The sequence below is a fragment of the Nannobrachium achirus genome (assembly GCF_963921795.1).
Source record: "Nannobrachium achirus genome assembly, chromosome: 6".
NCBI classification, from domain to species: domain Eukaryota; kingdom Metazoa; phylum Chordata; class Actinopteri; order Myctophiformes; family Myctophidae; genus Nannobrachium; species Nannobrachium achirus.
In genome coordinates this window covers 35,992,243-36,046,854 of record NC_137815.1, presented here as the reverse complement: position 1 = coordinate 36,046,854, position 54,612 = coordinate 35,992,243, and the positions used below count along the sequence as shown (strand labels likewise).

The following is a 54,612-nucleotide window of genomic DNA, read 5'->3' as shown; positions in this document are numbered from 1 at the left end:
GCAGGGATCTCCATATATGGGCATAAACAGGTAACATCACAGTGGTGTGGCTGGTTCAGACAGGGATCTCCATGTATGGGCATAAAAGGGATTGTATGTTGTGATGTCATGGGAACCACACTATGCCCATTATGGATCCCTGATCATCAGGGATCTCATCAATATTAAACCCATATATAACAGGACTTCGTATCCATATAGTCCTATGGGGAACTGGTCCGATATACATCACTGGCCAGACGGCCAAGACATTGTGCGACCTCGCCGGTGAGGTTGCTTGTCACCCTGATGCGTCTTACTAGTATTACTAGTTGTTGTGAGTTGGGATTCTTTGGGCTTGTTTCTAAAGCCTAGGCCTATAGTTGCTTTATTTGGGCTTAAATGCTGTTTAAACCAATGGTCCTCAAACATTTTCATGTCAAGGAACCCCCAAATTAATATGGAATCCAAGAATTTGTGTTGTTAAAATGTTTGCACATTTTCACTTTTTTCTCAAGGTTATTATTATTATTATTATTAGAAAATCCACAAGCTCATGGCGTGTTGTTGTGAGCTTGCAGATCGTCTATTTTGAAGTGCCCATGTGGCCTACAGTATTGTATATAGTTGGGCTTGTTTTCATAGACCAGGTTGCCTGTTTCTCTCGCAGATTCTGGCAACGCTGCTGATGGTGCATAGTGGACAAACACCATGGAATTTCAATGGGGATGGAGCTGCTTTTGTTGTCCACACTGTCAGGGGCCGAAAACACATGCACAACCATTGTCTCCTAGGCTAAGCCACTGCATGTGTAATCTGCAGCTACCCAGAACAGCTATATATGGTTGAAGCTGTGTGCTAAAACCCTAAACAGGACTATACCCCCCAAACAATGCAGATTTCTGTTTGTGAAAGATTGTTATGTATATTCCCCCCCCCCCCCCCCCCCTAAATTTGTATCCCACGACTTTGTAAACCCTTAGCTGTGTGAGGTGACAGCGTTGCCTGATGCTGTGCCACCGCCGTTCCCCCGGATTATTATATTTTGACATGAATATTATATGCATACTCTGGAAAAAACATGTTAAACTTCACGAGTACTGAGAAGGCCCTTGCTAACGGCAACATTGCTGAATATAGATACAGTGTGGCAAACATACATGATGATCTTTGGGGTGATGAAAACATAAATATATTTCTTTTAAATTAATAGACGACTATTGTATAGGCAGGAGTGGATTAAGGGGTGAGGAGGGCAGCAGCCATGGACACCCCCTATGGCCTATGCTATGCACAGAAGTATCCCAAAAAACATACTTACCGTAAGTAAGGTACAGATATTCAGCTTGTAAATCTGCTATTTTTGAAAAATTTGGAAAATCTTGGAATTATATATTTTTTAAAATCAGATGTTTGCTTCTGGGGGTCCCTGCAAAAAGATATTGTGAGATGGGAGTCTGCGGCCAAATACATATAATTTTTGGGGTCCTTAATGTGAAAAGGTTTGAGTGCCACTGATATACCAACATATTGTGATAGGGTTTAGACGACATTTTGTAGAATCGGCCTCAGGTCTTAATGTTTTAAGTAAATTACAGATACTCAAGAGATGTACTTAGGTACAATACTCAAGTAAATGTACTTTGTTAATGACCACCACTGTGGATCACTCATAATTGATGCAACACCAATCCAGGTATCCAACATCAGGGTCTTGAGCTCTTCAGTGTTAAACTGTCGCGGCGCATGCAGTGCATCCTGGCTTTGCCCTGGGTTGGCTCCCATAGAGTCAATTAGCTTGCCTCTAGTTCTGGGTGCCTGACGCAGTGCCCTGCCAGCCTCATCCTTCTCTGTCTGACTTTGTCTGTGACCCGTGGTAGGTCCCCATAGAGGTCCACATCTCTGATGCGGCTCCTCCATGTGACACCTAGTGCCATTTGTAGCATTCTTGTATAGAGTAGACTCCATCCAGGGCTCTTTCTTGCAGGCTCGTGCACACATAGACACCAAAGGGGGCTTGAGCCCCAGCCCTTTTATCCGTCTGTAAAAAGTACCCTCTCCAGACCATGAATGCAGTTTTTACTATGGTGAAAGAAATGCAAATGCCCTCCTTTCCATGCCATACCTGAAGGCAGCATTCAAGAGAATTGTCTTGTCCAAACTCTCCTGAACTTGAATGCAGCATCTTATGTTGAAAGAATTGCCCTCTCTGTGTAGAAATACATGCCGTTACGCCACATCTCCAGTATTGACTTGATTATGCTTATAGTTCAGTGTGGTGTCAAGCACCGAAAATAGCCGACCTCCAAGCTCACAACGCATCGCAGCGCGACGCGTTGTGATCTTGGAGGTCGACTATTTTCGGTGCTGTCACCAAAAGGCCCTTTTAGAAGTGTCAGCCCCTTCCTCTCTAACATTCGCTGCACGTCCCTGCTTTCTTGTAGTGCTGTGAGTGTCCATGTCTCAGCCCCGTACAGCAGTACTGATTCCACAACGAACAGCCACCTCTTGAGGTCTTCGCCCATGTCAGATTTCCACACTCTCCTCGTCCCATGCAAGGCATTCCAGGCAAGTGCCCTCATAAATGATATGACAGCAAGGTAAGAGTTAAAATGTTACGGCCACAGCCTCCAGAATTCAGGCCGGTTGTGGTGTGCGTGGCTCCGGGGTTATTGGGCAAGCACACTCAGGGGCGTCACAAGGGGGGGGGGAGTGGGACTGAGTTTCTAGGGCCCAAGGTGGAGGGGGCGAGGGGCCTTAATTATTTTATACTTTAGCTATTGAAAAATAGCAGATATACAAGCCCACAGCGGTGCCGCGCTGCGAGCTTGTAGATCTGCTATTTTTGAAAAGTCGTGAAAATGTGTGCAAATCTTTGAATATATGTATTTTTTAAGCGAACATTTGTAACTCAAACTTTGCTTCTGGGGGATCCCTGGAACTAAATATTTTGACATGGGGGACCGTGGCCAAATACATATTATTCTGGGGGGGTCCTTCACATGAAAAGGTTTGAGCACCACTGACGTAGAAACATAGGTTTTTTTTTAAACATAGAAGGATTTGAAATATTCAAAGACTTGCACAAATTTTCACGATCTTTCAAAAATAGCAGCTCTACAAGCTCGCAGCGCGGCACTCGGTGCGGCGCTGTGAGCTTGTATATCTGCTATTTTTCAATAGTTAAAGCACAACATGTGAGTGGATCCTTGAACCCTGGGCCCAGAATTTGGTGCGACATCCCTGCACACACTAGCAGCATCTGGAGTCAGCCAATCACCTGCCGCCCCTGGGAAAGAGACAGACAGCTCGTCCTAAGCCCAGCCAAGACTCAATAAACAGCTGGATTATTACATAACACACGAGGGGTAGAGACACAGAGCCTGGGGTTCAGTAAGCTTTGAGTCCCGTGAAATCGTAGAAAAAAGATAAAGGAGCTGGTGGCCATAACAATTGCTATAAGGCGGTTTAGAGTTTGACACTCTCTTGGTCACGTCTGTTCGCAGTGGTTCTTACAGTTTAGGCATTAGCAGATGCTATTCTATGCAGAGCGACTGACAAAGCAAGGTAAACGCATACAATCAAATGCAGAGAGACAGTGTAGTGCGTCAGTAATCTAACCAATTAAGAACCTATAAGGTTTTTATCCCAAGTTTTTGTAACCCATTTTTCAGTGCCAAATGCCTAAACTGTAATCCTGGGTGCTACTCTCCCTCTGCCAACCTGAGGAGATCCCTGAACTGAGCTCATGCTTCCTTCAATCTCTGAGGAGTACACTTGACAGGGGGGGAGTTTCCGTAATGTGTGGAAGGATGGATGTTATCGCAACCAGTTCCTTTCCCCTCCATCAGCTGACCAGTGGGAGGCAGTATAGAGACCAGGATTACTGCATGTTTTTTGTGAGGGTACCAGAACATGCAAACTTCACACAGAAAGGCCCTTTCTTCAACCCCACTTAGGGTATGGGCATTGATGACGCGGTTGGAGAGAACACGCCCCCCAGCTCCCAAAGCGTCCCCGCTGCAATCAAACCCAGAACCTTCTAGCTGTGAGGCGACAAATAAAAATGTCACGGCCACTAATTCCCTGCTACTAAGTTCCAAATTCCTTATTATTTTACACAATATTAAAGAGGAGTTGCCATAGTTTTGTACTTTTTCTGTTTTGTATGTGTCTATGGAGTTAACATTACTCTAATAGACCACCAGTTGTGGTTATAATGTGCAAATTTGCCTTCCCTGTGTATTTATGGTTTCTTCCTGAAAGCTGAAAGCCTCCGAGTCAAAAGGCCTGATCGAAAAACACAGATTTAATGACATCATAAAATCATCCTCTCCCCTTTTACCATACACCCAACACTGTGGGTGTGGCTAACTTCAGCTGGGTTAACAACACCCACCTGACAACCACCAGGCATACTTAATGAACTGGTGGGTGTGGCCACATAAAAACATAATTTTAACTTTCTGTACACTTTTTTGGAGAAAAGAAATCTTCTTCCTAGTATAATCATAATACCTGATCATCATGTTTTAGCGGGTTGGGGGGAAATCATGGCATCCCATCTTTAAAAAAAAGTATGGGATTTAAGTATGGGGGGAAAAATGCGACCCAGGTAGGATGTGTAAATTACGTCAGACTTCGGTGTTCTATAGAACTTGGAGCCATCATGCCCTGGCTCAACAATTTTCAATCCCCTAATTATTTATTGATGGCCGGCAATCAAAGGGCATATCAATAATGTAGGAGGTTCTCTGTACAATGTTGATACAAAACACCCCTTCAGTTGCGCTCATCCATGTTGGCAGAGGCACACATAGGCTATACAGTACTCTCGTTGTTGCCATGTCCGCTCATTATAAGCAGTTGTGGAAAAAAGTACTCAAATGTTGTAAGCAAAAGTACATCGTAGCTTGTAAATAGGTTATTTTCAAATGATTTTCATACATTTTGAAACGAAAACCTGAAATGGGATATTTCTGCATAATGAGTACATTTACTTTGACACTGCATAAGTAGGCCTATATCTTGATCCTAATATTTTGTACTTTGACCCAAGTACATTTTTAATACAGGACTTTTACTTCTAACAGAGTAAACCCACATTGCAGTATTGATACGGCAGTGTCTCAGGGGTAGAGTGACCATTAGAGCGTCCGGATGGGAACCGCAAGTTTCCCAGTTCAATCCCGGGCTCCTCCAGAGTTAGTGTCGAAGTGTCCTTGAACAAGACTCTGAACCCCTAAATGCTCCCGATGTGCAGATTGGTGCTGCCTTGCATGGTTTCCTCCAACATTGTTGTATGTGTGTGTGAATGGGTGAATGTAATGCAATCTAAAGAGCTTTGGATAAAAAACGCTATATAAATTCCCCATTTACCATTTGATACATGGTGTGAGTACTTCACCGCCAGGGGTGTCACAAGGGGGGGAAAGTGGGACTGAGTTACTAGGGCCCATGGTGGAGGGGCCTTAATTATTTTATACTTTAGCTATCGGTGCCGCGCTGCAAGCTGCTGCTATTTTTGAAAAGTCGTGAAAATGTTTGCACATTTTTGAATACATGTATTTTTTAAGCGAAAATCTGTACGTTTTGCTTCTGGGGGGTCCCTGGAACTAAATATTTTGAGATGGGGGTCCGTGGCCAAATACTCGGTGCCACGCTGTGAGCTTGTATATATGCTATTTTTCAATAGTTAAAGCACAACATAAAGTGTAATGCATTCCTAAATGGGTTAAACCCCCTCTTCCCCCTATGAAGAACATTACATGGGGGGCCCGCAGTGAATCCTGTACCCAGGGCCCAGAATTTGGTGCGACACCCCTGCCGCTGCCTGCCTGCCTGCCTGCCTGCCTCTGGCTGGCACACTGAATGTCTGAATGACTGTGATCCAAGCTGCATGATGATGATGATGATGGCCACAACCTAAAAAAAAAGGCTTCCCGACTGTGTTTTCAGTCTTTCTTTTGGGATATGTATGCAAAGATGAGGTCCTTGAGGTGAATAACTGCTAGGCTTTTAAACAGAGAGGTGAGCGGAGATCTTCCATATGCTAATGTATCCATTTGTAACTCTTGAGAGTACAAATGTCACGTCAAATGGGTCCATTCGGTAAAAAATGTCCAACTTTCTGATTAAAATTAACACTGAGTTAGTTTTTTTCCTTCTTTTTTTGTTTTTACTGCATATCGTCATTGTCGGGTGAAAACCTTGTATGTCCAAAACTGTTCGTTTTGCATTATCATTTTAAAAATGACTTAAACTAGTGAAAACAGCCGATCTACAAGCACACAACGCCTCGCACCGCGAGGCGCTGTGTGCTTGTAGATCTGCTGTTTTCACTACTTTTGTGCGACGGCCATGTATGATGAAGCAGGGCTACTTGGGAAAGAACGTACAAATTTGAAACTTGGAGATACGAGGTTTCTGCCCGACAGTGACGATATGCACTAAGAAGAGAAATTAACAAGGACAAATTGGTCAGAAGTCTGGAATAATCTTTTACAATATGCATATTAGGCTACTGTATATTTTATATCATCTCTCTCAGGTGGAAACCTCATAGGCCAATGTAAAAAAAAAAAAAACTTTTCAGGATTCAAAATCAAAATCATCAAAAGTAGCAGATCCACAAGCTCGCCGCCTTTCCCGGGGTCACAAAAAGGCAGAATAATCGCATATTTCGGAACTACCCGCATATTTCACAGCATAAAATCACATAAACCCCCACATATTTCGTAGCTTCGTAAACCGCCCACTTCCGGAAACCTACATATTTTGTATCTTTTTGCGTAATTCACAACTTTTCGCATATTTCGCAACTTTTTTTTTTGCCCGCATAATCAATGATTTTAGTCCGCTTTATGAAGGATTTTTGCCCACGTTTTTCTGGAGGGTCTAAAAAAACCACAAAAAGTTAGAATATGGAGATAAGAGGTTTCTTCATTCACGAAGCACTAGTGTTTTCCGCTCTCAGATGTGATAATGCAAACCTCAAACTGTAGGCACGCACACACGAGCGCACACATGCTCACACACACACACGCACGCACGCACGCACGCACGCACGCACGCACGCACGCACGCACGCACACACACACACACACACACACACACACACACACACACACACACACACACACACACACACACACACACACACACACACACACACACACGCGCCTACTACATACAGTTACTGTAGCCTACCTCTGCACTCGGGCCGATTGGACAATTACGTCTGTGTGTTTGGGCACGAGCCAATCACGCTTGTAGGACAAATTAAGTGACCAATGGCGGATTTCCATCTAGGTCAGCATCTTTTATTCAGGAGGCACGCGTACACAGTTACATGCTGCCATCTCGCCCCAGGGGCCTCGCCATGCCTGAGACCCACTCTGCCACGGAGGCACGGGCGGCCCCACCATTTTGTTCCGTTTTGAAAATGATCTCCATGCATGAGGTTGGCTTGGGGGGTGGGGGGTGGGGATGGGGGGGGGCTAGAAGCGTTTCCTTTTGTTGTGCATCCCAGTTTGGATATTTCCCTGCTGGCGATTTGCGTGTGCGTAGTGTGTGTGTGTGTGTGTGTGTGTGTGTGTGTGTGTGTGTGTGTGTGTGTGTGTGTGTGTGTGTGTGTGTGTGTGTGTGTGTGTGTGTGTGTGTGTGTGTGTGTGTGTGTGTGTGTGTGTGTGTGTGTGTGTGTGTGTGTGTGTGTGTGTGTGTGTGTGTGTGTGTGTGTGTGTGCGTACGATTACGCCTGCAGGACTGCAAGTGTGTGTGTGGCCTGACTGCATATGTGTGTGCATGCCTGCAGGTGTGAGACAGACAGTGTGTGCATGCGCGAATGAATGCCTGCCATGTCGTGTGTGCGTCTGCGAGTGTGCATACCTGCATGTGTGTGCATGCCTCTGCGTGTGCGCGTGTGCGTGCATGTGTGTGCGTGCACGCACGCACGCAGTGCGTTGGGCGGGGGCTCTGCACAGCGCTGGGAGGGAGAACACGATCTGGGAGCGGAGCAGACATCTGATGCCCGCGCTGCTCTGTGTATGAGAGACTGTAGCCTCTCCAGTGCTGCCTGCATGGTGTGAGGAGCACACGCCGCCCCAATGACGCTTAATTGGACCCTAATTGTCCACCATTATGCACACTGCACAAAGGAACGCCTGGGCCTGCAGGGAGGAGGGCGGGGTGGGGGCCGGGTCCGTTTGGGTCAATTTTTACACCCTTCAGAGTTACCCACGGCGGACCCGAGCGAGCGTCACTATATTTTCAACTAAGTAGGCTATAGTGATAGTGGTTACAGGCACGTGCAGCATGATAGTAATATGTATACATGTCCTTGAGATAATCAAGGTCAAGTGCTTGAATGGAATGCCACTTAATTGGCACAACAGGGGGTCGGGATCTCCCACCCCAGAACACTAGCCAGACTAGAGCCCTCTGGAACACTATAGTCAGAGCTCTATGGAATAGCTTGGAATCAGATGTTTTTTTGTTTTTTTTCCCTTGGCGGATTTAGGTCTGGCCCCGCTCAATTGTGAATCCATTTCCTCGCCCTGAGGAGTTGGGTGACCAATCAGGGCCCAGTATTGGTCACCAGAAGAGTTGGGTGACCAATCAGGGCCCAGTATTGATCTGGCCTAATCAATTGTGTCCAGAGCCATTTTCTTTCTAACCCGCCCCTTGGGAAAAGAACTTAGAAGTATGAGGCTCATATCCACGCAGTGATATAGTCTACGCCAGGCTACCTCTGGAACACTAGTCAGAGGAACACTAGCCAGAGGAACACTAGTCAGAGGAACACTAGTCAGAGGAACACTAGCCAGAGGAACACTAGTCAGAGGAACACTAGTCAGAGGAACACTAGTCAGAGGAACACTAGCCAGAGGAACACTAGTCAGAGGAACACTAGTCAGAGGAACACTAGCCAGAGGAACACTAGCCAGAGGAACACTAGTCAGAGGAACACTAGTCAGAGGAACACTAGCCAGAGGAACACTAGCCAGAGGAACACTAGCCAGAGGAACACTAGCCAGAGCCTCTCTGTTCAAAGCAGTGCTTTGAACTTGCCGTGACCCATGCAACATCGGTAAAGGCTGTGCAGTGATGCATGGCTTCGCTTTCATCTCCAACCCATACATGCATGTATTGTACATGCATGCACAGACAGTACTGTATGATAATAACCTTTGTGGAGAATTGAGCAATGGGAGCGAGAGACCCGTGTGCATCAGCTGCATGGCGCCTTGTGGTGAAACAGCAAACTGTCAAACACAATCCACAGAGTGTAACGGTGGGGGGGGGGGGGGGGGGGGATGGGGGGGAGAGAGACACGCTGAGCCAGTGACCATGATGAAGTTGGTTATTATCAGCGCCGATGATGATGATGATGATGATGATACCACTGCACCAAAAAATGCTGGTTGGAAAAAGCCAATTTCCCAGCCGTTCATGGTTTTCCTCCACAGACTTTAGAGCTACAAAGGCAACTAGGCGGGGAGAGAGAGAGACAGAGAGAGAGCAGGAGGGGGGGGGGCGTGCTACAGAGGAAACGAGGAAGAGAGAGAGAGAGAGAGAGAGAGAGAGAGAGAGAGGGAACAAGAGCAAAAGAAAGAGAAAGAAAGAGTCAGTGAGAGAGAGAGAGAGAGTCAGTGAGAGAGAGAGAGAGAGAGAGAGAGAGAGAGAGAGAGAGAGAGAGAGAGAGAGAGAGAGAGAGAGAGAGAGAGAGAGAGAGAGAGAGAGAGAGAGAGAGAGAGAACCCGGGAATGAGGTTGCCATAGTAACCATCCAGTGGGTCTGAACAGTTTCTCTTGCGAACATTTCAACACATTGAGCCTCTCCCTTTCTCTCTCTTTCTCTCTCACTCTCTCTCTCTTCTCACTTTGTTTACACCCCCCCCCCCTCCATCTCTCCTGGCTCTCCATCCTTCCATCTTCTAATTTCCCTCTTGTACTCCGTTTCTGTCTCTGTCCCTGTTTCTGTTTCTGCCCTCTCTCTTCCTCTTCATCTGTCTCTGTCTTTGTCTCTGTCTCTGTCTCAGTCTCTCTCTGTCACCGTCTGTCTCTGTCTGTGCACGTTTCATGTGCATGTCTCGGTTTGCAGAATGTCTGTCCATCTTTATTAAGCCTGTTCTATACTTTGTCGTATGACAGAACGCGGCGTCAGTGGGCGTTGCCACATTTTGTGAGAGAATTTTTTTAAATAGCACAACCTGTTTCAGATGGAGATGAAGCCAAAATGCATATTGATTTGGGGGTCCTTGACATGAAATAGTTTGAGAACCACTGGTTTAAACAACATTAGGAAGCAAGCCAAAATAAGCAATATCAAGCCACTTAAAAAAACTTTCTGGGGTGTTCACAAAAGAGTAGACAACGTTAGAATGACCCGACACGTGTTTGAAAGTGCCTGCCTCCATCTCACCCTGTCCTCTGCCTATCCTCTTCTTTCACACCGACTAACTTCATGTCCTCTTTCACTACATCCATAAATGTCCTCTTCCTCCAGGCCAGTGGTCCTCAACCTTTTCAGGCTGTGACCCCCAAAATAATCATATTTGAATTGGGGACCCCCACCCTTCACAAACACGGAATTGTAAGAGTTGGCATTACATTCAGTTTGACTTGATCTGTTCCATTGTGAAAATAGCAGGTCTGCATGCTCACAACACCTCGCAAAACGCGAGGTGTTGTGAGCATGCAGATCTGCTATTTTCACAATTTCTGATAATTTGACCAATATGTTGGACCAATACGTTTTCCAGAAACAGTGGGTCATTTTCAAAATCGGACATAGGTCTTTAAGGCTTTATTCAAATCGGACTTAAGCTGGTTGCACACTGCTGCGTTTTTCGGGCCGAATATCGGAGTGAATTTCGGAGAACGCAAATAAAAAAATCAACCTCACGTTATGTCAGTCACGTTTGCACACTGCCGCCCGTTTCGCGCACCACTCAGTCCCTTGCTCTCTCTATCTCCCTCTCTCTCCTTGTCCTGAAAAACGCATTTCGCAACGAAAAACGCAGCAGTGTGCAACCACCTTTAGTCCTAAATGGGTTAAATTGTCATCTGCAGATACCATGTATATATGCTTATACAGTATGTTTATCTGCTTACTGTTGAGTGAGAAAACAATGTTAACATTTAGCTAAACATCTGGGGACCCCCCAAAAAAATTATTTGGGTACCCCTCTGGGGGTCCCGACCCACAGGTTGAGAACCACTGCTCTAGGCCTACTACTACTCACTCTACTCACTATCCCTCCTCTGTACGTCCAAACCATAGTCTGGCCTCTCTGGCTTTATCTCCAAAACATCTAACATGCTCTGCATGTCCTCGGATGAATTTGTTCCTGATCCTATCCATCCTTGTTACTCCCAGAGAGAACCTCAACATTTAATCTGCATAATAATAATAATAATGATAATAATAACATGGAAGGCATATAGAGCTATTCTGAAATGGACCTTGGTCTTTCTTGCTGAGTTTAGGGGAAATGCCTGCGGTAATCTAAGATACAATCCCCAATCAATGGGAAAATCATCTCCTCTCTCTGGCTGAATCAATGGGGTTTTGTGTGATGCAGACTTAGTAGTATGTGCATGGCATACAATAGGTATGTGGCACACACGTGTGTGTGTGTGTGTGTGTGTGTGTGTGTGTGTGTGTGTGTGTGTGTGTGTGTGTGTGTGTGTGTGTGTGTGTGTGTGTGTGTGTGTGTGCGTGCGTGCGTGCGTGCGTGCGTGCGTGCGTGCGTGCGTGCGTGCGTGCGTGCGTGCGTGCGTGCGTGCGTGCGTGCGTGCGTGCGTGCGTGCGTGCGTGCGTGCGTGCGTGCGTGCGTGCGTGCGTGCGTGCGTGCGTGCGTGCGTGCGTGCGTGCGTGCGTGTTATGCAGGAGCCTTCAGTATTAGGATCAGGTATTCTCTTGTTCCAAGGTGCTCTGCTGGGAATTCACAATGTCGACCTCTGAGAAACCTCTGAGAAGAATTAGAGAGAAGTGGAAATGTTGGTCCTGGAAAATGTATCCACACCAGGGGTGGCCAATCTTTTCGGGCACAAAGATCACTGAGCTGTTTTCCATTTTCCAAGGTTGGCGAGATCACCCAGTCAGTGCCATTGATGGAAGAAGTACTCATGTTTTACTTATAAGCAAAGGTATTAATACTGCAATGTACACACAATACTCTGTCACAGGTAGAAGTCCTGTATTCAAAATGCACTTGAGTTGGGGGCACCCGCTGGCCTACTGGTCCAGGCGTATACCACTTAGGCATTGCCACATAGGCATGGATGCCTGGCAGCGTCGCTCGTTCGATTCCTGATCCGGATGACCTTTGCCGCATGTCACTCCCCATCTCTCCCCCCATTTCCTGTCAGTCTACTGTCCTATCAATAAAGACATAAAAGCCCCCCGCCCCAAAAAAGACATCTTAAAATGCACTTAAGTAAAAGTACAAAAGTGTCGACATCAAAATATACTTAAAGGATCCCTGGTTAATAAGCATTATATGCCTTAATTGTGACTGCCAGGTCGCAGTTACTATGAAAATCTCCACCGGCTGTCAGTCAGTCACGTCACGGTACACTTTTCATATCTCTGCCACTGTTGGCCCTATCAATGCCAAACAATGCCAAACTTTGCATTGATTGATTGATTGATTGATTGAAGACTTACTTTATTATAAGTTTGCATAGGAAAAGGTACAGTTTCATGACGGTACAGTTCAATGGTACATGGTTTGATTGATTGAAGACTTTATTTGAAGTTTGCATAGGAAAAGGTACTGTTTCATGACGGTACAGTTCACTGGTACAAGGTCTACTAAAAGGAGATCCTAGAAAAGACTAAGCTTATTTCCACAGGAAACCATTTAAGTATCTCATATAACATTGAATGACAGACGAATAGAACACAGTACTATGCAGTAGATATGTAAATAAAATAAAATGAAAGAACAAAAAAGAAAACAGTAAGTCTAAACAAACAGTAAGTATATACAAAGAAGGGGCAGGGGAGGGTAGGGCTGGGCTAGGTTTGTTTAGGTTTGGTCAACTAAAAGGAGATCCTAGAAAAGCACTTGGCTTATTTCCACAGGAAACCATTGAAGTATCTCATATAACATTGAATGACAGACGGATAGAACACAGTACTATGCAGTAGATATAGTCAGGGGAAAAAAAGGGAAGAAAATAAATAAAGAATATATACAGTAGGAAAGTACAAAGAAGGGTCAGGGGAGGGTACGGTTGGGCTAGGTTTGCTTTTACCAGTTGCACACACAGTCCTTGGATGGCAAATCACAACCTCCACCCCTCATTTCTCACATGGCCCTCTTCTAGCATCACCATCAGGCCGATTTTTGCTAAACACATTTTTGGACACTGCTTCCACAGATTTTGGCCTAAAATCACACAAAGCAGTACACAGTATCTCTAAAGTCATGTCATAAACATGGATCTGTCCGATGAAGGTTCCCACCGCCCATATTCTTTTACAGTCTATGGATGTATGGAATGCATGTATGTGCATTATTAAAATCTATCTACAAGCTCACAATGTCGCGACGCATTGGGAGCTTGTAGATCTATTTTCAAATGGCTGAAATAGGGCTGAAGTAACTATAGTAAATAAAGTTTTCATATAATTATAGTGGAGTAAAAGTACAATATTTTCCTTTAAGATGTAGTGGGGTAGAAGTAAAAGTACTGAAAATTGTACTTTACACCACTGCCTATAGTGCCAGACAGTGAAAACAACCACAGCAATGAAAGCACATACTGTACTCCTGTCAAAAAGGAAAATCTACATTCAAGATCTCTAAAGAAAGAAGACAGTTTCTTCAGTTATCAACAGGTTTATTTGACAACCTGACACCACAGAATAAATATCATCTCTGTCGCGTGGAAACCTCATTATTTGCAAAACTGTTAGGCCTACTTTTCAGGATTCACATTCAGAGTAGCAGATCTACCAGATATGATCAAGTACATGGCATTAATTTCCCCCCAGAAAAACACACTAAGTTAAAATATGTAGATAAGAGGTTTCTGCCCGATGGCAACGATACACTGCGTGTTTGTTTGCAGTATACAGTGGTGTAAAGTAACTATAAGTACATTTACTTAAGTACTGTACTTAAGTACAACTTTGAGGTATTTGTACTTTACTTGAGTATTTCCAATTTCCAATACTTTTACTTCTACTCCACTACATTTCGGATCCAATTAATGTACTTTTACTCCACTACATTTATTTGAAAACTTTAGTTACTAGTTACTTTTCAGTTATAAATTATAATATTACAAAACATACATTAACCAATTTAGCCCTATTTCTTACCTATAGGCTATTTGAAAATAGCCGATCTACAAGCTCACAACCTGTCGCGATGCGACACGCTGTGAGCTTGTGAATCTGCTATTTTCAAACATTTTGTACTTTTACTTTTGGTACTTTAAGTACCAATACTTTTGTACTTTTAATCAAGTATATTTTTAATTCTGGTATTTTACTTGTAACAGAGTATTTCTACATTGCAGTATTGATACTTTTACTCAAGTATAAAATGTGAGTACTTTTCCACCACTGGCAGTATATCAGCAGCAGTTATACCACACTAAAAGGGCACAAACTCATTAATCACTTTAGAACTGGATTCCCTATTTTGGTCACGTACTGTAATTACAGGCGCTTTGTGTTCTTTTTTTTCCTTAAAAAATAGCAGAAATATGGAAGATCTACAGCTTTGTGCCACACTCTAGTTTATGAAAAAACTCAGTCTCAGGGAACAAATCTGTAGATATGTGCGTGCGTGCGTGCATGCGTGCGTGCGTGCGTGCGTGCGTTCATGTGGGCAATCTGTGCATGTGTCTCTGTGTGTGTGTGTGTGTGTGTGCACCCAACATATTGGAAGGCGTGGTTTCCCCCACCTGTGTCAGTGTCCTATAAATGCACCCCCTGCCCAGTGTTGCCATGTCTGCTTATTATTAAGCGATTTTGGGCTTTTTTCCCAGGTAAAACACTTGTAAATATTAGTTAGTTGCGGGTTGCGTTTTTGGGGAAAAAACAGTATCATACACAGTCAGGGGTGTCGCACCAAATTCTGGTCCCTGGGTACTTTAACTGTTGAAAAATAGCAGATATACAAGGTCACAGCGTGGCACTGAGTGCTGCGCTGCGAGCTTGTAGATCTGCTATTTTAGAAGAATCGTGAAAATGTTTAAAATCCTTCTAAGGTTTTTTGATGTTTCTATGTCAGTGGTGCTCAAACCTTTTTCATGTGAAGGACCCCCACAATTATATGTATTTGGCCACGGACCGCCATCTCAAAATATTTAGTTCCAGGGACCACCCAGAAGCAAAATTTGAGTTACAAATGTTTGCTTAAAAAATACATAAATTCAAAGATTTGCACACATTTTCACAACTTTTCAAAAATAGCAGATCTACAAGCTTGCAGCGCTGTGAGCTTGTAGATCTGCTATTTTTCAATAGCTAAAGTATACAATAATTCCAGGGCCCTCCACCTTGGGCCTTAGTAACTCAGTCCCACTCCCCCCCTTGTGACGCCCCTGTACACAGTATATACGATATGATTGAAATACCACACAGATTAAAAAAGGAGTGCTTGTTTTCTTCGAGTTCACCACCTGCGGTAGGTGCATGCCCTCCCCCCCACTCTCAACAAAATAATACATGACAATTGCAGATCTACATGCTCACAATGCGTTCCATCGTGACACATTGTAGAAGTAAAAGTATAGGAAATTAATTGGAAATACTCAAGTAAAGCAATAAAATACCTCAAAAGAAAAAGTAATTGAGTAAAGGTACTTACTTACTTTACACGACTGCTTGTTTTCATAGACCTGGTTGCTTATAGTTATTTATCTCGCACGATCTGGCAACGTTGCTACCCCTGCCCTGTGTCTCGATCATCCCCTCTCCTCCTCTCTCTCGCTCTCTCTCTCTCTCTCTCTCTCTCTCTCTCACTCTCTCTCTCTCTCTCTCTCTAGCTGCTGTCCTTCTTTTACTCCCCCCCACCCCCTCTCTCTGTCACCCTCTTTTTCTCTGGCCCCTACCACACCTGTCATGCAGTGTTTATATAACACATAAAAGTAAGAACCAGAACAAATGCCAAACAAAGATTGTATAACATTGGCAGGAGCATAACGTTGTGGAACAGACTCAATAAAGATGTGCAGCTCAATAAACACATTTCCATGGGTTGCCATGTCCGCCTATTATAAGTGATTTTGGGCTTCTCTTCCTGTAAAGTTGCTTGTAAATTATTGGTTAGTTGCGGGTTACGGGTTGTTTCTAAAGTGTAAGTTGCTTGTTTGGGCTTGCTTCCTAAATGTAGTTGTTAGATCTATTTTTATAATCATTAGCACATTAGATTCTGAATTGTGCATGTCAAATGAATGTTGCATTCGCCTTAAAAAGCGATAGTTCACCCCCAAAATTACTTTTTTCTATCGATAACTCACCGCATGGAGACTTGAAATCATGGATATTTTTTTTGTTTCTGTCAAAAGCTGACAACCTGCTGGACCCAGAGACGATCTAGTCTACTGTTATTCCACGACTATGTATTTTGTCTTGTCACTCGTCTTTGGTCAAGGCCGGAGAATGTACTGGGCCTGCGCTGGCACTCCCTATATTACGTGATGCATTGTAACATCTGATATCATGCTATAATGCCTTTCCATTCCGTTGTTTTTTTAGAGAAACTTTTTACCATCCAGGAGAAATAGCTATCTGCCTGCATACTGTAACCTTGTATGGTTTCTCTCTGAATTGAAAGAATCATATTATCAAATCTAACCGTGTCATATTGTTTGTGAAACAAACTTTTTTTGGTGTCTTTGGGTTGACTCTATTCTCAAGGTAGAGATTAAACCCAACAGTTGTTTGTTCTCAAACATTTGCATGTCATCATGGACCCCCAAATTAATATATACTACATAGTCCTGTACCCGAGGGTGTGCGATGAGGGATTGAATGTAGGAGTCTCAGAAGTAATGTTGGAGAACCCAGACCGGTTGTATATAGCCATAAAGAATGAAGTACATAGACATACAAGAATCACAAGAGACAGCACAGGCCAGTGATTCTCACCCCTTTTTAAATTCAAAAGACTCCCTGTTTGATATGCATTAGGCCACAGACCCCATTATATTTTTATCTCTGGGACCGCAATCCGTAATGTAACAGTTATTGAAGATGAGGGCCTGCCCCTCAACTGTACTCCCAGCTGAAATAAAGGTTATGATGATGATGATGATGACATCTTCTGTGTTAAAGGAGAATTCCGGGCTGTCTTACCACGTTAATAAAATGTTATGATGTCCATGAATGATCACTACATTTTTATTTTATTCAGCAGTGGGATTTTACGTTAAATCGCTTATTTGTATTGCTCGACAATTCCTTTTTCTTGTTTAAAAAAAAGCAAAAGCAATTCTCCTTTAATTTAATTAGGCCAGAGTGTACAAATGGTTCCATTTTTACATTCTCACAGGCACGTATATCCATTTTCCTATCGATCATTTAGCTGTGGAGTCCCTGGAATTTCCTCAAGGACCCCTGGGGGGTCCCCGGACCCCATGGTGATAACCAGTGCCATATAGGCATATGACACACAGCATTATAGGTGATATGAAGGGTGGAGTATCTGAATGTATGGCTATAAGGTTACAGTGCTACCGAGGTAGTTATGAAAAAGCAGGCACTCTTGGCAAAAAGGCAAGGCAGGAACAGATAATAAAGGCACACATCTTATCAAATACATCATGACAACAGAGGAAAAAAGGTAAGTTGCATTGTCATTGGACAAATGTTGAATCACAAAGGTCCTGGGATTGTTGCAGATTATTTTATGGCCTCATGATTTATCATATATTGCGGACGGAGATCTCTGGTACGTCTGGTTTGATGGGACCGTACACCCTAACCCTAACCCTAACCTCAGTAAAACTAATGCTGGGGAACAAACATAAAACCTGGGGAACATAGGGTGGACCCCTAACAGGAGACAAGTTGCAAACTGCTTTCATATCATAACAAATACACCTGGGCTCCCCCAGCGTTAGTGTCGAAGTGTCCTTGAGCAAGACACTGAACCTCTAATTGCTCCCGATGAGCAGGTTGGTGCCTTGCATGGTTTCCACCACCATCGGTGTATGAATGTGTGTGTGAATGGGTGAATGTAATGCACAATCCATGTAAAGCCCCTTTGATAAAGGCTACAGTATATACTGTAAATGCAAGTAAATTACAATTTCCAATGTTGTCCATTGTAGAATTGGGATTGAATGTTCTATCCTCTCTTTTACAATATTGTTAAGCAACTGGCCCTGGTGTTTTACAGTGTAAAATGTAAATGTAACAGAAACACGATGATGCTGGGACCACCCACACCAAGAGTGCTGCATTGTTTTGGAATGAAAGTATATCTGGCAGACAGAAAAAAAAAGAAAAAAGAAATCTAATCCATTGCAGTGTTAAAATGTAACACAGAAGAGGAGGCTATCATCGGCCGGTATGGGAGGGAGGATAGGCTGTTATCCAATACTTGTGTAAAAAGCGCCCTTTGTCACGGTTGACTGTGTACCGTCTTGGAGGGGAGGGGGGGAGGTGTACTATTTTGGCAGGATAATGCGGTCACGGGGGGGTCTTGAGAGAAGGGGGTTAAAAGATAAGAGGACGGAGAACATTCCATTAAAGATAGCGATGGTATCAAGCTGTGCTCTGATGCTGGGTGGAGGAGGATGAGGATGCTGCACCGAACCCACCACCACCACCACCGCCAAGCAGCATCAGCACCCGTCGAGTGCAAGGTGCATCTGTTACCATGGTAGCCAGCCCAGGCAGTCCCTTTCATGTCTGTCAAGAAGACTGGAGGGAGAGGGATAGGGAGAGGGAGGGAGGGGGCAGAGAAGAGTAAATCCTAATTTATACTTTGTCGTATGACCATTTCTCTCTCCGAAAGAAAGTGGCTGATTCTCAACACGCACAAAAAGGCTTAAAGGTGTAGTTCACGCAGAGAATAATTACTTATTTCCATCAATTACACATCCCATGAAGCCTTGAATTCATCTTTTAGTTTTCGTCACATTCCTATAAGCCAAGAATTTGATGACTGGTGGAAAGATGCTAAAATCTCTGGTAGGAGTCTCCTTGACTCCGCCAGTCATCAAATGATTGGCTTAGGAATGCAACAGAAACAAAAAATAAATCTCCATAAACTCAAGGCTTCATGGGTGTGTAATTGATAGAAAATACGTATTTTTTTTGGGTGAACTAGTCCTTCAACCACTTAAATCCCCAGCATCCGTATTGTCGTAACAGATAACAGTGAAAACTGAAAAGACACAGGCATAGAGCCCTGCAGCGAGGGACTATGGGGTTTAAGTGTAAAACACAGTCCAGGGCTCCCTCCAGGCACACTTCAGCTCTACAGTTAAGAGGTAAAGCAGGTGTGTATGTGCCCTATGTGTCGGTATACAGTATGTATATAATACACGTTGAGTGTGCGTTCCAGGCGGCCACCCATCCCTCCCCGGCAGCTAGTACGCGTTTTAAAAACACTGTGTTGCTGACAGGCCCGTCACATATAACATGAATCATTTAGTCGCCACAGCGGAGTTGGAAAATGTCACGTCTCATCAATGTTCCTCGCATGCCTGGGTGGCTGCACTGGTGAGCTGCTCTGCTCCCACACAGTTTAGATGTCCGTGGCAACCCAGTTAAAGGGCGGGACTTCACGGTTTAAAAGAGATGAGCTGAGATTTCTTCTCAGGCGCAGCAGGCGGCGGTTTCATTGCTTTGGGGCAAGAGCAGCAGTGTGCGTTTGTTCTCCTGGAGGAGAATGGCACGCGCGATGGCACGCTGTCTGTCGACCGACACGCAGTCATTGTCACACACGGCTCAAGGTCCCCGAGTCTCCTTCAAAGTAAATCACCGCGACGAGTTGAATAGTAGATGCTGCTTCATTAGGAATTACTTCCTCATCTTTCCTGTTAGTCCTGTTGCCGTCCTTATCTGATCATTTCCGTTGAATAGAGGGAATGCTCTTTTCTCACGGAAAGAAATGCTGACGTGACCCTTCCTTCTTCTTCAGCGAGCCCAGATAGGCACTCTCTCGAGTCAAACGACAGCCAGCACAGTAGAATGAACATTGATCGTATCCAAAAACCTCTGCTGCCGTTGTTTCCCTGTCGTCTACAATTTTCTTCGAGTGCAAAAACAACGTTTCTATTTTGTTCCACACCCGTTTAAAAAGAAAGGGGAAAAAAACTGCCAAATCTGATTAAATCCTAGGTCAACATAAAAGCCACAATCAGCACAGTAAGCGTTGGGTTATTACTTCTTCGGAATCTTTATTACAAGATATTAGGCCACTGTACAAATCAGTGTGAACCAGTACAGTACAACGCAGAATTTAAGTTTTTTTTTTTCTCAAGGTTTTTGTCATTCAAAGCTGTATAACGAGGTGTTCTTCAATAATACACAAGTTTCGGAACGTATCTGCCGTGCATGCATGATTTTCCACATTTTTGCCATGCATGAGTTGGTATTTCAGTGTTTCTTTTTTTTTTAAGAAAGAGCCCTAAAAAATGGCAACCCAACAAAACAACTAAATTGTACAAGTAAAATAAAATTGTATAAAGCACAAAAAAAAGAAAAGAAAAAAGAACAAGTCATAACAATAGGTAATAAGTATATCCCTCATGAGATTTGGCACACACGATAATGCACAATGCAATATAAATAGTATATCATCAGTAGGGGCGTGTTGTACAGTCAAGTTTACAGTACAGTATCAACCATATTCCAGGTGAAAGATTCCTGGGAAAAGCTTTACAAACAGGTGGGAGGTTACGCTGTATATAAATGATTTGTAGCTGCAAAGTATGGTAACAAAATACACTCAGGCAACATTGAGAATTCGTAAGTAAAAAACAAAACAAAACAAAAAAAAAGGTAGTCACTTTCATTCGGTCAGGGTTTCTCCTCAACATACAAAAAAACACTCCCGTCGCGCCGTCGGGCCTTTGAGTCACTGCAAAAAGACATTATTCCAGAGGGTCAATAAATAAAGATCTTCTATACAGAACAAGAGAACAACAAACCCATTTTTTTGTAACCAGCTTCCCACTTTGTGCAAGAAAATAAGGGCTTTTTTCCCCTCCTCGTATATATATGTACACTCTCGCTCAACTCGCAGAGCGGTAAGCCCAAAACTCTGACCAAAAAAACTGAAGAGCAAGAAAGAATGGTTTACCATGGTTTGTTGTTTGTTGGACTGATATAACATACTATGTGCAGGTGTGTGCTTTTATAGTCGCCGGAGCATCGTATAATACTCGTTTATCCGCATCCTGTCCCTGATATCTGCATTCGAGACAGACAAGCCCCGTCTCCTTCCGCCGATCGAGAAAGAAAGTAATCCCCCCCCCCACCCCTCCTCTTCCTCCCCATCAACATCATCCCTTATGTCGCTGCCTTCGCTTCTTCTGGGATAATGAAGCCCCCTCCGATCCGATCGAAGGGTATGTGTGTGTCTGTTTGTTTGTTTGTTTGTGTGTTGGGGGGGAGGAGGGGGGGTCCACCTGGAGGTGGGGGGAGGGGTGGGGGGTTCCATCACCACCGTAGCCCTCCGTCGCCGAGCCCCTGCCAGCGTGTGTTGTCACGGAGGAGGGGGGAGGGGGAGGAGGAGGTGTGGAAGAAGTGCTGCCTGCTGCCACATGAGAGAAAAGTGCTTATATACAGTGTCTTTGGATTAAAACTGGTAAATATCGCCATAAAAATCATATTATCTTTTAGTTTATTCTTTTTTAAAGAGTGTCTTTTTTGGGGGGCGGGGGCATGGTGGGGGATGGGGGTGGTGTTTCAGGCTGGATGATGGCGTTGGGTTCTTTAAGCCTCTGTGGGGGTCTTGGAATCATTTTTCAGCGCCTCATCGTCGCCGGTCTCGTCCTCGATAACTGTGGATGACAAGGGGGGGGGGGGGGGTTAACCATTCAAACTGATTCACAGTCTGGAAAGCCTCCTATCTCTGTGCACACATGGGAGAAAACAAACCGCGGCTTCTGATTGGTCTGTGGGGTGACGGGACCAGCGTTGTCCAATGTAAAACTCAGAGACAATTCCGGACTAGCCTACATGATAGAAAGTCTGAACGTAGCAAATCAATCTGGATTCCAGGCTAGGGATCCTTTAGGATTTTAATGATCCTGGTTCCTTAACGATTCCTATCAAATGAACCCTTATAGAAGTCTGTAACTCTGAGCATGTACAAATGAACCAAGTGGACCTGTAAGCGTATCTTACTTTGTATGTTGTCTTAATTTGTACACTAAGAGTTATGGTGGTCCTTGAAATTAAAAAGTTTGAGAACCACAGGTATTGTAGTTGCAGAATCCAAGTGTGATGGAACCGATTCCTGTTTCCTCAATGTTGGATCTGGTTCCTTTGGTCCCGGATCCCAACCTTGGGTTGCATGGCTGGCTCTAGTGTCCTTTTCTTTAACAAAATCTTTAGCCCACAATTTTGTAACACATTTTCTTCCCAGTGCCAATTGCCTAACCTGTAATCCTGGGCGCTACTCTCCCTCTGCCAACCTGGGAAGAGCCCTGAACTGAGCTCATGCTTCCTTCAATGCACGAGGAGTGAGCATGCCGCTTCTTATCACCTGACAGGGGGGGGGGGGGGGGGGGGGTTCCCCGGTAGAACATAGTGTGTGGAAGGATCACGTTATTCCAACCAGTTCCTTTCCCCTCCTCAGGCGCCCCGGCTGACCAGGCGGAGGCAGTATAGAGACCAGGATTACTGCATGTTTATTGTGAGAATACCCAAGGGGACACGGGGAGAACATGCAAACTCCACACAGAAAGGCCCTTTCCCCAAGGGTATGGGCACTGACGACGTAGGGGTGAGAACATGCCCCCTGCGTCCCCGGCGGGAATCGAACCTGGAACCTTCTAGCTGTAAGGCGACAGCGCTACCGACTGCGTCACCGTGCCCCCTTAGCACACTCTCTTTCTAACACCGAATCTCTTCGCCGACAAACGCCCGTCTACAAGCTCACGCCGATTCATGAGATTGTAGATCGGCTATTTTCTGCAAATGTTCTGCCCCTATTAGAATAGGGACACTGCTGCTATAGGGTTCATGTGGTTAATGTGGGGGTGGGGGGTGTTGCCTCGATGTGGCGTCTTGCAAATCGACTCACAGTGGGGCACGAGTGCTGCTCAGTGCCATTAGTTCTGCACTGTACCAGCTGAAGTGGCGTGCGCGTGTGTTGCGTGGCTTGGCACGTGCGTGTGACTGAGAGAGCATGAGAGTGGGCAGATTGTGCGTGCATGTGTGCATGCGTGCATGCGTGTGTGTGTGTGTGTGTGTGTGTGTGTGTGTGTGTGTGTGTGTGTGTGTGGCATGTATGTCTGTATATATGTAACTGCTGTTGAATGTGTTTGTTGCTACACAGTAAAATTCTCAGTGGTAATTTCACTGAATTAAATAAATCTGTATAGCTAAATTAAATGATCACTAATGTAGCCTACTATATCATAGGCTAAGTGCTTGAGGAGAAGCATGTGTGTGTGTGTGTGTGTGTGTGTGTGTGTGTGTGTGTGTGTGTGTGTGTGTGTGTCAGGTGTGCGTGTGTGTGTGCGCGCGTTTATGTGTGTGCGTGCATGCGCGGTGCGTGCGTGAGCGTGTGTGTGTTGATTTGAGCATGTGTCATGAACTGAGACATGGACAAGTGGAATCTCACGAGTTTCAATTAGGCATGCAGAACACACACAAACGCACGCGCACGCACGCGAAGATGCACGCACGAGTGCACGCAGACTGTCACACTGCACGTATCTCTCTCAGTCATTATCACACAGTGTTGTAGGCCTACACAATTTGTAAATTAGACCAACAAATTGAATAAAAACATGTGCATCTCAAACCATTCATTCTGAAATAGAGGGCATTCATTCAGCAACAACTCTGTTGTGTGGACGCGTTAATTCGGGAGGCATTTACCAGCACGCACGGCACGCGCACTATGCGCATCGAACTTGTGTTGCAGTGCGAACCAACACAATGTGAGTAAAAACACTAATCACACATACACTCGACAACATGCAGTGAACGGGTCTTTTCCCTCTGCATCTTTACGGCCTATACAGTGTCAAGGTGAAGCATGTTCATGCATCAGTGGTTTTCAACCAGTGGTCCGGGGACCACCAGTGGTCCTTATGGGGGTTCCAGGTGGTCCCCAGCTAAATGATGGAGAGTTGGTAACCAAATGCACCCTTATAGATCTTTAACTCTTTTGAGCGTAAAATGAAACCGTTTCATTGTACACTCGATTAGTTAAATTATTGTTAAACACATCACGCATTAATTAATTTACAAGAGGTCTACACAAATACAATTAGAGAATTTGTTATTTTGAAACGTTGGCCTGTTATCTCTCCTTTGGCACCACATCAATACAGCATGGAATTAATGTGGACACAATCTCATCCAACGACAACAAAATGTTGTTTTGGGTCTGAAAGGCTCAATCTCATCAAATGGTGGTCCGTGGCTCAAATGCTGAATAAATAATGGAGCTTGATATTAAAAGGCTTGAAACCCACTGATGAATGTGGAGACATAGGCTATATGTCACACTGTCCATAGTAATGATCAGCTGTGTGTGTGTGTGTGTGTGTGTGTGTGTGTGTGTGTGTGTGTGTGTGTGTGTGTGAGACTGTGTGTGTGTGTGTGTGTGTGTGTGTGTGTGTGTGTGTGTGTGTGTGTGCGTGCGTGCGTGCGTGCGTGCGTGCATGTATGTGCGCTGCGCATTGAAAACATCACCATCATTAATGCAAAAAAAAAAAAAAAACGCCTCAATAACGGTATAATTACCCCGTTTGCTCCTGCCTATCTGTCCGAGCTTCGGCGGCCGTTTATTTTGCGAGCCGTTGAAGAAGTTGTTGGTGTCTTGAAGGCGACAGGTGAAGGAAAGGTGTCCCTCGTCGCCCTCATTTCCATAATGACTCATTTTTTCTTCGTTGAAAGGCAGCACTTCCGACATTTCCAAAGGCTGTCTTTTGTATCAGATCACCAAGGCGCACGACAGCAAACTGTAAACGAATAGACGGATCTGTGCGACGGCCTGGTGGAAGGTAGACCAGTCTGGTTGTTATTATAAAACAGCACAAGGAAAAAGAAAAGAAAAGAAAACAGTGTAAACCCTGTGCTGACACGATCTAGAGCCCCGTTCACCTCGACGACGGTGCGTGTCTCCGTCGGTGCGCAACCAAAAAAAGACAAAATAAAAAAAATTAAATAGAATGTCCTCAATGTCCCCGTTCAGCGAGCTTCGGCAACATTATTATTCAGAATTTGTAATGTTTTTTTCCCCCACCCCTGTGCGTATTGCTGTGGAAGTGGAGGCGCCTACATAGACATGCATATACAATAGAGCCGCGGAACGCCCGCTGGTTTGGACTGGAGCGGCTGGACTGGACTCTCGTCGCACGTCGGAAATTGTGAGGAAGAAATGCAAATTGAGGAGCGATGCAAAACCCGGAGCCCGAGGAGAGCTGCTGGCTGGCTGGATGGATGGATGGATGATGGATGGATGGGGACGGGGATCAGCTGGGACAGTGTGGCTACCATGTATATTATGCATGTTCCAGTCGCTGGGATGAGGATGCAATCAAATATATTGATATTGCAACGGGTATAGCTTCACATTATACAATATTTAAATCGTTTGAAAACGCTGCTTGCGCATCGGTTAATTGGCTACCCACATAATTCGTAGTGCTGATTTGGTGGCTTGGTGCACATTTCTTTTCTTTTTTTTCTCTTTTTTTTTTTAAACCATCATTGTTGTTATGCCCATTTTGTATATTGGATGTTGTGGTGGAACCGCTGACACCTCGCCAGGGGATGGCAGTGTTCCCCCATAGAGGCCATGGCCTGGTGGCCCCATGGCGCACTTCCAGTTCCGTTCAACCCCACATCCTCCTCTCCTCTCCTCCTCCTCTCTCAGCCTCACATTGTGCACACATCTTTTCAACAAGGAGATTAAAGCTAATCTATCTCCTCCTATAAACACTGTTGAATGGAAGACGTTGTGCTGTGCAAGCTATACAGGTTGGTAAGCACCTGTATCAGTTCACACACTGACTAACACACACAGCTCGAGGGAGGAGGCTTTCGTTTCACTTTCCAAATCTCGTGATGAGTGGTGAGGGATTAAGGTGAACCGGGAATTAAGCCGGATTTACCTTAGTTGCTGCCAGTAGTCTCGCAGAAAATAGCAGATCTACAACATCTTGAGATCTGCAAGTGCCCTTGCCCTTCGCGATGCGAAGCATTGTGAGCTTGTGAATCTGCTATTTTAAAATAATACATTTTTTAAAATACATTGCGAACTTGTGAAGTGGGACATTCTGCACAATGAGCACGCTTACTTTTGGTACTTTGAGTATTTTGACTTTTGACTGACTTAAATACATTTTGAATATGGGACTTCTACCTATAAGGGCACGGTCACACTGCAATTGTATTCAACCTATGAGGGTGGATTCTTCTAATGCTTTTCAATGGGAATGGAGTGGTTTGCTGCAATTTGCGGATTTCCGTAAATCGCTCCATTCCCATTGAAATGCATTGGCAGAATTCACCGGCATAGGTAGAATCATAGGTAGAATGAAGGTGTGGCATGAGCTGCGTGACCGTGCCCTTACTTTTACAAAACTTTTTTTACTTTTAAAACAAACTGAGTACTTCCACTGCCAACAGCAGGTCCAGTTGCTTCAAGTTAAAGACAACGTTTGGTATTCAGACTCATGTATAGGCCTGATATATAATACTAGAGGTTCGCGGCCCTTCGGGCCGCTCACATCTAGAGTCCACGCCCTTTTAAAAAAAAAAAAAAAAAAAAAAGTAAAAAAAAAAAAAAAAAAAAAAAAAAGTTTTTTGAATTAAAAAAAAGTTTTGGCCTAATTGTGTTATTATTGTTACTGTAATAGGCCTGCCAAGGTTTTATTTTCAACTTCTTGTAAGATACAGGCTCTCGGCTAGCTAGCTACAGGCTCTCGGCTAGCTAGCCCAGTAACAGTGGATTCTAGTTTGTTAATTCCAGAAGAAAAGCTTGGTTGCTGGTTGGCTATTTCATCTTCCCCCCTGGACCCCCTGGACCCAGGGTATGGTATATAGCTGCATACCCCTGCCATACCCAAGTGACGGCCCTGATCCTAGGGTTAGGGTCTCTCTCTCTCTCTCTCTCTCTCTCTCTCTCTCTGTGCAGCGCCCCCCCCCCCTTCCCTCTTGTAACCGGAGACTCTCTCTCTCTCTCTCTTGCTCTCTAGCGAATGAGCGGACGGCATAGGGTTGTGGGCGGTATTCCTTACGCTCTTCTCCCTACAAAGTACGTTCTTCTCCCTACCGTTGAGTCGAAGTAGAGTTGGAGTGGATGTCAGAGTGGGCGTGGACGGGCTTGGGATGCGGCAATAAGCCCATTGTAAATATAAGATACTTGGTCCAATACTGCCGAAAACATTTCGGCTATTTTCGGTGGGTGACACTGGCGGACAAAGGAACCTAAATTATGCATTTGCCTGCCTGCGTGGCCTCTCTTACACTTGTTAAATTAAAAATAATAATAGCCTAATATTGAAGCTGAAATGACAGACCATGAGAACATTAACTGCACTTCATTGGCACAGAAAAGATGTTCTACAGGGCAGTGTTTCTCAAAGTGGGTGTCCAATCCATGGGTGCCACCCGCAGAATACTTTGATAATATTTGGAATTGATCAAAATCACTTCACTTTAACCACTTAAACCATAACCCTCAATAATTGAGATGCTTAGTGCGCTTTTTTTTTTTTTTTTTTTACATCTACACCAAATCTCTTCAGCAAAAATAGCAGATCTACAAGCTCTCAACAGCACGTCACAACTCACAAAATGACGCATTGTCAGCTTGTAGACAGTGTTGCCCTAGTCTTGGGTCGCGTGCCCCCGGCGACCCATATCTTTTCTGAGCCGGGGTCTCCCGCCCCAAAAAGGCCCAGAGATTGTCTTGTGGTGTGAACAAATCCCCCATGCCTTCTTCTTACCATAAAAGACAGCCGATCTTCATGTTTTACATAAATCTTGTGATGACGCTTATTGTGTGATATCAGTTGTATATGGAATTTGAATCTTTAACAAAGCATCAAGGAGATAAAACGTATACAGTGTAGGTGTCAGTCTCTCGCCATGGACTATCATTTCTCACACCAACACACCAATATCATTTACAGACAATGGTATGAAAGGTGAGGAAACCATACACCTGCACCATTGCAGAGCCAACTTCAATATGCTGTCAGGCTATTCACAGAGCGGCTTCCAGTCATGACACCGACACACCTAGCCCCTTTGGAGCACTAGAACTCACGCTACTGCTCCCAGATGTTATCTGGGGCTCAGCTTTCATGTGAGAACATTATCAGTGCTAACTCTTTGGGGGAAAAGGGAAAGGGAAAAAAGGTTATAGGGCTCTACTTTCTCCTTGTCCAGGTGTCCGCCCTATTCCCCAGTTGTCCTGGTGCCCGCCTCTCCAAGTGCCCACATGTCCCTAGCACCCACGTCCCTAGTACCCAATTCTCCATGTGCCCACCTCTCCAAGTGCCCACATGTCCCTATTGCCCAGGTGTCTTCCGTCTGTCCGTCCATCCATCCATCCATCCATCCATCCCTATTTTTTATCTCTATCGCTTAAAAAGAACACAGCAAAACACGGCCCTGACTGTGTGGGGCCCCAGGCAGCCATCTTGCCTACAGCAAGGCCTACAGGCCACTATTTGAGGAAAATTAGTAAACATTTTGTGATTATGAGAAGTAGAGACACATCTGAAGGTGAAAAAATTGATGGTTAGGGTTAGGGTAGGGATAGGGTAGGCAGAAGCATTATTGATTTTTGTCTCCGCCTGGCCGAAAGGCAGGCGAGAGCTGAGGTGTGATGTGGATTTTTTTAACTAGTGAAACTCTATTTTCATGACATCACGTGAACATCACATGTGTAATGTGCATCGCATGTGTGCGCTTGGCATGCCGCTCGGTGCTATAGTTGTCTCTGCCCGGCCGGAGGCATGGCGAGAGTCGAGAGTATGTTTTCACCCGTCTGTCCGTCTGCTTCTAGTTGTATTATGTTTTTTAGACAGTTGAACAACTGCTGGAGCCAGAGTTAGTAATTCACACACACATCCCACTATGTGGGACCCCATTCTAATTAGGTAGTGAGATTGAATACTTAAATGTGAGTATTAAAGGAATGTTATTAGAAAACCAAATTGAATTTGATCTATCTGGTTCATGAAAACCCCCATGACCGGGTTTGCAATATATGCAGACTTTCACTTCTGCAGAAAAGTGAAGTATTTTATAGGGTGCTCGGGTGGTGCATTGGTAAAGTGCCTCCCCAGTGTGCCGTCCCCCACTGCTAAGGCTGGGGCTTCAAATTCTCTGTGGTGCGGTCACGTCACACCCATAACCTTGATTCTGCATGCCTATGTGGGCGGTGTCTTTTTTCAAAGGGAACTTTGATGACACTCAAAAGATCTGTCATAAAATTATTTGCTTATGCGACAAAAAGTAAAAAATCTCCATGGATTCAAGGCTTCAGTGGGTGTTTAAGTGATAGAAAATAAGTAATTTCTTGGGTGAACTACTCCTTTAAGAGTAATTTGTTGGCATATAAAAGGCCCATTTTGTGCAAGAACTTAACACCATATTGTAAAAATCCTTGTATGTCTGTCTCTTTACTATTATACTTTACCTGTTGCTTCTGTTTGAACACGGAGGAGCAGATGTTAATGACCGGACAATTAATGTGCAGTGCACCGTGGTAGAGGATAGTAACGACAAAGGCAATGACTTCACACCAGAAGGCTCTCATCTCTATGCACTGGCCCCGCAGCAGGGCAATGCATTTTTAATGTGGACATTCTGTAAAGTAATACGTCCCATTACTTTGGTAACATCAAAGTTGTCAGTAAGTAATATTGGCCTAGAGAGAGGGGTTCCCAAACCTTTCAGTCAAAATAATCATATTTAAACTGGGGACCCCCCACCCTGACAAGCACTTGGAATTGTAGGCATTACGTTTTAGTTTGACTCGGTTCCATGGATAAATATTTTGAAAACAGACAAACTACAAGTTGTCGGCTGTAGATCCTCTATTTTCACAATATTTGCCTCTTTCCTATCTAAAATTTGGCCCATTTGGTATTAAAAAGGTCTCAAAAGTATAATAAATTGTAACTTTAGAAATGTAAGCCATTTACCATGAGAGGGAGTGGGTTGTTGGCTGATTTACCACTGTTTCAGGGTTGTGCTTCCAGAAAAGCATAGGTTCAGAGAAAAGGGGCTTTAAAGTTGGCGGATTGCATTGGATCCAATGGAATAAATCAGCGACGATAGTACGTTCGCTAGTAAACATAGGACACCCACGACCATGGTTGGGAAAAGGTGTTCCGACTCTGAAAGTCCCTGGATGCGTTGTGTTCCGACTCTGAAAGTCCCCGGATGCGTAGTGAGGCGCATTGATCTCGGAAATGTGCCTCATTAGCATGACAACGCATCCGGGGACTTTGAGAAAGTCACTGGAGTTGCCTGATTTACCACTGTTTTAAACCAATCAGAATCCAGTATTTGATCATGTGACTAGAAAAAGTGGTAGAAGTGCAGATACTGTACACCCTGTACACACTTATGCTGTATGTTGGTTTGTTTACTGTTGAGTGAGAAAATAAATAATGCTGCACATTAAGTCCTCTGGGGACTCCCCCAAATAATTTGGGCACCCCCAGTTTGGGAATCACTGGCCCAGACTCAACCGGTGGGACCGTGCGGCCTCACCGTTGCGGCTGGTTGGGATGGTGATGACCAGCGGAGACTCTGTGAATTCAAGGCTTCATGTGGGCTGTGTAATGTGTATTCCTGTGAAAGCCACTGTCCGTACTTTTTGTCGTCTGTCACGACCGCCATGGATAAACTTCAATCTGAGTGTTTGCACTTTCTCCCTTTTTGGTCCATACATCCACATAAACGTTCAGATTTCAAATATAAAGCTATAAAGTTACAATTATGTAGGGGCCCTCAGAAGTACCCGTATGTTCCGTATTGTTCAATAAAAAGCATTTTTATCCGATCGGTGGCCGTTTTCTCATAGAGTTACAATGTATCAGAGTGCAATACACCTCCCAACCGATAGGGTTGCGTGGTTGAAATCATATGGAGAAAAAACAGAGAAATCTTTTTTCATTGGACAATACGGAAGATATGGGTACTTCTGCAGGCCCGAACAGAATTGTAACATCCGTGGCCATGGGGTAAGCACTTCATATTTGAAATCTGAACGTTTGTGTAGATGTATGTAAGAAAGTGCAAACACCAGGTTGGAGTTCATCCGGTCGTGACAGACAACCATGGTGGGATCCATGGCTAGCATCTCTACTTCGTGCAGCGCGAGAGGGAGCCGTAGATGGTCCAGTCGATCCAGCGGCGGAACTTGGACACGGCTGCGTAGACTCCTGGGAACCTGGCGTCTCCGCAGCCATGGCCCCAGGACACCACGCCGTAGACACGGCCCTCGCACACCAGTGGTCCGCCGGAGTCTCCCTGCAGACAACCACCAGACCAGTGTGTTGCCATCAGATTTCGTGAGAGAAAGAAGCAAACCAGGTCGATGAAAACATAAGCCCAAAAGAAGCAACTACAATTTCAATTTAAGCATTTAGCAGACACTCTTAATCCAGAGCGATTTATAATACTAGAAGCGTCTAGTCGGCGACCTGGCCAACTCGGAACAATGTAAATAGGGAATGAATGCCCCGCCCTTTAATGCAAACCCCATTATACCTGTTTTCATAGGACCCGTTTTGACCATCTGTCTGCCTGTCTCCATTTATGCCCATATATGGAGATATCTGTCGTCTAGTCGGCGACCTGGCCAACTCGGAACAATGTAAATAGGGAATGAATGCCCCGCCCTTTAATGCAAACCCCATTATACCTGTTTTCATAGGACCCGTTTTGACCATCTTTCTGCCTGTGTCCATTTATGCCCATATATGGAGATATCTGTCTGTCTGTCGGCGTCCATTTTATGTCCATATATGGAGATCACTGCAGTTATAGTTCTGGGTCCATTTTATGCCCATATATGGAGATAGCTGTCTATCTGCGTCCATTTTATGCCCATATATGGAGATCTCTGTATCTGTCTGTCTGTGTCCCTTTTATGCCCGTATATGGAGATCTTTGTGATTCTGCGTCCATTGTATGCCCATATATGCCATATATGGAGATATCTGTTTATCTGCGTCCATTTTATGCCCATATATGAGATCTCTGTCGCTTTTTCAAACAGGCCGAGCACTGCACTACCTGCTGCGGTGGGGAACGCGCGTGCCGAATTTGAAATAGGGAATGAATGTCTTTGTCCACTTATGCCCATATATGAAGATCTCTGCACACACAGTACCGGTTGCGGAAAACTCTGATGACAGACATCAGCTCCGCATACTGGCATTCATTTTATTCCCATATATCGAGAACGCGCGTGCCGGTGGGACGAACGGTTCTCGAGATACGCGGATTACATACACACACTCACAGAGATTTTTTGTTGACTCATGTGGCGTACGTGATGTCAGAGCCTTTTATGAAGTGATGTCACAATGAGTCAGCGCTTGCGCCGGTTTCCTCCGAAACACCTTGTCAACAATCAGCTGATATGGTGATTCCGAACATTTCGCGCCAGTTCGGAAAAACCGCGCGCCGGGTCGGGTCGAGGCCGGGCACGGCACTCCGCGCCGCGGCGGGGAACGTGCGTGCCGAATCTGAAGCCGGTGGGACGAACGGTTCTCGAGATTCGCGGATTACATACACGCACGCAGACAGACAGACAGACAGAGATTTGTCGCATTTATAGATAGATAAGCAAGGACAACACAAGGTAATACATTGAATGTATAGAAATAGTATTCTATAGGATCATAGGTAAAACAAGAACCCATCAGTCAAACAAAATCAGTCTGTACATTGAAACTATACACACTATAGGATGCCATGCAGGTCAAAAATGACCTGGCATCAGATTACATAACATGCCATCTAAATGACTTTTTAGCCTTTGCATAAGCATGGAAGGTTGTCGAGGCTGGGACAAGTGCTACGGCAAGTGCTAGCAGCTATACGGGAAACGTGGAATAGATTTTTTTAAATCACAAATCCGGTACGGAGCTTCCCCTGCCCTGGCACAAAACATTTCAGCACCCTACAAAATGGACTGTACTTCCCCATACTATCAGGAAGTGTTAGGTTTTTCCCACCATCATCCTGTTGTCTGTATTTGTATCAATGGAGCAAAGAACATGTGATACATTTGATATTTAAAAATGGGTAGCCTAGTAACTTGAACTATTACTTGGCATGGATTTGTTTCTTTGATATTTGATAAAAGTCGAATAATGTTACTTTCCTCATATTGGTCTGGTCTTCCGTAATGGGAGCCAGTGCAGTGGACAAAGAATTAAAGGCATGTATTCCAGTCAGGTGTCCTAAAAATGGAATACTGACACACCTTTTAAAAAAAGTATTATTTCATTTTAAAAAAAGAAAAAAAGAAAGCTGCAATTACTGTGCGTAAAAAAGAAAATATTCTTTCAAACTGATGTTTGTGTCGTGAGGACATTCACACAGAAAGTGAATATTACTCGCAGATAAAGCGTTGAATTAGTTTTCTGGAACAAGGTCGATTTCTGTCTTCTTTTTTTTCAAATAAGGTTTCATGGACATTCATGGTAGCCTACTTAAGAGCATAACAATGCAGGTATTGGAGAATCAAAGTTTTGATCAAGGTTGATTTTTCACTGCAAATAAAGGAATCAACTATATATGAATAGTTTTGATGCAAACTACTCGCTGGCAGTGTGAAAAGATCTTTAATCCAATCATCAAGTGTGTACGTGATTGTGTTAAATAGCTCTATAGTGATAGTACTCATTGCTAGTGTTTTTTCGGTAACAGGAGTCTCCAGTTTGCAAAAACAAGCACTGTAAAGTACAGTTCAATAAAAGGTCTGCTAAGAATATTTTAAACCCAAGAAAGCACTATGGCTTGTTCCATTGTGGTCCTTTGTACTCAATTCATCTGCTCTAATGTAATTTAATGACGACGTTTCAAGCCAAGGCTATTCGTCGGGTCAAACTCTGAAGAGCCTTGGCTCCAAGAGTCATCATTAAATTACATCGGAGCAGAGTGTGTGGGTTTATCCTTTTTCTTCACGATACTTTCCAACCAAGCACCTCAATCTCAGAGTGATGTACTTAAAGGGATATTCCACTTTCAACAGGGAGCAGTGGAAGGGCCTCTCTCCACATACACACCCATTGTAACTTCAAACTTCATTTTAACCACGATAGATTCATTAAAAACACCCATTATTTTTTCTGTTGACTCATACTACCCTCCTAATACGTGACCAGGCTGTGTTTTTTCTATTACTTTCTTCATTTATTAATTATTTGGGAAAATGGAAAAAATGAAATACAAAAAAATAATTATTAAAAATAAATGAAAAACGTTATAAAAAAAACACGGCCTGCTCACATATTAGGAGGGTAGTATGAGTCACCAGAAAAAACAATGAGTGATTTTAATGAATCTATCATGGTTAAAATGAAGTTTGAAGTTACAATGGGTGTGTGTGGGGAGAGGCCCTGGGCCTGGAGGGCCTGGTAACATTTACATCAAATATCTAAATATTCAATCATTAAAAACTGTTCAGGGTGTTCATAAAAGCCTGATTAGATGATAAAATTTCCAAAAGTCTTTTTGAAAGTGAAATATCCCTTTAATCTATTGTTTGTTTGTTTTTTGTACCTTGCAGGCGTCCTTGCCCCCGGTGGCGTAGCCAGCACAGATCATGTTGGCGGTGATGTTTCCGTTGAAAGACTGGCTGCCGTTACACCTGGCGGTGGAGACAATGGGCACCTTGACCGTCCTCAGGGTGAAGGGACTCGGCTGGCTCCCGGCCAGGCTGGTGTGGCCCCACCCGGACACCCGACACACCCGGCCCTCCGTCACCGAGGTGCTCTGTCTGGGCAGCGGGGCTAGCGACACGTACCTGTTCAGAGCCATGGGTGCTCGCAACTGGACAGATAATAGAAAATATATAGTACTTTTATTAGAAGGATAAACCCCTTGAGATCAGGGGTCCGTACATGGACAAATGTGTCTGTGGAAAAGACTTGTCCTTGTTGTCCGTGGCATTTTCTTTTTTACACACCATTATAATGTTCTTATTTTGATCATAAGGTATTAAGTACACAATTACTGAATGTCAAGTCCCCAGGTACCCCGCGACCCGATTCCGGATAAGCGATTGAAGATGGATGGATGGATGGATGGATGGAAGTCCCCAGGTTTTCTTCAGAATATGTGTGACACTCATTTACTACGACACTATGGCATATACTGTAGGAGTCCACTGGTACAAGTGGTTTTCAAACGTTTTATTTGCAAGGACCCCTTGTACAAATGGAACCAAATGGACCCCTAAACATCTCAAAATTGTACTTAAGTACATTACTTAAGTAAATGTACGTAGTTACTTTACACAACTGCAAGAAAGCCATAATAAAGTACAAACCGGTACAGAGTACAGACATGCACTTGCAGTATCATGAAGAAACATGCTTGACCCATTAAGCAGGGTACAAACATTAACTTTGAGATACAGCAGTATATACCGATACATGCACAATCAATCATGCACCATACAAAGGACAGTTACTGAGGACGGAGTAGTGATGGAACTAACATAATGTTAAAAGGAGTAGTCCCCCCCCCCCAAAAAGTACTTATTCTCTTTCAATTACACACCCCATGTTCATGGAGATTTGTTTGTTTTTGTCGCATTCCTGAGACCATAATTTGATGACCGGCGTAGTCTCCTGGCATATAGGAGACTGACCCGCCGGCCCCCACTTTGAGACCCGCGACCAATCTTTGTTCCTACTCACACCTATGGTCATGAAGTATGGGGTCATCATGATTGAAAGAAATAAGGTCGTGGGTACAAGCAAACAAGATTTGTTTTCTCAGATGGGCGGCTGGCATCTCCCTTAGAGATAGGGTGAGAAGTTTGGTTACCTGAGCAGGGGCGTCACACCAAATTCTGGGCCCTGGGTACAAGGATTCACTGCGGGCCCCCCATGAATGTTAACTATTGAAAAATAGCAGATATACAAGCTCACAGCGCGGCACCGAGTGCCGCGCTGCGAGCTTGTAGATCTGCTATTTTTGAAAAATCGTGAAAATGTGTGCCAAGAAACCTATGTTTCCATGTCAGTGATGCTCAAACTTTTTCATTAAGGACCCCCCCCATCTCAAAATATTTAGTTCCAGGGACCCCCCCGGAAGCAAAATTTGAGTTACAAATGTTCGCTTATAAAACACATATTCAAAGATTTGCACACATTTTCACGACTTTTCAAAAATAGCAGATCTACAAGCACTCGGTGCCGTGCTGTGAGCTTGTATATCTGCTATTTTTCAATAGCTAAAGTTACTAGGGCCCCTCCACCTTGGGCCCTGGTAACTCAGTCCCACTTTCCTACCCCTTGTGACGCCCCTGACCCGAGAGAGACTTGGAGTAGAACCGCAGCTACTACGCTTGATAAGGAGCCATCTTTGGTGGTTCGGGCATCTAGTACAGATGCCTCCCCGAGTGTCTCCCTAGGAGGGTCCTCTATGCACTTCCCACTGAAAGGAGACCTTGTGGCAGACCAAATACCAGATGGAGGAAGTACATCTCCACACTGGCAGAGGAACGCCTCGGAATTTACTCAAGTAAGAGTATCAATACTACTGCAGTATAGAAATACTCTGTTACGTGTAAAAGTCCAGAATTCAAAATGTACTTGAGTAAAAGTAGAAAAAGGTATCGGCTATTTTCAAATAGCCAACGTATGAAATAGGGCTGGATTAATATATGTTTTATAATATAATAATTTATATCTGCAAAGTAACAAGTAACTAAAGTTTTCAAATAATTGTAGTGGAGTAAAAGTACAATATTTGGATCCGAGATGTAGTGGAGTAGAAGTAAAAGTATTGAAATTGGAAATACTCGAAGTACAAATACCTCAAACTTGTACTTAAGTACAGCACTTAATGACTTAGTTACTTTCCACCACTGACCTTGATGAGCATAATGTCAGCGTTGTTGGTGCTGCCGTTGTAGAGAGGGTGTACGACCAGCCTGAGGGGTTTGGAGTACTGCTCCGTTCCCTCGTAGAGACCTATGGTGTTGTCACCCGCCACCACCATCATGTGCTCTGCCCTAATAAGGAAGTGAGTGAATAGAAGAGGGATTACGGCGCCTAGCATTTCCTGTATCAATTATTATTACAAAGACATAAAGTACCAGCAAAGCAATATAAACAACTGTATTTAAACATACTGATCCTGTGTTCTCAATCTCAGTTGCCCTCTTTTTTGTTTTATCCCACAATCTTTGTAATTGTGTACACTCATTCTATGGAGCACTAAGGTTAAAGTTGTGGTTTTAACATTATTGTGTGCGTGTGTGCGTGCTTGTGTCTGTGAAGTAGCCTACAGTTTATTACTGTATGTGTTGTTGTATGGTTTATTACAGTATTTATTGTTCATTGTTGTGCATCACTCTTTGATTTCCCCCCTAGGGGATTAATGAAATGTTATCCTATCCTATCCATATTTTCTAACAATGTAACAATGTAGGCCTACTGTGTTTGTTAATACTAGAAGTGTCTGTCTGTCGAAGGAACAATGGTTTACTGTCTGAGGGCTGGGGGCGACTGTGACAGAAACGTATACTCCATTTCACCTATGTCTGGTGGAAAGATATTTCGAAAACGTACATGTTATTGGTAGCTAGCTCTTTCAGCCCGTAAACGAACACAAACAAAGCTGATTCAGACAGTATAGAACATCACCACAACATAGTTTACGGGCTAAAAGAGCCCACATCATCAGAGTGGTTTTGCCGTACAATTTACTGTAAGTCATGGAGGAGCATATTTTGAATGATCAATTTCTAGTCAATGAAGTCATCGTTAATTGTCCACCTTGGTTCCCTGCGTTTACTTTGAGTGAGTTCCTGCGTTTGCGTCCAAAATACGCCCGGGTTCCTGACAGCTCAGTGAAATAAATAAAATAATTTGGGGACCCCCGAGTCGATCCCAGTTTTGGAACCACTGCTGTACTGTACACAATACGTAACGATAAAGAAACCGTGGCTTTATGCTTACCCAATGTTACAGTGTGCTGCGGTTAGCACCCAGTACTTGTGAACCAGCGCTCCGCCACAGAAGTGCTGGCCCCTGGTGCTCTGCAGTGACACCATGTATTTGATGGAGTTGGGGGCAGGCGTGTAGCCCCCCACTATACGCACCTGCTGCTGCTGCTGCTGCTGCACAGGCAACCTGCCTGTGAGGAGGAGGAAACACACAAAACACTGTGAACACAACCAGGGGCATCACACCAAATTCTGGGGCCCTGGGTACAAGGATTCACTGCGGGCCCCCCATGAATGTTAACTATTGAAAAATAGCAGTTATACAAGCTCACAGCGCGGCACCGAGTGCCGCGCTGCGAGCTTGTAGATCTGCTATTTTTGAAAAATTGTGAAAATGTCAGTGATGCACAAACTTTTTCATGTGAAGGACCCCCCATCTCAAAATATTTAGTTCCAGGGACCCCCCCAGAAGCTAAATTTGAGTTACAAATGTTCACTTAAAAAATACATATATTCAAAGATTTGCGCACATTTTCTCGACTTTTCAAAAATAGCAGATCTACAAGCTCGCAGCGCGGCACTCGGTGCCGCGCTGTGAGCTTGTATATCTGCTATTTTTCAATAGCTAAAGTTACTAGGGCCCCTCCACCTTGGGCCCTGGTAACTCAGTCCCACTTTCCTACCCCTTGTGACGCCCCTGAACACAACAACAACGTAGGAAGAGAAGAGAACAGGGAGGGAGACACTGGACGTGGCACTATTGATGTAATGTACTTACATCATTACATTGTACCCAAGGGAAAACCGGAGGGGGACCAAGTACAGATATCTTTTACCAGTTTAACTGGTAAGTAGTGTACTTACCAGGACACAGTTGCACAACTGTGTCCTTCATGGAAAGTATTTAGGCGATTGTTTTTTTCTAAAAACGCAAATATTTATATTTGAAAATAATAAGTAGCATAGTGCAGTATTAACCTTGATAAGGTTATTCAGGGCCTCTACCGTCCTAAATGAATTCAGTAGGCCCATTTAGGGATGGGTATTGTTCCCCTTTTAATCGATACGATACCTTTTTCGATACCTGGGAATTTTCGATACTTTTTATTTATTATTATTATTATAATTATTATTTGCCTTTTCCTTGGCTATTTTATAGACGTTGGATCATCTATCTATAAATGCGACAAATCTCTGTCTGTTTGTTTGTTTGTAATCCGCGTATCTCGAGAACCGTTCGTCCCACCGGCTTCAGATTCGGCACGCGCGTTCCCCGCCGCCGCGCGGAGTGCAGTGCCGGGCCTCGACCCGACCCGACTCGCGGTTTTCCGAAACCGGCGCGAAACATTCGGAATCTCCTTATGCGGAGCTGATTGTTGACATCAGGCTGTTCCGGAGGAAGCGCTGACTCATTGTGACATCACTTCATAAAAGGCTCTGACATCACGTACGCCACATGAGTCAACAAAAAATCTCTGTGAATGTGTATTTATGTATGTAATCTGAGTATCTCTAAACCATTCTTCCCACGTTCTCCATATATGGGCATAAAATGAATGCCCGTATGCGGAACTGATGTCTGACATAAGAGTTTTCCGCAACCAGTACTGTGTGTGCAGAGATCTCCATATATGGGCATAAGGGGTATGGGCATAAAATGAATCCCCGAATGCGGAGCTGATGTCTGACATCAGAGTTTTCCGCAACCGGTACAGTGTGTGCAGAGATCTCCATATATGGGCATAAGGGGACAATGGCAAACAGATGGTCAAAACGGGTCCTATGACAACAGGTATATTGGGGTTTGCATTAAAGGGTGGGGACAAAGGCTAACAGAAGGCAAACAGATGGTCCAAACGGGTCCTATGACAACAGGTATATTGGGGTTTGCATTAAAGGGTGGGGACAAAGGCTAACAGATGGTCAAAACGGGTCCTATGACAACAGGTATATTGGGGTTTGCATTAAAGGGTGGGGCAGGCATAAAATGGACGCAAATAGACAGATATCTCCATATATGGGCATATGGGCATAAAATGGACCCAGAACTATATCTGCAGTGATCTCCATATATGGACATAAAATGGACGCCGACAGACAGACAGATACAGATATCTCCATATATGGGGAACTGATGTCTGACATCAGAGTTTTCCGCAACCAGTACTGTGTGTGCAGAGATCTCCATATATGGGCATAAGGGGTATGGGCATAAAATGAATCCCCGAATGCGGAGCTGATGTCTGACATCAGAGTTTTCCGCAACCGGTACTGTGTGTGCAGAGATCTCCATATATGGGCATAAGGGGACAATGGCAAACAGATGGTCAAAACGGGTCCTATGACAACAGGTATATTGGGGTTTGCATTAAAGGGTGGGGACAAAGGCTAACAGAAGGCAAACAGAGGGTCCAAACGGGTCCTATGACAACAGGTATATTGGGGTTTGCATTAAAGGGTGGGGACAAAGGCTAACAGATGGTCAAAACGGGTCCTACGACAACAGGTATATTGGGGTTTGCATTAAAGGGTGGGGCAGGCATAAAATGGACGCAAATAGACAGATATCTCCATATATGGGCATATGGGCATAAAATGGACCCAGAACTATATCTGCAGTGATCTCCATATATGGACATAAAATGGACGCCGACAGACAGATACAGATATCTCCATATATGGGCATAAATGGACACAGGCAAACAGATGGTCAAAACGGGTCCTATGACAACAGGTATAATGTGGTTTGCATTAAAGGGCGGGGCATTCATTCTCTATTTACATCGTTCCCGAGTTGGCCAGGTCGCCGACTAGACGCTGGGCCGCCCGAAGGGCGGCCCAGCTTCTAGTTATCATAATAATAAACATTATAGGCTATTCTCGGCTATTTTCACAGTAACGAGCCTACTAAAGCAGTCATTAAACTTTCAGTAGCCCAACTGTTACAGATGCGACCGGCAAGGGGTGCATTCAAAAGTATCGAAACAAGGTATCGTTCGTTTTTACGTGAACCGATACTCGATAGTATCGACATCAGTGAATCGATACCATTAAAAGTGTTGCCGACGATACCCAACCCTAGGCCCATTATAGATCACCATATTATTACGTTAAAGGATTAAGAAAAGCGACCAGCATTTCACATATTACATAAACAGTAACAGCTAACCTATAGGCTTAAGAGGTGTGGTGGGAAATTGTTCTTAGTGAAAGTGCTTATTATGCAACCGAGTGCGGTGTTGACGTCCAGCCTTTGTATGTACCGGTAGTTGTAATTTTAGAGAACTTTGATATAATCTCGTAACCCAAACCAATGTGCTCGACAGTAAATAAACCGACATGAGTCAGTGTAAGTTTATACAGGGTATACAGTTTCTCCAAACCTCAAAATCCTCCTTACACATTCTTACACAGGTCCCACTGGTAGTATAGCTAGCTACGTAATCGTATGCCTTTTGTCTGTGGTCAAAAAGCCACATAAATCATGAGCCTTCAAGCAACAATTGGAGGACACAAAAAGTGAAGAGAACTAAACGCTCTCAAGGCCATTGACCTTGGCTATAACAATTAGCGCTTTTCTGTCACTTGGGAGGCCCCACTGCGTAATGAAGGTAATCCAATATAGCCCCGACCTTATAGTGTCGCCTAGTCATCATCCCGAGCTTTGAAACAGAGAGGGCTTTTTGCCCTGCTCGTGTTATGCAACAACTCAACTACTATGCTGTCGGTACATTGGCCTCAGGCCATAGAGACATTATAGGAATTATAATGGTCACTTACTGTACGGTACTGTGAGTCCACAATCATGGCCTTTTCCCACGAACAGTGGGTATGAACTTCTACACTTATATCATCACTAAAAATAAAAATGTTTTGCCATTGTGAGCTTGTAGATCTGTTATTTTCATCAATTTTGTTGCGACACTCGTGCATGATGATGAAGTAGAGCATTAATTTTATATGAAAAAATAAATATGTAGATACAAGGTTTCTTTCCGACAGCGACGATATGTGAAATTCTGTATGCATACATTTAGTCGAGGTGGGCGTGAAATCCTGAATTAATTATGAACCATTATGATTCGGTGAAGTCTTAACTGAAAAAGACAAGAAAGTCCATTATGCTCTGTAAACAAACTGGCTGTATGACTAACTTGTATTATATGTATTATTATTTTGTAGAGGAGGCTCACTTAAAGGTATATTCAGTAAGGGACAAGATGACCCCCGGCCACTTTCATTATCACTGAATACACCTTTAAACTTTGAACATTAGAATCTTCCCTTTTCTCCCCAATTTAGTCGTTATTCCAATTGATTCCTCCCCACAAACATTTCTGTTTTGTCACTGTTGTATCCTACTGACTCACCTGCCAGTGAGGAGCCCCCACCGGGAGGACATACTGTTGTATCCTACTGACTCACCTGCCAGTGAGGAGCCCCCACCGGGAGGACATACTGTTGTATCCTACTGACTCACCTGCCAGTGAGGAGCCCCCACCGGGAGGACGTAGAGCCTTCGTCCTACTCCTCCCGCCCAACACTCCTTGCTGACAGGTGCCGCCCCAGCCCGTGTAGCCATTTACAAATGACAATATTTGGAAATGAATTATTCTATTTTTAAATGGTTTATTGGCAAGACATGGAGACTGCTGTTACTGAACAAATACTCTATATAGCAATGAGTGCAATCACAAAATAGAGCTATTTAACAATTATTTAAACCAAAGAAAACTAGAAGCAGTGCTCTTCCGAGCACAGGTCTCCACCAGGCCACACAAATCGGCCTGTTATAGCGCCACCATGAGGCTGATTTAAAAAATGTGGGGCAGAGGTTCTGAATTAGCATCCAGGGAGTGTGTGTGCTCAGTTTGGCAGCGATCGGGCCAACGGCGCCGGAGATTAGCTGGTAACAACCAGGCCACACAAATCGGCCTGTTATAGCGCCACCATGAGGCTGATTTGAAAAATGTGGGGCAGAGGTTCTAGATTGGCATCCAGGGAGTGTGTGTGCTCAGTTTGGCAGCGATCGGGCCAACGGTGACTGAGATTAGCTGCTCACAAACTGCGAGGACGCACGGACGCACGGACGGACGGACGCACGGACGGACGGACGGACGGACGGAGGGGAAAACATACTCTCCCTCAGCCTTCGGCTGGTGGAGACAATCGGACGGACGGACGGACGGACGGACGGAGGGGAAAACATACTCTCCCTCAGCCTTCGGCTGGTGGAGACAATCACTTGTATACACTACTAAGTACAATACTCGCGTAAATGTACTTAGCTACTCTCTCCACCAATGTTGTATACAATGAATGGCAAAAATAGCAGCCCAAGCTTGAGCTTGAAGATCTGCTTTTTTCTCTATGTCGTGTGAAAAAAGCGCTTATTATTAATTTGCGTTAATTTTGTAGACTAAAACTATGACGAAAAATGTTTGTCGACTACCTTTTTTCATTGACGAAAACTAAATAAGAACTAAACTATGGTGACTAAAACTAAGACTAAATATATTGACAATTTCGTCAACAAATAAAAACTAGAATACATTGTTAGGGAGGGACTCGGGTGTTGCACTCTTAAAATAGCAAATCTACAAACTCACGACGGATTGCAGGATGCAACCAAGTGTAAAATCAGCCATTACGACGCCATCAAGGCCCGCCATATATATATATATATATATATATATATATATATATATATCATTTTTGTTGACAAAATCAACTGTAGATTTAGTCGACTAAAACTAAACAAAATCATTGCATATATGACTAAAATATGACTAATACTAAATTAAACTTTATTCAAAAGACTAAGACTAGAACAAATCACAATTTGCTGCAAAAACACTGAATCCCATAACAACATACTGTATAGTTTATTTACTCACAGTCCACTGCCAACATTTCCAGCAGCACGCAGCACAAACACGCCAGCAGGATCATCATCATCATCACGACAACGAGACGACTACCATGGAAGGACAACACCCAGGGTTGCAGAGAGAGAGAGGAGACAGGAGTGTGTCTAGATGACTTCTAGTCTAGTAGTTAGTATACCATAGATAGACTAATGCAGAGAGAGGAGATGTAGACGACTTCTAGTCTATGGTTAGTACACCATCGTAGCAGCATGCAGGTTGACCTCTCCGGCCACTCGACCCCTGTGTGTGTGTGTACACACACACACTATCTCCTGTCCCTCTCTCTCTACTGCCACGGCAACCACTCAGTTTTTTGTGTGAAACAGGATTCCGTCTCGGCCTCGGGGTGGAGAAACCTCATATGTCCCAAAACTGTTGACTTTTCAGGATTCGAATTGAGAAGTAGCAAAAGTAGCTTCTCCAAGCTGGAAATTCTGCACGACTTTTGATGCTTTTTTGTGTGTGACGCTGCGGTATGATCAAATATATTACCGTTAATTTACGAAAGAACACAAAAGGTTAACCCTTTATATTATAATACCTGAGGCAGATTCTACAAAATGTCTTCTAAATCCTTAACAGTTTTCTGAAAAACGCATGTTGATACATATATCTATATATATATCAGTGGTGCTCAAACTTTTTCATGTCAAGGACCCCCAAAATGAGCTTGACGCACACACTCATACTGTATACAGCTAAAATCTTAAAATGACAGATGCTTTTCCAGTTTTAATGGGTTAAAATATGGAGATATGAGGTTTCTGCCTCGACAACAGCGACGATATGATGGGGGGGTGAGAGAGAGAGAGAGAGAGAGAGAGAACAAAGTTCACCTTCATGAGGGATCCTTCACTGTCACAACTCTCCTTCCTGACTCGTCTAAATGCCTTGCATTGTTGCCATGGTAACGTGCAGCAGGGAGCTGGTTCATCCATACTGTATGTGTATCAGTGAGCCCCCTGTCTGTGTTGTCAACGCTTCAGCTTATCCTCCCCGCTGAAACGTTTCAACGGCCTGCTCTCTCTCTCTGTGTGTGTGTGTGTGTGTGTGTGTGTGTGTGTGTGTGTGTGTGTGTGTGTGTGTGTGTGTGTGTGTGTGTGTGTGTGTGTGTGTGTGTGTGTGTGTGTGTGTGCGTGCGTGTGTGTGCGTGCACGTGTGTGTGTGCACGCATGTGTGTGCGGCCCAATGTCCAGCAGAATGTGATGAATTGACAATGTGAGGATGATTGCCTTGTCCCTCACAAGAGAAAGAGCTTTTGAATGGAATGATAATGAATGGAAAGGGCGAGGGACTCTTTAGTCGTCGATGCCAAGTCGTTGTTGCACCGATTTGCATGATGTGACAAAATCTGTACGAGTATACTGTCAAAATAATGTGTTCTGCAAAACTGAGTCTCTTGGTAGCGCTATAACAGGCCCCCCGTGAAGAATTTGGGGCAGAGTGTGCGTGCACAGTTTCGTTGCCATTGTGCCAATGGTGCCAGAGATTAGCTGTTCATAGACGGACACACACAGACAGTCGGACAGACAGACCGGGTGCCTTTCAGCCTGGTGGAGACACTAATATGAACACACCATCATAATCATCATCATCATCATCATCATCATCCTCATCATGGACATATGACATCAGCCTTCTGGAGACCATGCATGCGAGTCAGCAAAATATTCCCCAGGGCAGGCAGCATACATGGGAAGAAAATCACGGCTGATCTCCTCTCTCTCTCTCTCTCTTGTCCCACATTTAGAAAGCTAGCTGAATAATTGATGTTTCAACCTGACAGAATGGGAGAGCTTATAGCAGCTCCATGTGGCCTCCCAGCTCCCCACACCGCCAGGTATTTCCTGGCCTGGGATTAACCCTCAGTCCTCTCAGATATACTTGGGCTGCATGATTCACACGCCTCTCCTTTTAGAAGGAAATCTGGGCATTTTGTTGCAGGGGTCGTCGCCATGTTGGCTTGTGGTGGACATTTTTGTAAAAATTCTATTTTTGCCACGTACATACAAAATGAGTAGACAGATATTACCAGAAACACATAAAAAGCTAGCCCTAATTTAAAATTACAGGCATGTAACTGAGAGTTAGTGTACAAATGTGAGTCCATTTGGTTCCATTTGCACACACTCAGCTTTATGGGTGTCCTTGAAAATAAAATAAAAGTTTGAGAACCACTGTACCACTGGACTTCTAATGTGCCATAGTGCCATTTCTCTCTAGCCTGGTTCCAGAGTAGACCCTGAATCGCTAGCCACGCCCCTTTAAAAATATGTTTTAGGCGATGAATAATGGAGTGAAACGGAATGTCAATTCAGTGTCAGGCTAATTTCTCTCACTACAGTTTTGAAAGCCTCCTATCTCTGCACAAACTGTAGAAAACTAATCACGGCGCTTCTGATTGGTCTGTGTGGGGGCCGGGGGCAATTGGGGTCCTTTGTACTCAATTCATTGATTCAGGTGGCACAGCAGCAACAGCAGCCAGTCAGAATGAAACAATGGACAGGAGTTATGCCACTGCTAAGAGAAAGTGTCTGAGCCATTCATTTCAATCAGCTGTGTGGAGGGAGATTTGGGGGGTAAGTAACGTAGGTAAGCAATATATGACCTATTCTGATTTCAGTCAGGTTTATTATTGACTGACACGGATCACACAAATGAATTGAAGTACATCACAGGAAGTAAGGATTCGGTATCGGCGGTATCTGTATTGGACGATATTTGCAGTTTTCGGTCAATATCGGTATCTGCAAATAAAGCTGTCATTAACCGATGGCAGTAGCCGATATTTATTTGTTATTGATAAGCATAGATTTTGTGCTGGCTGTGTTGGTGTAGTCTGCAGCCTACCAAGCTCTAGATTCTGAACGGCTATTTCTTATAATGAAGATGTATTGGTTTCCCTGGCACAAAAGGGGGAAATAATTATATAATCAAATATCGGTATCAGTATCGGTTATCGGCCAAGCATGTCCATGCATCCCTAACAGGAAGTGATATCAGTATATAATTCACGCAAGGCCTCACGGGACGGGACACTGCATGGAAACCCGTGGTGAGAGCGGAGCGTGCTGCTATCACCTTTCGCCCTCACGTTTGGGCTGGCACCTCGGGGGAACCGCGTGTCGGTGATCCCCCAGGCCCCAGCTGCCTGCTGTACCAATGATGTTGTGTTGAATACCGCCAATACCCGTACAGAGTATTATGACAAGCCATGGGAACTCTGATAACGCGGGGGAAAGTCATGGGAACCTAAGGTAAACGAGAGACACCTGGGGAGATGATGGAAAAGGGTGGAGAGAGCTTGACACGTAAACAGATGCAGTGCAGAGGGTCATTTTTGAATAAAAAATAACCGGAGAGGCTGTACATTTTGCTTTTCATTTGAGGGACTTATTAAAGATTTGTTTATTTTTAAGTGAAGACTGACAGGAAAGAGGGAGAGAGAGATGGGGAGAGGCCAGGAGGGCGAAGAGTCTAGGTCAGGATGAGTGGATCATTGGCCTGGGGTTTTTAGCGAGGGTTCTGTCAGCTTTCCTGTGTTCGCTGATCTGCGGTGAACGGGTGGGGTTGTAGGGTTCGATCAGGCTTCGAAGGTTCACCAGCATGTCTGTCTGGAGAACATGTTCCTGTCATTTGGACAGCTAGGGCTTGTTCAGTTTCACCTCCCAGTGGGACTCCCTCTTCTCCTATTAGTACTGTATACTAATACAGTCGCAGACAATAGCATGAATGCATGTGAACAATGGCTTCAGAGGGGCGTAATAAGGAAGACAGTTGCTTTTGTCATGTACTAGGTCAGTCTCCGTGCGTACGTGCACAGTGTGTGTGTGTGTGTGTGTGTGTGTGTGTGTGTGTGTGTGTGTGTGTGTGTGTGTGTGTGTGTGTGTGTGTGTGTGTGTGTGTGTGTGTGTGTAAAGAGGGGTAGACAGAGAGAAAGAGTGTGAAATTGAGAAAGATGGGGGGCGTAGAAATCGAGAGTTACCTCACCACATGGCATACGTATACAAAAAGAGTTTTGTGCAGGTATAAAAGTGACCAAACCTATGTCTGGCGTGTGAGAGGAACTTGAAAGAGTGTGTGTGTATGTGTGTGTGTGTGGGAGGGTCAGTGTACTAGTGTGTGAATGCATCTCTGTAGGATTTGACCAGCTTTTGGAGTGTTTTTTTCTTCTTCTTCTGTTGACTGCTGAGGTAAGGCAACTATAAATGCAACTAAGGATTCGAGTTGAATAGCGTCTCTGTCTTGTGGAAATCTCATGAATTATTATGTCCAAAACTGTTACTTTTCAGGATTCAAATTCAAAAGCACCAAAGTAGCAGATCTGCAACGCAGCGCAAAGGGATCTGCTACTTTTGATGCTTTTGTGTGACGCTCGCTGTAGTATGATCAAGTAGGGCATTAGTTTACAGGAAAAGAAAACACAAAAAGTTAAAATGTGGAGATGGTTTGCAACGATATAGGGCGTCATCCATTGACCATTGATGATCCTCTTAGCGATGAATCTATTTTTTACTTTTTCAACAAATCAATGAGAAAAGATTCAAATCAACTTTGATCAGTCTGATTAAGCCATTTAAGCCCTATTTCATATTTGACGCACATAATGGTGTCAAGCTAAAATAGTGAGAATAACAGATGTACAAGCTCACAAAGTGTCACATTGTAATATATATATATATATATATATATATATATATATATATATATATATATATATATATATATATATATATATATATAATATTTTACAATCAATTCAATCTATTATTGGCATAGCTACTGTATATGGTTATAATAAGTGTTAAATACGTCTATATTCTGATAGTACTCATTGCTAAACTCTCACTGTCTCTCCAGCTCTTTAGAAAATGCTTCTTCAGGTCGGGATACCAATTTTACCCAATCAAAACAAGGAATTGGAAGTGATGACACAAAAGAATGAGCAGACAGAATTGGAACTGGTCTGGAACACTATGAATATTAAGCTGATAAATGGGTAGGCCTACTGTCCCCTGAAATGTTGTCACATATACCTGAAAATGTATTTTCTGTTTATTAAAGATCAGGAGAGAAAGGGAGACCCCTGAGACTCCTGATTAAACACTCTATCGCAATGATTACAATCGGAATATAATACTTTAACCTTTTTAACAAAAAAAACGTTGTTTTGACTAAACATATATCACTTACCCTATAACTGTTGCACGTGATTTAAATAAAACTATATCAATACCATACCATTATAGAAATAGTCTGTTACAAATTCAAGTCTGGTAAAATTCAAAAGAAAAAAGGAAAGAGTAAAAACTACAGAGTAGTGGAGCAGAAGTAAAAGTACAGACATTTGTAAATACTCCAGTAAAGTAAAAGATATCTCAAACACACACACACACACACACACACACACACACACACACACACACACACACACACACCACACACACACACACACACACACACACACACACACACACACACACACACACACACACACACACACACACACAACAACGATTGGTGGTCTATAATCTTTAGAACAATGACATTTTATTATATACCGGATAATAAAAGTATATAGTATATATAGGGATATAAGGATAACACTGTTATCATTATATTTCCATGTGGAGTTTTTTTTACACAAAATGCAGCACAAGTGAGGTATTTCTCCAAACAAGATAATTAAGTGCATAATGTATCTGTCCTTGAAATGTATTACGGTATTATGAAAATGAAAATGGGAAGAGATTGTTTCAAACTGTTTGAGATGATGAGGTTCTCTTGTGTTTCTCTTGTTGATATACAGTAGCAATCTTGATAACTATGGCTCAAATCTCTCATCTATCACTACTCCTGGTTCTGATCGACATCACAGGTAAGGAGTCCCTCCCCCCCCCCTCCCTTCAATCCTACCCTTTTACAGAATACATATTATATAGGGCAATATTTAGAACTAGAAATACTATTCCTAAGAAACAGTGTGGGCTCGCATGAAACACCATGTATGGGCACTCCAACATATATGGGCATAAAAATCTGCTCAGCTGCTCCTCATTGGCTAAAGGTCCTGGCCTTTGTACTGTATCTTTTTTTTTAGGAGAATAACTTTGGTCTATAAAGTTTTTGTATAACATACTGGTCTCGCCTTTCAGTGAGCCCACAATGAAGTCCTCATGCATGCATGTACAAAGCTCATGCTAAGTTGATTATAGTGTCTGTCAGGTGTAAACCTCATGCAGTATGTCCACAACTGTTACCTTTCAGGATTCAAATAAAAAAATAGCAAAAGTAAGTTAATTTCACTGGGGGAAAAATACACAAAAAAAAGTTAGAACATGCCCAAACAGCAAGGGCCTACATTTAGAATGAAGTCCTCATTCATGCATTGCACACACAAAGCACATGCTTTACAATTTACAATTTAGGCATTTAGCAGAGGCTCTTAATCCATGCAGAGCGACTTACAATAAGTAAGGTAATACATCAAACAATAAGAAAGCTAATATATCAATACATCAACATCAATACTTCAAATACATAGAAATATCTATCTCGAAAAAAAAAAACATAGGTAGACCAAGCACCTAATCAATAAAAAAGCTTTATATAAAAAAAACAAAAATGTAAATGCTATCTATCTTTCATGTATGGTCATTGGGGGAAGGCGAGTGCCACGATAAGTGCTATGGGCCTAGGTGAAGCCACGGCAGAAGCTAGGTAGTGAGTCTGTTGTTCTAAGTGTGACAGGGAGTTTATTCCACAGTTTGGGGGCCAGGAGGTCGAAAGGAGTGGATTTGATAATAATGCATCACTTTCCTTAAATGGTGCAATAAGTGATACCCTTTCTCCCTGCGTTTCATCCTAGGTGTGTTTGCAGAAAAGATCATCGGAGGTGTTGAGGTGGTGCCCTACTCCATCCCATACCAAGCCTCCCTGCAGTACAGGGGGCACCACTTCTGTGGAGCCACCCTCATCCACCCGCAATGGGTGGTGTCTGCTGCCCACTGCTGGAGACCGTGAGTTACTGCACTTTGGTACTCTTTCTTTTTATATAAGGATGTTGCACAAACTGCCAGGTGTATGCTTGTGTTCTTTATTGATGCCCAAGGCCCACTAGTGCTTACTGCTTTTAACCTGAGATCTGATTCATGTACAAGCAGTGGTTTAAAGTAACTAAGTAGGCCTACAGTTTTTAAGGAATTTTCTTTTTTACTTTACTGGAGTAGGCCAAGTTGGCCAACTTCCAATTTTCAGTACTTTTACTTCTAACCCAGCACTACATCTCAGAGGCAAATATTATTGGCTAATGGCTACCTTTACTCCACTACAATTAAGTATTTGGAAAATTGAGTTACTAGTTAGTTTGTAGATTTTGATTATCAAGGAGAACTGCTATTTTTAATTATACATTTATAAACTTAATGAGTAATGAGTATTTTTGGCACTGTAAGTACATTTTGATTGAAATACTCGTACTTTTACTCAAGTAAATTTTAAATTGCTGACTTTTTCTTGTGGGCACAGTCATGCCCAGGCCTGGAATTTCATAATTTTAGGGTCAAGGTCACTTGGCCTTTGGTGTTGTCTATTTACAAAGGGCAGAAAAAGGCCAAATGCCAGGGCAGGAAGGCCATCAAATAAAACAAGTTTGGAGTCCATTGAAACAATTAATTGAATTTAAAGGGTTAAGAATTATTTTTATTATTTTATTTGTATTATTATTTTTTAATTTAATATGTATGCATATGGTATTTATGTATCTGATTGTTCAGCCCTGCACCATTCAAAGTCACTGGATTGGTTTAAATTTGGGGATTGGTTTAAAGCAGCAAAGTTGAGTTGCTGCTGTTTTGGCCATCCGGAAACCGTTGAAGAGATCTCAAATCTCAAACGTACTGTATATACATACAGGTAAAAAAAAGAAGAAACTTGCAGCGCCCTCTGCCTGAATGTTGCCATGAAATTATCTTTAAAAATAAAATAAAACATTATTATGGTTATCAGTCGTAGAATCTGGACTGGAAATGTTCACCCCAAAGCAGGGATTTCATGAAGGTCTTTTCATGCATTGCCACCATGTCTGAATATAAGCATTATTGACTGAGTTGGCCGGAGGTGAGATGATTGTGCTGTGGTCTTTGTATAGGAGACACCTGGTCAAAGTGGTCCTGGGGGAACACACCCTCAACCGTGTGGATGGCTATGAGCAGCAGTTCAGAGTGACCAGAGTCCTGGTCTACTACATGTACAACTACAGGAAGTTTGACAACGACATCATGCTGCTTAAGGTATCTGACCCTATATAACTCTATGATCTGACCAATGACCATGGATCATCCTCTAGCCCAGTGGTTCTCGACCTGCGGGTCGGGACTGCAATTATTTGAAACTTTAATTACTAGTTATACTTAAACATTAAACGACTTATATCATATATATATTTCGGCCATTTGAAAACAGCAGATTGTGAGCCTGTAGATCTGCTATTTTACACTCCCTCTGCCAACCTGGGGAGACAACGGACTGACCTCATGCTTCCTTCTATGCATGAGGAGTCCAGGTTGCTTCTTTTCACCTGACAGGGGGGAGTTTCCCCGGTTGGACGTAGCACATAGAAGGAACACGTTATTCCAACCAGTTCCTTGCCCCTCCATCAGGCGCTCCGGCTGGCCAGGGGGAGGCATTATAGAGACCAGGATTACTGCATGTTTTTTTTATGAGGGTACCTATCCTAGGAGACACAGGGAGAACATGCAAACTCCACACAGAAAGGCCCTTTTTGCCAACCAGACCTGGGTATGGGCACTGATGACGTGGAGGAGAGAACACGCCAGGGACACAGCGCTGCGAGGCGTTGTGAGCTTGTAGATCGGCTATTTTCAGCAAAGAGGTTTGGTGTAGAGGGGAAAAAGAGCAGACTACTGAGTAAAAGGTCATGTTTATTAGGTAATGACGGCTCAAGTGGTTAAATATCTGAAAACATAAATTGACATGACTCCAAAATACACTCATGATTGTGCTGTCAAACGATGAAACTAAATGGAATCTATGAAAAGGTTGTGGGGGTCCCTGCTTCATCTCTCTCTCAACTAAGGGGTCCTTGGCCTGAAAATGTTGAAAACCCCTGTTTTACAGTATTGATACTTTTTACTTCACAAAAAAACTAGTACTGATGAGTCTGAATGTCGAATGACCTCTTCTCTGTTCTCAGATGGACCGGCCGGCGGTCATCAACGAAAGGGTACAGGTGGCCAGCCTACCGGGCCAGGGCACGCCGCGGCTTAGCAGCAAAACAGAGTGCCGGGTCAGTGGCTGGGGGGTGACCAAGCTGTACAGCTACCGGCTGTCCCCCGTGCTGAGGGCCGTGGACGTGGACTTCATCCCACAGTGCCAGTATTACTACTACTTCAGGATCACCAGGAACATGATCTGTGCCGGGTCAAGCTTCGGAGGCAAAGACTCCTGTCAGGTAATACAGTGGTTCTCAACCTTTTCAGGCCGCGACCCCCAAAATAATGATATTTGAACTGGGGACCCCCCACCCTGACGAGCACTAAGAGTTGAGCCATTACATTTTGTATAACACGGTTCTATTGTGAAAATAGCAGATCGGCGTTGTGGGCATGTAGATCGGCTATTTTCACAATTTCTGCCTCAACTATTTGACAATTTGGCCAATGTTTAATTTGTCATTTGATAGCTATTAAAAAGTCCTTAAATTATCACTTTTATAAATGTGCTATACACTTACACTTTATTTTTGTTTGTTTACTGTTGAGTGAGAAAACAGTGTTGTACATTAAGTTAATCATCTGATAAATCGGTCTATACTTTTCCCTTTCTGTCCTCTAGGGGGATTCAGGCGGGCCTCTGGTGTGTAACGGTAACTTTGAGGGCATCGTGTCCTGGGGCATCAGCTGTGCCAACCCTTACTTTCCTGGCGTATACACCAAGGTCAGGAACTACCTCGTGTGGATCAACTGGTACTTGCAGTACGGCTAGCTGTATAGACGATGGAACTACCCGAAACCTCTAGGGATCTTCAACAGGGGCGTCCAGGACTCCTAGGGGGTCCTCAGAGTTACTACAGGAGGGGAGGGCAGCCAAATCTTTGTGTGATAAGATATTATTTTTATATTATTGAACCCTTACTATCCCTATTCTGAGGAGAACTATTCTATTTATTTCTATTTTCGGCAAAGAGGTTTGGTGTGTAGAGGGAAAAAAGAGCAGACCAAGTACAGAGTCAAAGGTCAAGTTTACTAAGTATTGACGATGGTGTACTGTAAGTGGTTAAATGTCTGAAAAATACACATTAACATGAATCCAACATACACAGATGATAGTGCTGTCAAACATGAA

The 54,612-nt window shown here is 43.7% G+C and overlaps 3 protein-coding genes across 3 annotated transcripts; 1 reads left to right on the top strand and 2 right to left on the bottom strand.

Annotated features, from left to right (window-relative positions):
- Positions 1-21,900: 21,900 nt before the first annotated feature.
- Positions 21,901-25,060, bottom strand: camk2n1a (calcium/calmodulin dependent protein kinase II inhibitor 1a; the record flags this gene model as incomplete). The annotated part of the gene is made up of 2 exons (XM_080729030.1): positions 21,901-21,968; positions 24,892-25,060. 2 exons carry the CDS (start codon positions 25,058-25,060, stop codon positions 21,901-21,903), a joined length of 237 nt encoding a protein of 78 aa, XP_080585156.1.
- Positions 25,061-31,482: 6,422 nt separating this feature from the next.
- Positions 31,483-44,269, bottom strand: LOC308287060 (trypsin; the record flags this gene model as incomplete). The annotated part of the gene is made up of 5 exons (XM_080728181.1): positions 31,483-31,650; positions 34,918-35,187; positions 37,240-37,381; positions 38,331-38,508; positions 44,215-44,269. 5 exons carry the CDS (start codon positions 44,267-44,269, stop codon positions 31,483-31,485), a joined length of 813 nt encoding a protein of 270 aa, XP_080584307.1.
- A 5,804-nt stretch (positions 44,270-50,073) lies between these two features.
- LOC308287059 (trypsin) lies at positions 50,074-54,252 on the top strand (the record flags this gene model as incomplete). Its single annotated transcript, XM_080728180.1, has 5 exons — positions 50,074-50,125; positions 51,116-51,266; positions 52,397-52,538; positions 53,462-53,719; positions 54,103-54,252. 5 exons carry the CDS (start codon positions 50,074-50,076, stop codon positions 54,250-54,252), a joined length of 753 nt encoding a protein of 250 aa, XP_080584306.1.
- Positions 54,253-54,612: the final 360 nt, after the last annotated feature.